Source organism: Vigna angularis, chromosome 7, assembly GCF_016808095.1.
Source record: "Vigna angularis cultivar LongXiaoDou No.4 chromosome 7, ASM1680809v1, whole genome shotgun sequence".
NCBI classification, from domain to species: domain Eukaryota; kingdom Viridiplantae; phylum Streptophyta; class Magnoliopsida; order Fabales; family Fabaceae; genus Vigna; species Vigna angularis.
The window spans coordinates 28113523-28185611 of NC_068976.1; the positions used below are offsets into that span (position 1 = coordinate 28113523).

The window sequence follows — 72089 nt, forward strand, 5'->3', positions numbered from 1 at the left end:
TCCAACTGAGTAAGCTTCTAACCTTAAATTTGGTGTGAAATGTCTATAGCAGTAAATACACTAGCCTTGCCTCTTTCTTTGTCTACCATTTTTTACCAAGGAATTTTATCCTTATGATAATTTCTGATGGATTGTTACAACACATCAGATGCCAAGAGTACTTCATATTGCTCTAAAATTGTAGAAACATATCTTTACATTTCTACTGAAGCTAAGTATGACTCTGTAATTGCAGATTCGATGATATCTCCTCCAAGGTGAAGTTTGTCATCTCTTTAGAGAAGCTTGTAAAAGAAGGGTTCAGATTCAAGCATGGAATTTGAGAAATTTTTTAACACAGTTTGTAGTACCTAGGCAGTAAGGCAGTTTGGAGTACTTTGGCAGTTTGAACACACTTTGTAAAATCCATATACTCTCCCAAAGGTTTATAATTCTGTATAACCTTTTTTGAAGAGTATTCGTAAAATCTGTCAAGAATAGGTTTATGTATATAAAAATTTCATGTTTTAAAGTTTGTTGAATAACTCAACTATATGGAATTGATTTGTTTAGGAATTTGTTGGACAACTTAATTATATGAAATATATTTGCAGGTGGGTGAGGGGAGTATTTCTTAAAGTTTCATAAGATAATAAAATAATAAAATAAAATTAGGTGGATTGGTGAGTCAATTTGACTCACAATGAGTTCAATCTGGATGAGTCGAGTTTAAATGAGTCGAATTGAAAATTGATATGCATAAAAAAAAATATATTTTTTTTAAATCCAACTCAACTCAAATCTATGGTAGGCTAAGTTGGCTCGCAAGTTGTAACCTATTTTGACAGTTCTAATTAACTGTCAATATAAGACTTACTATATCAGAGTTTGCATTAATTGCCACAATAAATAAGACCTACTATGTCAGGTTAAGATGCACCTGTCATAATAAATTTGACTTTCTTTAAACTTGTTATGACAAACTCTATAATAACTATATTAATAAGTCTGCTTACTATGACAATTTTTGAAAATGTATTATAATAAATCCACTTATTATGTTAGTATTGTCAACTTGTATCATAATAAGTTGAATTTATTAGAATGATTATTTAAGACTCATGATTATTCTCTTGTATTTTTATATTTTCTTGTCTTAGAATAAATTTTAGACTCATGATTACTCTCTTGTATTTTTAGGATTGTTCTTGAATAAACCAAGTTTGATAAGAGCACACCTAATGGAGCTTGAAATCAAGACCCAACACCTTAGGGCTCACCTAAGAGTCAAGAGAGGTCATCTTTGACATTCTAGAAGTGGAAAAGTGTGCTCCTTGCTTTCTAAGGACAGGGGCTGCACGTGGTTGTGCAAGCTTCTAAAAACATGTCTTTATAGTTGCTAAGATTTCCATAGGTCCTCCTTGCTCTTTGGAATGCAGTATAACGACTCTCCCGATAATTTGTAACAGTATCAATTTAGGTTTGCTAGTTTTGTTAGAATGGATTATAGTGTTTCTTTAATATCTTTATTTGATCTAGGAGGCATGGAGCAAGCTCAACAAAAGCACAAAGCACCAACAATAATGCTAAACCTAAAGAATAAGAACAATCTAGAAAAATGGAAAACTTTCTTCTTTATTTCTTTTATTCAAAGTTGTTACTACATTGACATAGTGTACATGGAAATATTATTCCTAGTATGACACTTAATTAACATCGTAACAAAATTATTCTTTTAAAACAAAGATAATAAAACTATTATAGATCATTCAAACGTAATTTTTGAATCACTTGATTTTGATAATGTTACTAATGAGCCTTGGTAGAGTGATTCAATATCACGTATCATGTTCATATTATATTGTATTATCTTATGTAATCGTATAATATATAAAGAAATTATTTTATCTAAATTAAGAATTTTAAATTTAAAATAAAATTAGATTTTTATATTCAAATAAACGTAAAAAGATTGAAATGAAATTCATTTGTGAAACCCTCAAACTTTTTAAAATTTTAAAATTTCTAATGGTAACAATTTAATTCAATATCCGAGGAGCTTTTTTTGACAAATGTTGACTTGTTCAAGCTAAGTTAAAGCAAGATTCAGTTTATACTATTAACAAAAAAATTGAAAATGTCCATCAGGAGCACCAGTGGTCTAGTGGTAGAATAGTACCCTGCCACGGTACAGACCCGGGTTCGATTCCCGGCTGGTGCAGTTGCTGCTGCTGAGCTGTGACGAAACTGTGTCAGCTGTGATAGATGGGTCTATCACAATGTTCTGATCTTTCAGACGAATGGTGACACATCCGAGCTCAAAGCCTTATATTTTTTTGTTTTTTTTTTATTTGAAATTTTCTTGCATTAATCTGCAAGTATTATGATTGAGAGCATGAATATTAGAGGCAATGATTCTGGAAAATAGAGTGTTTGATTTATGAAGAGTGGCGGGTTCATAATTGTCCAACTTCCGCCACATTTTTCCTTTGGTTGGTCTCCCACTAAGGCAACATAATGAAGAAGCTCAACCAACAAAATCCTCTCTGTCAAGTATGTGCATGCATGGCTGGCTTCACCCCCAACTGCATATTCTACCAATAATTTATACCTATTGCTTTTCTTTGTCGGAAATTAATTCCCTCCTAAACTTTTTCTAATCTCATATTATTCTTTCATTAAAATATCATTTTTAAACACGTTTTATTCATTATTTTTAAATTCTATGTCAAAACCTCATTTTACAATAGTTTTCATTTTTATTGCTTATACTCTAAGAATATATATCTTCTTATCGCATCCTATACTTTATAAATTTATAACTTTTGTCCTCCGTCTAAATGTATTTAAGTTGTTAATTAATATTTTAGACCTACATAAATCATTTTCTTTTAAAAATACCATTTCGAAAGATATTTATAAAATTATATTCATCTCATTTAAAAGAGATAAATGAAATATTTTGTAATTAGAACAGTAATATAATTTATTTATTTTGTATTCAGAGTGATAATAATGGTTTAGTTGGTAATTGAATTTAACAATGCTATTTTAATGATCTTTAATGTGTGAACTATTGTTTATCTGAACAAAAACTTTATAAGCCTTTAATTAAAGAATTTGTTTCGATATACCTGATAGTCCTGCATTATTAGAATTCTTTCGTTATCAAAAATAATTTAAACACATTTTTTCTTTTAATTATTAGAGATTTTTTTAAAAAAAAAAATCAGAAATAAACAAAACTTTATTGAGATCTTAACATTGACACCACATTGGTTACTTCAAATCTAAATAATAATTAAACAATTTAATTTCTTTTAACTCAATACATTATATATATAATAAATAAATTCTCTCTAAGTTATAACTTGTTTGATTAAACTCAAAACATTAAAATTATGAGTTTTTTTTAATATATGAATCAACTTTCTCATTTTTAATTAAGATGAGAGTTTCAACTCATAATTGAGTTTCTAACCAACATAAGATTATGATATAATGGACTCCTTCAATTTTTTTATTAGTTTTCCTCAAATATTAAATTGGTTTGATTAGAAATAACACATGTTTTTAATTTTTCACATTCCACTTGAATTCTTATGTGTTTCTTTGTTTTTATATAGTAGAGTTTCTATTTGTAACAACCCACGAAATGCACAAAATCATGACTTTTCATTCTCTCTAAATTTAATTCATACATGCTTTTTTTTATTCCACATTATTGAGATAATCGCACCCAAAACCACTAAGAACTCAAAAAAGGAAGATTCTCTAGAGGTAACCTAGAAAAGGACTCGTAGAGAACAAAGTGGCAACTCGTTGAATTATAGACCCTTTCAATCAAGTATAAAGACTCGTGAAGTTTTATCTTAAGAATTCAAATAAAAACAACCTTCATATATCCCTTTACGTCATGCATCGAGGTTTAAGTTCCAAGAAATTTCCAAAACTTCCAACTCATTAAATACAAGACGTCATTAATAATTGCGCCAAATTTATAAACTTTGAGGAGTTTAATTCTTATACATCAATGTAAAGAAATGAAAATGTTAGTAGATAAAAATTTATTCCATACACGACTTTTTAAAAATATTGTTAGAAAAGTCAATTTTCTCAAGCTACAAGATAATATATGATTGGATGATAAGTAATTTCTTTTGCACCATTGACGTACTCTAATTGCATCTAATAATTAACGAAGCTTTGGAATAAAATTGTTGAATATAAAATTATAATAATGAAACTGATATTTAATTTTACATATTTATTTGCATGGGTCTTGGCTATTCACTTGTAGCAAGAAGATGAAAAAGCTTCGCCACATATAATTCCAAGCCTATATAGTTCTTAACTATTGTTTTTTTAGCTTAATACATCTTTTGATCCCTCGAAAGAGGAATTGTGTTCAAAATTGTCCTACGTTTTTTAAAAAATAACAAATGATCCTAACTTTTGAAAAAACGGGTCAAGTTAATCCACGACGTCATAAATTAAACGGTGCAGTTGTCTCCCTGGACAAAACTTAATGACGTATCAATTTTATGTGATTGTGTGGCAGTGTTAGGTTTATTGGCGTGTAAAATAAAAATTGGGAGACAATAAATTGAGCACGTGGCAATGTTGTGTGAGAGGTTGAAAAAAAAGGGGTTAGGGTTAGAATGAAAATCGCGATTTGGGATTAAATATTGTGGTGAAAGCTGTGTTGAAATTGTGGTCAATGTTTATCTCGTTGAAGGTGAAGGTTTTCTCGATCTTATCCATATCAGATTTGAAGGTTTCCTCCAAAGGGTTTTAGTTGCCATTAATATTTATTTTGTCCCATTTGGAGGACAAACAAGACATACACTTTTTCTTGTTTAAAAGATGTCAACTTTGATTTTGTCTAGGTTAAGCTATTTGGTTTCCAAACTGAAACTGAAGCTGAGAATAGAACCAAATCTAATAAGGTTAAGCCATTTGGTTCATCCAATGAGAATCTCAAGAGCAAAGGAAAGCCCTTTGACACTAATGAAAAGAAGAAGAAAGCATTTAGGGTTGTAGAAAAACAACAAATGGAGTTTGCCCCTTTTGCTGCAAAGTCATTTTCAGAACTTGGACTCCCACATGTGTTGATTGAGAGGATAGAGGTGGAGGGTTTTACTGTTCCGACTGAAGTTCAGTCTGCTGCAGTTCCCTCCATTTTTAACAATTATGTTAATTAAGTGCAGACCCAAGCTCAAATTCAGCAAAAACTGAGCGTTAGTTAATCATGATTTTTTCAACTGTGCTTTTTTATTTCACAATTTAAACCTCACTGTCACGCAATAAGATAAACTGGACACGTAATTAAGTTTTGTCCAAGAGGGCAACTGCACCGTTTTATTTTTGACACCGTTAGAAAAAAGATTAACTTGACCCGTTTTTTTTTCTAAATTGGAATTATTTGTTATTTCTTAAAAAGGGTTGGACCATTTTGAACACAACTCCCTTTCCAGGGACCAAAAGAGTTATTAAGTGATTGTTTTTTATATGAACGTTAAATCGTGCAGTTTCGTTTCTTTTCGTTTTATTATTTTCAAAGAAAAAGGAGAATAGTAAAAACCAAAGCAACACGTAACACTTTCAAGGTAGATTGGTTCCTGAAATATAATGCATGCACTGTTCGAAATCCAACAATATGACTTTTCTAATTGGAAGTCACTTGTTATACACAATTATTTCCATCTTTTTCCTTCAAATCAATACCTATTACTTGTATTATTAAAACCAACCCACTACTCATTTTTTTTTTCAAATTAAATAATTACTAGCAAGTGGAAAAACACTGTATAATGGAACTGCAGATTCTATAATTTTGAATCATTTTCAAGTTAGTTTTATATAGTTTTTTAATCTTTTTTTATACACAAGTTTAAAAGCAGTGTTATTTTTCTCAAATTATCATTTAACTTATACTAATTAAGTGCGCGAAATTTCTTTTTAATATATATACATATATATATGTGAAAATTATAAAGACTAAAAAGAATGATAAATAAATATACAGATTACACTGTAATTTAATCACTAATATTTTTCCTACAAGAAAAAAATGGGAATATATTTTAAAAACCATGATATATCATTTAATATATTTGTCAAACCTACGTATGAATATATGGAATGAATGCGTATACAATTTTTTTTTTTCTCTAGGTAAATATTCAGGTATTTGGTAATGATTTAATTTTGGCGTGTGCAAGGGATGGTCCAACTAAAAGAAAAACATTGTGTTTGAGGAGTGTTATTTTGGTTGTCCTCATTCCGCGAATACGGACATGTTTATGTTTGTGCAAGTAAAAAGTGATATCATCAATGACAAAAGAGCATATGCATTTTATACAATTTTTTTTTATATAGTCATAAGGGCATCACCATTATTGAAAATTCCCAGTTCATACATCACATCAAATTATTAACAATTAAATATCGAGTAAACATTATTTCCCGGGAAAACAAACGAGAGATGTAGGTATAACTAGATAGAGTTTTGAAATTATTAAAATTATTTTGCTATATTTACATTCTTAAAAAAAATTTTATGTTTAATTCTACTTAAAGGGCTCGTCTTACTTTCTTTATGATATAACAAATATTTTTTTGACATATTCAAAATTTTTACATTTATTTAATATTTTTTTTTTAAAAATATAAAAATTTATATTTTTATAATAATTTTATTTTTATATTATGTGTTAAATGAATGTGAAAGTATTTTATGATATCATTACTTTTAATATATATATATATATATATATATATATATATGATTAAATTATAAAGAACTACAGTGTTGGAACAGATTATTTTAGGTGATTGTATGATTAGATATGAAAAAAAAAATAACAAATAGTGTAAAAGAAGAAGAGCTAGTAGGTGAAAATATAGGGGAAGTATTTGCTTACTTAAGGTTCAACCATTCTCTGGATAATTACTTATTAGTTGTTATAAGTTAGATTTTTTTCATTAAAATTGATAGGAGTTGTTCTGTGATTTAAATTGTTAAACTTATTTTTTATGTAAACAATTGCTATTTTTTTTTACTAAGCTAGTGTTGGAGAAACTATTTTTTTTTTCAATGTGAAATGAATTTTTTTCAATTGATGATTGTCATGATTATTTTTTTTTCGATGTTTGTGATTCTTTTTTATCATTAATACAAATGTTATTCATTATGAATAGTTATTTGTGGATTTTTTTTTTCTTTTGTTAGCTTGGAAAACTTTCTGTCAATAACTATGGATGTTTTCTATCGATTTTAATTGGAAGAATTTTTCAAACAACATTAATAAAAAAGTTGGCAAAAAAAAAATACGATCATTAATATTGTAAAAATAATTTTGGTCGATGTTAGTCTAAATAATTATATGGTTGAGATCAACTGAAATTATATCAGTCAATCGAGAATTTTCTTTTTCAAATATGACTTCAAAAAATCTTGAGAAATTTTGACAAAAAAACTAACGTCAACCAACATCGATATGATATTTTTTAATAATTAATAATTATTTTATCATTAAATAATTATTGGTATTTAGTAGTAATTAAAATAATTTATCCACATGAGAAAATTAAAATTTACCAAAATTAAATCAACTTACCTAAATAAAACAATTTGAAATAAGATAAAATTAATATTAAATGTATTTAAACGTCTTAAAAATTGTGATATTATGGTACAAAAAAGACTAATTTGCTAATCTGAAAAGAAAACTTTAAAAACCTAAATTTAAAAAAGAAAATAAGGAACTACTTATTACATTCTACATTTTTTCGAGACAAAAAATGAGTAGCTATTCATTGAATATCCATTTTAAAGAAGAGGAATTCGTTAAACATTTTATTTCTAACCAATATTGTAATAGATGATAAGAAAAAAGTAATAGTATATCTTAAATGTATGCTTGCATGAGGTTGTCTAAAATAATTTTTAGCACAGAAATACATAAGAAAACATGAAATTGACTTTTATGTGAAAAAAATTTATTTTGAAGATGGACTAAAAATAAAATTTTGACAACTTATACGAGATATTTTCAAAAGTTAGTTTATGCTAAAATTTCAACACAATCTATTGTCTATTTTGAGTTAAGTCTTCACGGATTTAGTCCAAAAGACCTTTTACCAATGAAATTATTTTGTGTGTATATAAACTCGTATTCATCTCTTATTTTATATGATGTGGGATTTTATTTGTATCTAACATCAAATTCATAGTTTTGTCACAACAACGTGTGGATTCATTTTGATAAAACTATTGTTTTCTATATCAGTCATTATCAACAATCAATAATTTTTAGACACGAAGCCAAACCAAGGTTGTCGTATATCCTAAAATTTATTAATAATATTTCCCCTTTATTGACAAACTAATATCTTGTAAAATAATCAGCATTATTTGAAAGTAAATTAACTCTAACAAAAATCAATTAAACTATATATCTATTATTTTTTATATATACGAGGAGAAAACCTATGGTATATTTGGATGCATACTTTCAACGATGATTAACAAGTATATTCCTTGAAAGTAACAAGAGAACAAAGTAATAAGACATAGGTTCCGTACACGTTCTATGATTAAGTTATTAGAGTTGAAGATCCCTTTCAGAAGTTCTCCAACTTAATAAACTACTTCATTATTATCCTTCTTTCTTCTTCCTCTTTTGACCTAAAAATGGAGTCTCTTTACTCACATAGATTGCAAATATGTTGAAATATAAAGCACAACAACATTATTGTTCTTTCTGATACCTTCTTTAATTGTTTAATTTGTTTAACCCTATTTGCCAACGAACAGAAGCACGTAGACAAAAAAACCTTTAAATTATTTATTTTTGCTAAATTTCGTTCATTCATCATAACACATTTTAATTTGACCTCGTAATTTTTAAATTGATGCAATTTCTTCCCTTCTCAACCCTCCTTAAAGTTCACACGACAACGTTTTCAATAAAAGTATTTTAAAAGATTAATAGAACAATAATACCTTAACCGTTTTAATTATATATATAATTATAATGTGATATATTAATAGTTTAAATTTATTAAAAGTATTATATTATATTTAATGAAAATATTATATTATCTTAAGAAATTAATTTTAAATTTAATTTAATTTTACCAAATCGTTTTGTAAGATAAAATTTGTATTTATTTATAAGATGTTAGAATGAATTTAAAATGATTACAATATTATTTTTATGAGTGAATTTTAAACTTAACTGAATAGATTTGTAGTATAAATTTATTTACTTTAAATTTTTCCTTCTTTTTTTCTAATGAATCTAAGATTTCTAATCCATTTAATTATATTATATTAAAATTCTTTAATATGAATCTATTTTTTTAATTAATATTTGACTCTTTCCTTTTGTTTTTTTGTCTTTGGTTGAATTATGGTAAATAACACTTGAGCCATTTGATTGAATAAAATTTATGTGGGTCTTTATTCGAGTGAGAAAGAAACTCCATTATTCTTGATTTCTTTTTGAAGGGAAACAAATTTGTAAGATCTTATTGAGTTTGCACCAAGTTATTGGAATAGGCTTTTTAAAATCGTATCTAGGATCACTTAAGGTGGATAATCGGATCTTCACCCATCAGTTATCCAAAAGCATGATAACAATTGATAGGGCATCTTATGAAATGATGTGATATATTAATGAAATTTCTTGTTCCATCAAACTTTTACAACACATTCAACTCCTACTTTTTTTGTAAAATACATTTCTTACCACTTCGGTTGGGACCATAAATAACTTTGCTCATAACCAACCCAACCAAAAGTAAAAAGGATCAATTTTTGTACCACACTCTCTCATTCACATCAATTCATACCTTCAACATTTTTAAGTATCTCAAACATCAAAGAAATTACATTAAGTTTATCATTTTATGATGTAGTTACACTATCATGTTTATACAAAAAGGACGAAACTTCAATATGATATCATAAAACTAATGTTCTTGATGTTATTTTCTAATTAAATTTTAAATTTTAAATGCTATATCAATATGATGATATTGAATTAAAATATTTATTATATACTTAACAATATGAAAATTTTCCTCTAATGAAATATTAGTATCAACGGCAACTATAATATTATAGATATTGCTACTCAATCAGATTTAAGGTTTCATTTCTATAATATAAAAAATTATTTATGATATATATTATTTAAGCTTAAATACATTTGTAAGCCTCTGCAAATATGATTTGTCTCTTTTAATCCATACAAAAATATTTCTTAGTTTAAAATTTTTTGGGATTTTTTAATTGTTAGTTTTAAATGTCATTTATTTTATGATTGTTTTCTAGTCCTTTGTAAGTCATGATTAGTTTAAAGCTAAATTAATATAATCATATTTTTCGTATACATAATTCTCTTAATTTGAAATATATTTTTTATCTTAATTGTATTTTTTTATTTTTAAATTTTAACTACACATAGTTAGGGATAAATATTAAAAACACAGCTAAAAAATATCATAAATTTAAAATTAATAAATATTTTTCATGTGATTAAGAAAAATAAAACTATATTTACATAAACTAAAAATCATATTTAAATCGATTACTTAATTATATTTCTAGTTTTGTTTCTAGAATGATACCAATATATAACAACTATAATTAATCTTCTAACTTTTATCTTTAACAAAACACAGAGGATTAAAACAGCAGTTTGTTTCCCGAATAGATAGTTTTATTTTAGAAAAAAATATCACCAATAAAAATAAATAAATAATTAATTTAGAAAGTAATAATGAAATTATAAAATCTATAAAAGTAGTAAAAAAAAATAAACAATATTCCCAACTATAGCGTAACTATACCTTTACGCGAATAACGTCCTTGACAGAATCAAAGAGTAATATTCAAAAACATATGCTGGAATATATCAGATAAACTTTCTTATATTAAAGGCTAAACGATTTTTGTCTTGATATTTCAAGTGCTTTTTAATATTTTCTAATTTGAAATATTTATTTATGATGTTATAAGATGAGTAAATTTTGTTTATATTTTTATCTTTCTAAAATTTTAATTTATTATCTTCACTCCTTAATTGATTTTAAAATAAATAAATTAGAAAAACATATCATATCTTAAATACCATCACAGACCCATTACATTACATGTCATTTAATATAAGAAAACTATTTTAGAAATAATGTGAATTCCTTATATAAATTTGAATTTATGTTTCATTAGTCTAATACACTCAAAAGAACTATCAACCTTATATAATTTAATACCTACATAAGAATTACATCTTAGAAAAAACAAAAATGTGAATCTATAGACATTTTTCTTTTACTAATTTTACTAAACAAAAAGATACGTAGTCATGTATTAAATTAGAATTTGCATACTGAGTCCACCAAACTAAAACATGAGAAGATGAATAACAGAGAGACACACACCATACCTAGCATGAAAGTGTGATGGGAATAGGAGTAGGCAGAGATAGTGGTGTGGTGGAGAAATATTATTCCACATTCCACTCACTAAAATTATCCTTTTCAATTCTGATTACAAAAATTGCATTTTTCTCGCCTATTTTATATATTTAATACATCTAGGATTTTCAATTATACTGTAAGAAAATATTTATAGTATTATCCAATCTATTTGATCATAATACTATGTAGAATTAATACTTAGTTTATACTCTCTTTCTGATTCTAAAATTTGTATTTTTTTTTTCTAAAGTTGTGTTTGGATAAAAGAATTAAAAGTAGAGAATGTAAAATGAAAGAAAAAAAAGGGAGAGGAATAAAGTAAAAATGTGACTACTTAAACTAAAGAAACAAAAAGTGAAAAAAAAAATAGAGTGTTCATGAATGATTTTATTAATGTGATAAAATAAAAAATATACATTAATAATAAAATTTATAAGATAATCAAACACAAAGTATGAGTTCTAAAAATAATTAAAAGACTAGTTTGAATAAGTAAACAGTATTTTAAATGGTGTTAATATATATAATCAATTAAATATCATCTTGAATACAATTTTTAAGGTAATTACTACAAAAACAATATCATAATTAAACCATGATACTTTTTTTAGTGTATACAACTTTAACAAGATAAAAATTTAAAATCTTTTTCATCCTTTCTAACTCTTTCACCAATAAATCCATTTTAAGGAGTTCATTGAATGATAATATAAAGCAACATATTATACTTAAAGAAACATTAAAACATTATAAAACTTTGTATTAAATTAAATTCATATCATTGAACATGATCAAAAGAGGTAAACGAGGTACAATTATGCCCTAACATTAATATATGTATACACATACATAAAATCAATTGAGAGAAGCCATATAATCCAAAAGCAAAAGTAGAGAAATTTATTGCTGACAGAGCACTTTACAAGTTGTCTTTCTCCACTGAGTGACCCCACCCTTTGGCACACAGGACACAGCAACAATGCTGTCGAGTAATTCAAAAGGGGTTCCAACACCAAACCCACTTCCATCCCAACTTCATTTCATGCTCTGGTTTTACTCTCTTTATCACTATCATTAATATTATAAGAACATTTTTTTCACCAACCATTGTTCATTATAAATTTACTCTACAAAGCTTGAAACCACACCAAAATCCTCACCTTCACAACTTCATCTCCTCTCTGTAATAGTTCCCTCTCTTCATTATCCCACTCTGTTTTTTTCTTCTTGCTCTGTTTTATTGGCCTTCCCCTGTTACTCACCAATGATTACACCAAAGCGGGTCCACAGATTCTTCAAGTTCCGTGCCTTAGTGCATTCCCTTATCTATGCCAACCATTCTTTGTGCCTTGTGAATGCCCAAAACTGACCCTGTGCTCAACCCTTATCTGCCACAAGTCCTCTGCACCAAAAGGAAGTACTTTGACACCAACCTGTCACTTTCCTTGTTAAATAGTACCTCCTTATTCTCCCATCCAATCACCCACACCTTGCCCCACTTTCTCATCCTTGCAACTTTCGTTTTCAAATAGAACAGAAACTAGAAAAATCAAATGGTTGCTAAGGACTATAACCACTTAACATGTACGGTTCTGAACATGGGCAAAATCATGCAGAGCATTGACTATTGTACACTTTTCTGGCTATTTTTTGGGGTCTTCTCTCACGTAAATCATGAAGGAAAGCCTCGAATCTAGGATAATACCATAAGACCATTTTGTTCCGCTTTTATATATTTTTTTATCCCGTTCTTCTTTTCTGCACAAAGAAAGCTGCAGTCTACAAGATATACTGTTTCAGAAAATATAAGAGGCTGTTGTCAAGTTAGTACATATAGATAACAATCGATCATGGCAGAACATTGTTATGTGGAAACCGACCCAACTGGTCGCTATGGCAGGGTAAGTTCTAATCCCTGTTTATCTTTCTCTGTATTTTATTCCATTTCTTTAGTCATTTGTTATGTTAGGGTTAAAAATATATTTCAATCCTTGTTTTTGTGCATAATAAGTATGGTTTTGTTGTTTTAGATGAGACATATTTTGGCCTACATAGTTAGTTTTGTATGAAAGTTTAATCTGTGAAGAAGTTATTATTACTCTTCTATAGGTAATCCACATAATTGTATAAAATTATGGAGAGGAAATCCTTTGTTTATAAAACTGTGTGTATTATCAATTAAAAAGGATTGATATTGGATGTTTGTCATTGATTATTAGTTTGGAGATGTTCTTGGAAAAGGGGCAATGAAGACTGTGTACAAAGCAATTGATGAGGTTCTTGGAATTGAGGTAGCATGGAACCAAGTGAGACTCAACGAGGCTCTTCGCACTCCTGAAGATTTGCAGAGGCTTTACTCAGAGGTTCATCTCCTCAGTACCCTCAAGCATCAGTCCATCATAAGATTCTACACTTCTTGGATTGATGTTGATAACAGGGCCTTCAACTTTATCACAGAATTGTTCACATCAGGGTCACTTAGAGAGTAACTAAACTTCCTTTCCAACTATAAATTAGGCAATTACTCAGTCTCATTATGTAGTTCATCACAAAATTGAGCAACCTAGGAATAACCGTCATCACAACGATTATGTTTGATACTAAAGAGGCTATTGGAACTTTTAACAATTATGAGAATACAATTATGAGCGTCAATGTATGCTGTGACTTTATGCTGTATATGAAAAGCATATAAGAACATAAAGTTGCAATTTACATTTCATTCACTGATTTGTTTTCAGTATTTAGAATGATTAGTCCTTAACTTCTGGTGGGAGAATACCGAGTTCATTAGAAAATTAATTGATGATTTTCTTGCATATGCAGATACAGGAAGAAATATGAGCGTGTTAGCATACAAGCTATAAAGAATTGGGCTCGCCAAATCTTACAAGGTCTTGTTTATCTACATGGCCATGATCCACCAGTTATACACAGGGACCTTAAATGTGATAACATATTCGTTAATGGTCATCTTGGACAAGTAAAAATTGGTGACCTAGGACTTGCTGCAATTCTTCGTGGATCCCAATCAGCACACAGTGTCATAGGTATTCACTTTTTCTCCAATGACTGTTTCACATAGAGCAGATACTAAGAAACATTATTATTTGTCATTGTCAATTAAAATTTTCCCCCTTAGGTACCCCTGAGTTCATGGCACCAGAGTTGTACGAGGAAGAATACAATGAACTTGCTGATGTGTACTCATTTGGCATGTGTGTGTTGGAAATGCTTACATCGGAATATCCATATAGTGAATGTTCTAATCCAGCCCAAATCTACAAGAAAGTGACATCGGTAACTTCGAATTCTGGTCTAAGTTTCTAGAGATATGTATAGCTGGTTGTTTTATTTAGAAAGAATATTTCATATTTCAGGGAAAACTACCAATGGCGTTTTTTCGGATTGAAGACATGGAAGCACAAAGGTTTATTGGAAAATGCTTGCTACCTGCAGAAAAGAGGCCTTCGGCAAAAGAATTGTTGCTTGACTCGTTTCTTGCATCTGATGATCCATCATCAACAACGAAATTTCCAATTCAGAAGCCATTTTTAAATGCCACTGAGATGGAGAAACTGCAATTAAATGATGATCTTCCGAGGACTGGAATGAAAGTGATAGGAAAACTGAATCCTCAAGATAATACTATCTTTCTCAAAGTACAAATTTCTGATAAGAATGGTTCGTAATCTTTTTCTCAACACAATAACCAGTTTGTTGATTTTAAGGAAAGCTCTCTTAATGTTACTTAAGACTCTGAATTACATGCTTCTTTCCATTTGACCTTTAAACAATTGCACATGTTTTGTTAATGAATTTCAGTCTTTTATTAGCTAAACTTTATTAGTAAACATCATCATATTAAAGTAACAATAATTGTTTTGCTGCCTGTTTCTGCAGGTTCTGTTAGGAATGTATTCTTTCCCTTTGACATTTTCAATGACACCCCTATTGATGTCGCAACTGAAATGGTGAAAGAGTTGGAGATTTCTGATTGGGAACCTTTTGAGATTGCAAATATGATTGATAGAGAGATATCTGCTCTGCTACCTCAGAAGAGGCAAACTAGCTGTTCAGATGCCTTTCACACATTCAGTTATATAGATGATGATGATTGTGATGATAATGATGCACCTCATCATCATTTTCGCTCCTTCTCTTCAAGTTCATCATTCCAAGAATCTATGCCAGATTTTGTCAGTAATGCTGAGGAAATATCAACTGGATATTATTGGCTCCATGGTATGTGTACTTGGTCCTTTTCCTTATGATATTGTGAATGCCTTGTATAATAGCTCCATATATTGAATTGTAGACCACCTTCACACTAGGAAGAAATGTAGATACTTCAAATGGCCATAGTCTAAGGCTACTGTGGTTGGAACTAATCTTCACATGACAATGTTATTAACTTTTTCTTATAAATTGGAAAAATTCAACTACATGTATCAGGAATTCATCAAGACTACGAATATGGGATGGTCTTGGACTAGTAAAAGACCTCTTTAGCAATTCACAATTAGTCTACTTAGAAAAAACTTTTTCATAAGCTTAAAGCTAAAACTTGCTTACACGGAAGCTAATTTGTTGGAATTATTTTCTATTAAGTTCTCTAATATTTAACTTTTAATTTGTGTAAACTAATGTTTTAGTTTACTTCTATGAAACTAAATAATTCTCTAAAAATGTTGTTGTACCTAAATACAATGTACATAAATACGTGTCAGAGAGCCCCATAATTTATTTATTTATTCCAGAAAATTATCTTATGTATCATGATTCAACTGTGATATATGACTTTATCTACTCCTCTTAATTTTTAAAGCTGATTTTTTGTTTTGGTCAACTATAGCTGTATTAAATAGTAGGCTTCTTTTGGATAGGATTATTGATGTTTTTTTGAAAAACATGTAATCTATTGTCGGTTTAACTATAGTAACATGAGAAACTATTGTTGCAGATGATTCGCATGATGATACCAGTTCACGATGCTCTTCACAGGGGACATATTCCAACCTGAATTACTCTTCTGTGGATGATCATCAGGATCAGTACAATATGCCTTCTTTGAGAAAAGATAAACTTCCCATCATGAAGAGTCACAGCAAGGGCAAAAAGGCTTCCCCTGGCGAAGACTTGAGCAATTTCAACCAATGTAAACTCATGGCAGGATCACAGGTTCCTTTTAATAGTAAAAGTAAGATGATGATGAACAATCAAAGATTAACAAGGAACAGGTCATTGATTGATATAAGGAGCCAACTATTACACCGATCACTGGTTGAGGAGGTCAACAAAAGAAGGTTGTTCAAGACTGTTGGTGCTGTAGAAAATATTGGATTTCAGGCACCTTGTGATGTTACAACAAAAAGGTCACATCATGTATCTGCTGCTAGGAATGAGAACTGTTCAAGGAGGGGCAAGGGGGAAAAAAATAAGAGATGAAAACATTTACATGTGTCTCTTGAACATTGAACAATAAATAAATGGAATGCATAGCCTTTTGTGTTCTATAAGGTTGAGAAATTATCTGGTTGATTAAATATCGGGTTAATTATCAGATTTCCAACGTAGGAAATGTCAATACTAAAGTTTGGCCACTAGCATAGGCAAAAATAATTGCACTGTTTGGATGAGTTAGGTTCAGATGAATGTGATTAAGTGTATAGATGTACATGGAGCGTGCTTAGCAAAAAATAATTGATTTTCGTGGGATGAAAGTCTTCTTAGAATGCTGGTCCAATGTGTTGTACTATTTCTGTTCTGTAGATGAAAATTAAACTAATTGGTGCAGCTGGTCGACTAGAATATGCTGATGCCAGTGCTTTTCTTTTACCTTTGCTTTCTCATTTTTGGAGCATGCATCGATTTGCATGCTGTCAGATATGAATGTATGTGCGCACTTTGCTGTCAATTATAAAAATTAAGAGCCATGTTTCCAAACCTTTTTCTAACTCAGGTTGAGTTAGTTTGTTGGCATTCTTCCATAGCAATCAAATTTTATGTTTTATGTCACATTTGATACTCAGGTTTGTCCAATTAATCATGCATAAATAATAATCGAAGGGGAAGTTTCAAATAAAAGTAATCAATTATAATTTTCTATTAAAATATGAAAAATGGAAATATAATTGACACTTTGTAAGTTATAGGTGGATGTAATGAAAACTTCACAGGTTTCAAATAATTTTAGTGAATGCTTGCAAGATATTTCTCTAAGGCTTTCTTTGGTTTTGAAGAATAAATAAAAATGATTAAAATAGAGAATAAATCAGTTAAGAAAAGAGAATTAAAGTAAGAAACAAAATCAAATATTTATATTTTTTTATAAATAAAAATAAATAAATAACAGAGAGAAAACTATTTTAAAAATGATCTAACTTGATTGATTTCAAAGCACTTTGGCAATAGATGTTATATAACTATGACTGAGAAACTAAACATTATGAATCTTCAATTTGGATCTAAAGTATGACATCCTTCCTTTGAACATTTTTATCTGTCTACTAATTAAGAATTCAGTTCTGGTAAAATGAGCTTCATTAAAAGGAAACAAGCTTTATAATGATGGACCCCATTTTTGAAAGGTGTGGAGATGTATCACTATTGCTTGTCTCATTTGTTGTTAGATGCAGCATGGCGTTATTTTCAAAGCTATGATTGTAGATATATGCAAATTTAAACATAACTTCAGTGCTAATTATATGTCCCTTGATCCTGAAGCTTAATAATGGTGGATTGCAGTTGAATAATGATGTTTTAGAACAGGGATCATTGTTGCCGGTAGTTTAGAACTGTTCTCATATGGAATGGAATAAATGAGAAGATAAAAAACGTTACTTTCAGTATTTCTTTTTAATTATTTTTATTACATTAAAATGCATATATATTCTAACAAAATTAAAGGGAAGGTAAAGACAATATTTCTATATCTTCTTACAAGACCAAGATGGGTTTTAAGCTTAATTAAACCTCGTAAAACTGGTTTGTAAGGTGAGGTTTCCACCTCACTTATATATTATAAATTGACCTTATCTCTAGTCGATATGGGACTTCCAACACACTCTCTTCATGCTGAGGTATAAACATCTCGTGCGTGAGAGTAGAAATTAATAAGGTAATCAGATAGCGGCCCGACAACGAGTGGAAACAGAAATTCCTACATAGAACTCGCTAGGACAGACTCTAACTATGGCTCTGATACTAATCAATCTTATGTAAGCAGTGGCATCTGAAACAAGATCACTCATCATCTCTAATCTGAAACAAGATCACTCATCATCTCTGAGCATAACAGTGGGATTCGAAGGAGAAGTAGCAGGTTTGCAACTAGTTAGACCAAATTCTGCCAAGATTTCCAAACAATACTTTCTTTGATTTAGCACAAGGCCCTGTTGTGATCGAGCAACCTCAAAACCAAGAAAGAATTTGAGAGAGCCTAAATCCTTGATGCTGAATTTATGATGTAAAAACTGTTTGACATCATTAATGGCCTGCATGTTATCTAGTCGATGTGAAACTTCCAACAAAGAGGACCTTTACTTGACATTTGATGACATGTAAGATCGAAAACAATTGAGATAGTGATAACATTGATAAGGAAATGGAAAGGGAATTCCACAAGTGTTTTTTAGCCATTAGTTTGCCCTCATCAGCAGCTAGATATATGTTTATCACATTGCATAGGAAAATTCAAAAACCAAGCAAGAAAATCAATTGATTCTTAAGATAAATTCAACGTTTCCTGGGATATTCCAGGTTGTCAAAACTCGAGGATGTTGTTTATATTGGTATCCTAATAGTTCAGAAGGGAAGTTGATCAAAAGAGTGGTGATAGTTACAAGACTATAAACATGCATTGGATAACAATGAGATATTTACATTCTAAGTTGAGCTAAGTCAAACCAAATTTGCTCAAATGCTTTAACAATGAGATCATGGTATTCACTTGAATTGAGGGAAAGGTAGCAGGCAAGTAGGTCCTCCAAATCTTTGGATGCTCGGATATTGTTCTCCACAATCATCTCCACCATTGATTCCCTGAAGTCACTCTGTGGATCAAATGAGGACTTCACAACAGCAAAACCATCAGGAAAGCCTGTGCCCCTTGAAACTCTGCTTGCAGTGGATGACACACTCCTTCTTGCACAGGCTTGAATTTTTCTGCTAGCAAGTTTTGGAGAATTGATTCTAAGCCTTATGCCAGGAGAATTAGCGAAGGGCTTTCTGTGACTGCTTTTTCTCCTCCTTTGAGTTCTGTTTCCTTCCTCTCTGTTAATTTCAATTGAGAAAGACTGATCATCCTGCAGCTCATCCCATTCAGTTGAACTTCTCAACTCAGTGGCTTCAATGACCTTGTCATCAAACTTCACTGGCTTTGTCAATATTGGAGCAAGACCCAGCAGCGAAATTGCATCAAACCTATCTTGGTTTTCAGAGTTCCCAAGGAAGGAGTCGTTGTTCATGTCAATGATGATGTCATTAGTGGAAGAGCTAACTCTGCAGCTGCCATTAGGGGCCATTCCATTAAGTAAATCAGGAACAGAAAAGCTGTCACATTCAGACTCAGAATAAGCATATTCATGGAGATCAGATTCAGAAGAGCTTTCAACTGAAGACACATCGTAATCTGGTGACTGATCTTGGTATGGTTTGATCCAATGATTGGTGGAATCATAGTTGGAAGTTGGTATGAAAGACGAAGAAACAACAGTGGGAGAAGGCTTGTAAATGGTTTTTCTCCTAGTCCTTCTCTTGGATGACGTTCTAGGTGAATCAGTGAATGGCATGTCCAAGTCTCTGGTGTGAATGGGAGTGTTGTATAGCTTACCAGCTCTGATCGGCTCAGAGGAGAAATAGTGTGAATATCTTGGCACCGACCTTTGAGATGTTGTTGGTGAAGATACTTTACTCTTCATTACATGAGAACCATTTCTCTTTCTTGATCTGCTCATATCTTTGAGCTTGTAAAACCAAGCATTTGGCATCATATCTGACAGCTTAAACCTGTTGTTCCCCATCAGAAATACGACACAGACACAGACAGAAATACCACTCTAGCTCTCTATGTTTGATATGTTTTCAATTGATATATGAGATGGAATGGAAGATGAATAAAGGAAGAAAGGTTGGTTTATAACAGGAGAAAAGAAAAAATTGAAATTGGTGGTCCAAAAGTGCCCAGCATGAAAGCAAGGGGGCCGAGTTTGTCCACCAAATTACTTTCTCTCATCATTGCTTACCAGCAAACATGCACAAAGCTCGTACTGTTTCTATTACTACAACATTATTGGTTTTCTGTATTCACGCTCGTCTAAGCTATCAATTCTATTATAACAACTGCAATATAGTTCTATGATAAACATTCCGTAAAGCACACTATTTATCATTATGAAAAAAAGACATGAACAGAATATATTCATTTCTATTTAGTTTAGGGAGTAAACGTCTTAACATCAATCATAATTCAAATTAAAAATTATATTTGGAGTTTTAAAATCCTACAAAAAAAATCACGAATTAGAAAAAATAAAAATATGATCCTCCTTCTGCAAAAAGCCATTACAGTTAATTAATAACCCGAAGAGTGGAATTCAGAAACCTCAAGAATTCCAAATGAGTGATAAAATATTACCAGGAAACTAATGGTTCTTTTTCAAAAAGATTTATCAAAGAGAAACAACACCAATAAAATAAAACAGGAGACCAATTCACATGAAAGATTAATATTATCTTCACCTCAATACCTTAAAGTAACGAGTTTATTGATCTATAAGATGTTTAACCTTTTTATTTCTGTACCGTACGATCGTACGTACGTAGAAAAGGTTTCTACAGTCAAGATCACGGAAGGATCGACCGGTTTGACTGATTGATACCGTTAAGTATTATCCAATCAAGATTATCAATAAACACTGTTTATTAGCCAATGAATCGTGATTAGAAATTTGTTAATCATAAGCTCGTCTCGAAATCTATAAATACAGATCAAGGTAAGAAGGTAAGTAATTGCATTTATTATAAATTTAAAAATTTATTGTGACCCGCGTCGGAATGCTTTTGAGACGGTTTAGAGCGTGGACAAGGAAGGATTTTAATTAAATGTATGTAGGATAATCTAAGGAAAGAAAGTGTGAATGAGTGTTTTGTAGAGATCCTCAACCCTATATTTATGTAAAATTTAGACTCATACTTAAATTTTCAACTTTTCAACATGTTCTTGGTTTTGGAAAAGTTGCAAATGGTTAATTATAATAGTTGATCCAAAGCAAAGAAACAAAGTAGTTAATTACAAGATACGTGGTGTGTTAAAAAGTTGCATGGTAGAAGTGTGTATGTATGATTCATAATGTGACTAATATTGTTGGACGTGGGAGGGTGAAGTCTCTACACACTTTGTATCAGTGATTACTATGCAACAACACTGCTTTCATGTTTGCTTACGAATATCTATTTTTTTTCCTTTGTTTGTGTGAAGTGGTGAGAGTGAGTAGCAACATTAATTTTTGGTGGGAGTTGAAGGATTGAATCTCATGATCTGCTTCTCCACGCTCTGTCTGGGGTGTATATATATGTTTGACCTTGAACAACTAATCATGACAACCATTTCTGTTATTGGTGCTCTCTTCACTCATTTATCCCTCAATTCTTGGCTTTATCAATGATGGCATTCTGTGCCTTTTTATCCACAACCCCCACATGCATACACAGTGCTTCCTTAACCTTCTCTCAAATTCTTTCATTCTTCTTCTGGTTTTTGTAATGAAAATAGCTGCATCATTTCATGTCTATGTCCATCTCTTACAGGCCCATTATGTGCATGTAGTTTAGGAAGGTGGGATATTTGATTAGATTAGTTTATAGAATATATTTAAGACATTCATGAAATTAATTGTGATACCATTGTATCCTCTGGTAGCTCCATTACTTAGATACATTTGTGTGATTACAAAATAAAAGTTTTCAGTATGAGCAGTAGCATAAGAAAAATTAGATAAATCCAATTTTAACCTTTATTAAAATATATTAAAAACCCTAACCTAACATATCTTATATTATAGAATAAACGTATTTTGCTTCATTAATTTATTTTTTATATGAATGGCAGAGATTTGCCTCTTCTTTCTTTGTTTATTTATCTATAGTTTTTCTCCTACTTAATTATTAAAAGATCACTGGAACAGATGTAAAGATTAATTGACTTACTGGAAGGAAGAATCACTCATATTGACCAAACTAAAGAGCTAAAGAAAATAAGAACAAACCGTTGAGAAATTTCAAATTGTAAATTCCGAGTGCCAATAACAGACCTCTTTAACAGTTCATTTCAAGCCCAATAAGATTGTAAATGCTTCCAATTTTATAATTTAACACCCCCACAATTACTAATTACACCACAACACATAAAAAAACTAGACTATCATTTACCACTGCACCACAACACCATTATCGCTATTCTCACCACTACCGGCATTGTCGCTTTCATCATCGTCGCGAAAAAAAAATAAAACACTTGCAAATGAAGTACAAGAGAGAAAATGTGGAGAAAAACACTTTCCTATAAGCTGTTTCTATAAGGTATTTCATGTGTTTTAGAAAATTCTTTCCAAAACACATTTCATGCATAGTATACCGAAAAACTGTTCCAAAAAACCATTATATGCATTTCAAAATGTTTATTCCAAAAATTTTATTTCGAAATTTGTTTTCCGAAACACATTCCGAAAATTTTGTTCTGAAAATCCTATTTTGATTTTTTTTTCCAAAAAGTATTTCATGAGTTTTGGAAATTTTATTCTAAAAGTCTTATTTTAAAAAGTTTGTTTCCGAAATTTTCCAAAATATGTTATCCAAAAATCACCTTTACAAAATAAACTAGTCATTTCTTAAAAAAATAAATAAATTAAAGGGTGCATGGTACAGGATGTAAAACCTTCCTGATTTCAGCATTGTAGTTAACCTTTTGATCATTTCCAAAACTACTAAAACGTAGCGTTCGTTACATAGAATAATTTCACTTATCTCTTTTTGTTCATCGATCAACAAAATGCCAGGGAAATAAAATAAGAGACAACACTGAAGACAGCCGAAATTCCCTTCACCCACCAACTCCACTAACTCTAATAATCTATCACCTAATATCCTTTGCTATAACAGCCAAGCATACCATTACAAGCACGATTGCGTTTGTTTAAGTTTTTTTAGAATTTCTTTTAATCAAACCAATATATCTTGTTAACACTATTTTCCCATGTTTTGCGTCCCTAGAAGTCAGAACAATGCATAATCCTACTAATTAACACTAAATAACATGAGATTAGAATTAGCAAGAAGATAAATAAAATGTTATTTTTCCTCAAATGAAGGTTCATAGTACAGCTAAAGACAGCACTGCTTCATTCCCTTAACGCGTAAGTTGTGTGGTAACATATTCATGCTACTGCCATGCCATTTCTATCCAATGCCACATCACTGAAAGACGTGAACCCCACACACACCAACTAACTACACAATAAGCACAACTTGTTAAAGACCTCACACCCTCTCAACGCACCAATAGACTGCTCCTCTTTCTCTCTAACCAACACCACAACCTCAATCTCTCCGAGTTAACAACAGCTTAGGTTCCAACAAACATAACATCCACCTACAACAGTGATCACAAGCAACAAAGCCACCATCCTATAGTATTAGTGCGCACTAAAGCACTCTACTTTCTTCAACAACACTCCTCTCTTGCTTGTTAGAGATGAAAGGGAAAGCATTGGGTGCCTTTAAATCCAAGCTTCTCAGCCCATGCAAAAGGCTACTATTCTTCTTCAGACTTAAACCCAAGAAGCCTGTGTTTATAAGAGCTCTCAAGTTCCGAGCTCATAAGTCCTCATTACCTAAGGCCTTTCCCAAAAGACCAACTATGTCTTCTTTGTTGCAATCAGTGTTTCGTTCTCCAAAGAAATCTAAGCACACAAACACAGTGCAAGGACTCAGGAGTCCCTCCAATGTTCATGATACTCCACTCTTTCCTTCGCTGCCCACACCGGCTTGTGCAAAGGCTTGTGAGGTGGAGAAAAGTGAAGAAGATTCAAGGCAAGCGGTGGAAGATGCCTGCAGGAGTTTTGAGAACTATTTGGTGGAGATGATTGTGGAAGAAGGGAAGACCAGGGACTTGATGGATGTGGAGGAACTTTTGTATTGTTGGAAGAACCTTAAGTGTCCTGTCTACATTGATTTGGTTAGTAGATTTTATGGAGAGCTTTGTAAGGACTTGTTTTCTCCTGGCACTGGGGACAGTAACAGTTCCCAGTGAAGGCATAAGGAGAGAGTGCGAGAGTAAATAGATATTGATTTTTTAATTTTCAATTGAGTGTTCCCACAAAATTGGATGTGTGCAATCTATAAGTGTAGTAGTTTATATGAAATGATCCATATTGACTTATTTATCTCAGTTTTGATGAAATAACACTATCCCAAAATCTCAACACCTATGGACTTACATAGATCAGACTCTTGATTTTGTTTGAAAAACTGAATTCTTGCTTCTTGTCTTTTTGGCAATAATCAAGATTAGCATTTTAGGATGAAAACGTAAAAAAGACTTATATGGCCATTATGAGTCTCTAGTATGATGGCATTTTAACTATGAAGACACATTATGATCCTAAATAAACCAATAACAGCATACTGTCACTCTGTTACGAATAAAATAAAGTGCATTCATGAAAAGCAGTTTTACATGAACACCTATTTACAGTTTATAGAGAAATTTGAAAGGTTAAAACGAAAAATACAGAGCAGTAAGGAAATTTAAGACCACTGTAACTACTAGCAATATCAGGTCTCTAATTAATAGAAAAGATTACAACACAGAGCTGGTGGTTAAGGTTCTAGCATTACCTAGTAGTCATGGTTATCTTGACTAGCTAAGGTTCCATTCAAATAACTCTAGTACAAAATTTATGTGGTTCTGTTAGCTGAATTACCAGTTAAAAAGGCCACCATTTAGCTTGAACATTTTGACACATAAACTCGGGACTTCACCACCATCTTTCCAATTTTAAACCCTGGCATGATCATGAATTGAACTTTGTGGGTCGTTCTTTCTTCGTCTGAAAGCATTGCACTCTCCTTTTCTTCTTCAACAGATTCCATGTACAAGTTGGAGAACACACTTCCTCTGTTCACGGAAAATAGAGTTGCTGCAGAATCTATAGACCGAGCAGATCCAAGTAAAACCCAAACCCATTTTGCCATCTTAGCAAACAATTGATAGAACTCAGTTCTAGGGTGCTTGCCATTCATTATAAACGTCCGGTGATCCAAATTGCCGAAGAATGACTCTTCCATTTTGGGATGCACAACGAGAAGGTATTTTTCTTGAGAAAATTTGGCAAAATCTGAATGTGGATTCTCCATAAGTGCATCAAAAGGATCATCAAACTTCATAATATCGCTCACATCATAAGATGTTAACGGAGCAACATGAAACATTCTGCGAGCAATGTATGACTCAAAAGCATACTTCTTGTCACACCTTTTGGAATAAATAACACCATTCTCAATAGAATTTGCAGCCCTATCAAGGTCCCAACCTGAAGCTTTCATCAAGCTAATCATTGGTTTTGCAAAATCATGAATGGACTTTGAAGCAGCCTTGAAGATATCCTCAAACTCAGTAACACTCAAAAAGCCTGCCCTCCTTTTCTCCAAACTTATCTGCTTGATCTTCTCAGTGAGATTTTTATTCCCTATCTTCAAATCCAGCAGCTCGCGCCCCAATCGGACAATCTCAGAATCTTTGGCACTGTTTTGAGACTTAAGCTTCCCCAACAGTGCTTCCTTGGCCACAATCTCAGCCATTAAGGGAGCAGAACGAGAGGCATTGAACCTTGCTTTCTTGCAATGTTTCTGTGTGTATTCGCGCTTGAACTTGCAAATCTTCTCAAGCTCAGCAACAACCAGGTCATCAGCAGCAACTATTTTCAGAGGGTCATAAGGGATATGCGCCTGCTGAAGCTGAAGATATGCCAATTTCAGTGCTGAAACAGCATCAAATATCTTCCTCGTGACCTCCAAACCAGCACAAGCCTTCTCCTTGGCTGGCACTTCAATGGGGTGGGGATGCACTTTCTGGTGATAGCATTTGCTCTCTTCATTGCTGTTTTCACTCAAAGGAGTCTCATTGCAAATGGGTCTGTGCAAGTGAGGGAGATTGGGGATTTCAGAGGAAAACACCCCAATAGACTTCAATCTACAAACTTTGGCAAACTTGCAGACCATTTCTGATATGTTATTTGAGTTGGGTTTCACTGGCTTAGTATCTGAGCATTCCATGGTTAAAAAGATCAAACCTTGAGCTCATACAAATAGATCCTGCAGTGATCCTTGCTTCAACAAACAAGTAAGAACTTCACCAAATCCAGATAAAAAGAAGCAAAACACTGTCTCAAAGCGCATTTGATGAAATGTGGTTTTCTAACCACATTGCAAACACCTAATAACTCAGCCAGAGCCAAGATTCCAGGCACAAACACCAGGTAGTGGTGGCAAGTAGGATCCCAGATTAAAAAAATGTAAGAAAATCTGTTTATTTTGAAATTTTAAAAATAGCAAACATAAAGCCTAAATGTTTCCCAGGTCACATTTCAACACCTAAAAAACTCATTGTTGTATTCAAACTTCACAACACAACACAATTAAAAACGCCACTAAAAAAAGAGCCAAAACCCATTTGAGTTTCAAAGGAAAGCAAGAAGGCAGAACCAAAATCTAACCAGAATGTGGAAGTGTAGTGGGAGGAATAGTGATGAACAGTACAAGTTTGCAAGTTCTCTCAGTTGGAGTTCAGTGCTTGTTGGCACCATCTTCTGTCTGACATATGAAAGTTTGAAACTTGAGCGAATACACATTCATACGTGTGTGAGAGTGTTGGCTTCGTGCGAAACGCGAGAAAGTCATTGTTTATTCATTATTACCATGTTATTTTATTATTATTCTGGGTGTTTGGGAAAGGGGTAAGAAGCAGGAAAGGGAATCTTAATCTGTACCGTTTCAAAAAAATGAAAGATTTTCTCAGAGAATGGAGAGAGAGAAAAGGTGTGCGTGTAAATGTACATGCAGAGCAGGAAGGGACACGCGCAAACCAGTACCAAAAATGAAGTTTGAAGAAAACAATGAAACCATAAAGCAATAATATGCACGCGAGATTGTTACTACTTGTTTGGTTTCTTTCGAAATCATGGATCCCCATGCAGATCATCCAACGCCACTCATTGATTCCCTACAAACAAAGAACAAGCGATCGTGACCGTTCATTCTTTGCGCGTGTGCCATTGTTGATACCAATACTGCTAGCAAATTTTTTATTTTATTTTTCAAACTCATCAATCCCCCCATTAATGCTTTTATTAGCATTCAAAGAACTTCATATTCATGGGTTTTCAGTTTTTAATTAAATATTAAAACATTTGTTTTACTCTTGTACATTATTATATTTATATATTTATGAATACCAACCAAAAATGATTGACGACGATGTTATTATATTTAAAGCAGAACTCATGCATTTACTTAATACTATATGTTAATTTAATAAATCATAATTTAACAGTTCAATCCTCATTAATTATTTTACGATTATATTATGTGAATGTTCAAAAGTTTATTTAATAATATTTATAATTCTATGATTAGATATTATAACCTCACAATGAGATATGGATTTGTCTACGTCTATATTCATACCTGATATATAAATTCATACATATATTTGTTTACAATATCTTAAAAGTATGAAACTTGTATGCTATCTTCACTTTTTAAATAATGAATATTCTCATATTTTAACTCTACTCTCATACAATAAAAATATGATATTATAAATTTATTTTGCTGATAAAACAATCATGACTAAATCTCAAAAGAAGTTTTATTTTCTTTCCTTCAATATCAAATATAAAAGGAATAATTACAGTTACATAATTTTTTTTAAGTAGATTACAGAATAATAATTCTATAAATGTCAAATAAATTATAAAAAGAGAGTAAATTATTGAAACATAGATGATTATGTGAATAAAGACCATATAAATATGTGTAAACTCATTTCTATACATGTTTAATTTAAAATGTTGAGTATTATTGTGATTAACCAATATTTTCTTTCAAAATCAATATATTAAAAGTGTGAGTTTGTTTCTCTTCCCTAACAATAATCTCATAATTGAATATTTTCTTACTCATTTTGAGTGTTATAGAGTTTTTTACAAATAAATCTCCACTTAATACTTGAAATTCTTGCAAAGTTCATCCTTCACACATAATTCAACTCAAAATATTACACTTTTCCAACAACTCATTTAGAAACATGTTTTTTTTAACATCTTCGCTACCACCATGGTGTTCAAACCTAAACCATAGGCTAAGAGCCTTATGGTTACACACCCATTTAGACATTATTATAACTCGTAGAAAATGAGTAAAACATAATAAGATAAAGTTAAATTGTGTTTTAAAACTTTTAATAATTTTCTACAAGTATCATTTGATGTGTAATCCGATGATAGACTTATATTAATTAGACAATTTGACAAGGATCTTCAACTTCTCTTTGTTTAAGTTAGTGCGATTTAATAACATGCAATGTTAACAAGATAAGAGAAGAGGATAACCATTTTTATACTAGTTTATTTAATAACTATGTCTAACTCTTAATCAGCTAATTAATTTCCAATGGGTAGACTATTCATGTGAAGTATGTGTTATAATATATTAATTATTGCAAAAGAACATTAGGTTTGTAACGTTCTTTCCAACGTTCAAAAAATTTATGGCTGCAACGTTCAATTGTTTTAAAGCTGCAACGATCATTTTCTTTGTTGCAAGGTGCTTTATATGTTCTATAAATAGAACAACTATTTTCATTCCAAAACACATCAAACTATTTCTCTCATCCTCTCATTTTCTTATTCTCTCCTCTCTCTCTTTCCTTCTAAGAAAATTCTGAGTTTATTTTATACTCGTTTTAGAAATCCTTGCTAGTTCTGAGATCCTCAAAAACTCTAAGAAGTTCCTATTGTATCCTGGGAGACTTACGCAATACATCGCGGATAAGTCCTTAAGGAAAATTACTCTACACGCCTCAGGGAATACCTTTTTTTTCTCAGCTTTTCTACAAAAATTTTAAAGACTTATGGCTGACATCAACAACATGCCTTCGGAGAGCCAAACCATTGCTTCTGGAACCCAGACAGTCTTCACAAAATCACTTCCAGACGTGTCAAAAATCGAGGTTTTCTCTGGACAGAACTTCCGACGCTGGCAAGAACGTGTGTCCACCCTTTTAGACATGTATGGAGTTGTTGTTGCTCTTTCATCTCTGAAGCTCGACTCCACTATTCTTTCAAACTCAAAACTAGTTGAAGAATGGACTTACGCGAACAAGGTATGCCGACACACTCTACTAAGTGCACTTTCTAATGATTTGTTCGATGTGTATTGTTTCTATAAGGAAGCAAAAGACATTTGAGACTCGTTGATTCTTAAATACACTGCCGAAGATGTCATCAAACAAAGATTCGTCATAGGGAACTACTACCGTCGGGAGATGATTGAAGACAAGGACATAAAAACTCAAATCAATGAGTAGCACAAGCTGTTGGAAGATATCAAAACAGAAAATATTCTTCTACCAGATGAATTTGTTTCAAAACTTATGATCGAGAAATTGTCACCATCCTAGACAGATTACAAATAACAGTTGAAACACAAGCACAAATAGATGTCTCTACCAGAACTCATTACACACATAATAATTGAAGATACCAACAAGAAGGAGTCTGCTACTACAAGGGCCATAACTTTATCTGCAAAAACAAATTTGGTAGAAGTAAGACTTGCTCCCAAAAGGTACGAACACAAACCTGATCACAAAAGGAAAAATAATTTTCTTAAATCTCGTCCCAATGAATCTAAGCTCACCTTTAAGAAGAAAGAAAATTGTTTCGTATGTGGAAAGTCAGGCCATCATGAACCACAGTGCAGGCGTAGAGTAAGAAACGACAATACTCCTAGGACAAATATAGTCGAAGGAGATGACATTATTGTTGCAGTCATTTCTCAAGTAAATTTGATGACTAATGTGAGCAAATGAGTGGTAGACTCTGGTGCTACCAGGCATATATGTGCAATTAGAAGTTCCTTTACCTCTTACACTGGTGTAGGGATGGAGAAGAACATGTCTACCTCGGAGATTCCAGGACCACTCCTGTTCTGGAAAAAGGAAAAGTTCTTCTTAAGCTCACATCTGTAAAGACTCTAGCCTTGAGTGATGTGCTACACGTGCCATCAGTCAGAGTTAAGTTAATCTCTGTAGCACTATTGGGAAAGGTGAGGGTTAAAGTATTATTGGAGTCTGACAAGATCATTATGACAAAAAATAATGTTTTCGTGGGAAGGGATATTGTGATCAAGGTCTCTTTATTCTAAATGTTTTTGAAAATATTAATGAATCAAGTACTTCTGCTTATATTGTTGACTCGTATGATATATGGCATGCTAGATTAGGACATGTGAATTCCTCGTATGTTTTGAAATTACAACGACTATGATTAATTAATATGCACGATAAACAGAGTAGTAAATGTGATATATGTGTAGAATCTAAATTAACAAAGAAAATATGTTTTTCTATAGAACGTCAAACTGAACTCTTAGGGTTAATTCATACTGATCTAGCTGATTTGAAACAAACCATGTCTAGAGGAGGTAAAAAATATTTTGTGAGCTTTATAGATGATTATTCTAGATACACCAAAGTTTACTTAATCAAACATAAAGATGAAGCCTTTGATGTGTTTTTAACCTATAAAGCAGAAGTCGAAAATCAGTTGAATAAGAAAATCAAGAGGATTAGATTAGATGGAGGTGGTGAGTATGTGTTGTTTAATGACTTTTGTGTTAAAGAAAGGATTATCCATGAAGTGACCCCACCATATTCACCTGAGTTTAATGGAGTAGCTGAGAGAAATAATAGAACTCTTAAGGAAATGATGAATGTTATGCTTGTTAGTTCTGGTGCACCTGATAACATTTGGGGAGAAGCCTTGCTTACTACATGTTTTTTACAAAATAGAATGCCCCATAAGAAAACTGGTAAAACTCCTTATGAGTTGTGGAAAGGTTACCAACATAACCTTAAATATCTAAAAGTGTGAGAGTGTCTAGCTAAGGTAATGTTACTTGATCCCAAGAAAAGGAAAATAGGCTCTAAAACCTCTGATTGCATGTTCTTAGGTTATGCTGAACATAATGCTGCCTATAGGTTTCTAGTAGTTAAAATTAACATACTTGAGAGAAATTCTATAATGGAGACGAAAAATGCTGAGTTTTTTGAACATGTGTTTCCCTTAAAGGTTAATGAGATGTCTCAACTTGTTGATGATAATAATAATAGTGATACCATGAATGAAGATTTGAGAAGAAGTAAAAGACAGAGAAAGAAAACTTCCTTTGGAGATTACTTTTATACTTATCTTGTTGATAATGACCCAACAAGCTTTGTAGAAGCTATTAGTGCTCTTGATGCAAAACAGTGGGATAAGGCCATTAGGACTGAAATTGAATCAATTCAGAAAAACAATACTTGGACTTTAGTAGATGTGCCTAAAGGAGCAAAACCCATTGGTTGTAAATGGATCTTTAAGAAAAAGTATCACCCTGATGGATCCACAAAGAAGTATAAGGCAAGACTAGTAGCAAAAAAATTTACTCAAAAACCTAACATAGATTACTTTGATACTTTTGTTCTTATGACTAGGATTTCCTCTATTCGAGTGTTGTTAGCTTTAGCAGCTATCCATAAACTAGTGATACATCAAATAGATGTTAAAACAACCTTTTTGAATGATGATTTAGAGGAAGAAATTTATATGACTCAACCTGAAGGGTGTTTTATACCTGGTCAAGAGGATAAAGTATATGCAAACTCCTAAAATCCTTGTATGGGCTAAAACAAGCACCAAAATAATGGCATGAAAAACTTGATAATGTGTTGCTTTGTGATGGTTTTTAACCTAATGATGCTGATAAATGTGTGTACTCTAAATCTGAAAATGGTAATTATGTCATTATATGCTTGTATGTGGATGACATGTTAATATTTGGTACATGTAATGAGATTGTCGCTAGAACTAAATTGTTTCTAGGATCAAATTTTGAAATGAAAAACATGGGTGAAGCCAATGTCATTTTAGGTATTAGAATCATAAAGAAGGGAGATATAAATATTATTATCCAAAGAATAATACATTGAGAAACTTCTTAAGAAGTTTGGGTTTTATGACCTAAAACCTGTGAGTACCCCTTATGATGTTAATTCTAAATTAATGAAAAATAAAGGAGAATTTATATCTCAGCCTCAGTATGCCCAGATAATTGGGAGCTTCTTGTACTTGATGAGCTTTTCTAGACCTGATATTGCTTATACAATAGGTAGACTAAGTAGGTACACTCAATGTCCAAATCAAGAACATTGATATGCACTTGTTAGGCTTATGAGATACTTAAGAGGTTCATTGGATTATGCCACTGAATATAGTGGATTTCCCGCTGTACTAGAAGGTACAATGATGCTGACTGGATCTCTGATTCAGATGAGACAAAATCCACTTGTGGTTATGTATTCACACTTGGGGGTGGTGCGATTACATGGAGATTAGCCAGGAAAACAATTATTGCAAGATCAATAATGAAATCTAAGTTTGTTGCTCTTGAGATGGCCAGTAATGAGGCTAAGTGGTTGAAAATCTTCTTAGGGAACATTTCACTAAGAATGAAACCAATCCCATCGGTATTACTGTGATTGTCAATCAGCAATAGCTATAGCTAAAAACAAGAATTACAATGGAAAGAATAGACATATACAATTGAGACACAATTTGGTGAAGCAACTGCTAAAAAGTGGAACCATTTCCATTGATTATATGAAGTTAGAACGAAATCTAGCAGATCCTCTGACAAAACCCCTAGGAAGACAAATGATATTAGAAACATCGAGAGGAATGAGACTTGAGCCACTTGCAAACAAATAAGTGATGGTAACCCAACCTTTGTGATTGAAGATCCCATGAATAAGGTTCATATGGGTAAAAACAAGTCACTTATTAGTTCTGATAACACTAAATTGATTTTAATCAATTATGTCTCTTCCTATGGTGTGTGTGAAAGTGTTAAAGACTGCCTTATAGAGAGGTTAAACTTTTTCATTAAAATTCTATGTGGTGAAAGAATTTTAGCTTAAAATGTCTTTAATGATTTTCATATCCCTTATGGATGGTGTATGATTTGCAGAATACACTTGATGAAATCACCTATATGAGTGTCGAGTGGGGCCACTTGCATGAGATCTTGGCATGATCTCTAGAGCACTCATGAATACCGACCTAGTAAGCGCAACACAATGATAACAACAAGGATTGTGGGGGTGTATTATGATTGATAAACCTCTAACACACGTAAAGTGCCTTTGGTTCATATAACTTGCTATATCAACTACACTGTGTGTTAAGTATCTCAATCTAAGACTGGTTCATATAGCTTGCTATACCAGCTCTTATGCATTACATCCTATGAGACCTAGAATTAAAGTTTCTTATCTTTCTTTTAGTGTTTGACCTATTTAAGTCAAAGACTTTTTTCTTTCAACTTCTTTTGCAATATGTGGGGGATTGTTATAATATATTAATTATTGCAAAAGAAGGTTAGGTTTGTAACGTTCTCTCCAACGTTCAGAAAATTTATGGCTGCAACTTTCAATTGTTTTAAAGCTGCAACGATCATTTTCTTTGTTGTAAGGTGCTTTATATGTTCTATAAATAGAACAACTATTTTCATTCCAAAACACATCAAATTATTTCTCTCATCCTTTCATTTTCTCATTCTCTCCTCTCTTTCTTTCCTTCTAAGAAAATTATGGGTTTATTTTATACTCTTTTTAGAGATCCTTGCTAGTTCTGAGATCCTAAAAAATTTAAGAAGTTCTTATTTTATCCTGGAAGACTTGCCCAATACACCGCAGATAAGTCCTTAAGGGTAGTGACTCTACACGCCTCAAGAAATACCTTTTTTTTGTCAGCTTTTCTACAACAGTATGCACAAGTTTTCTTTTGAGTTATAACCACTCCTAGCTTGTCTTGCCAAGTATTTATTAACACTTGGTCATTGGTGAAGCAAAGTAGTTTTAGCTCTAATTCTAAGACATCATTGACATGACATAAAGTTGTTGTTTGAATAAAGTTTATGCCTTATAGACAAAATATAATCATGATTTATGCTTTATTGTTTTCAATACTTAATCAAAATTACAAGGTGTTGGAATTTTCCTTAAATAAATCCTTTGGTCAAACATTCAGTGGAATTTTGTATACAAGCTCTCAAACCCATATAGACATAATCACACCCCCTTAATCAAACTTCTGGTATAATTTTCTATGTATGTAAATCTCCCCACCAATGTGGAGTTAGCCACACCCTTGTGGTCAAACTTCCCATGCAATTTTCTATATAAGTGCATATTTCTTACCCATATGGACACAAATACAATCCTATGGTAAAACTTTTGGCACAATTTTTGTATGAGAACTCTTTCCACTCACAAGTTGATATAGTCACATCCTTGTGATCAAATTTGGCTTAATTCTTATATTCCTTTCATATCATGTTAATGGAAACCAACTATACAGTAAGTGCACCAATTGCATGTAATAAGTGATAAATATCGTTCTCTCCTAAGAGAATTGTGCAACACTCAATAACTCTTACACTTAATAACTCAATTAGATCACAAAGTTCGTAAAAGCATAATGAAAACTCTTTTTGTACTTTTATCAAATAGTTGGTATGTGTCGCAACCGGGATCACGACGGGGAGACCGACGAGACTCTTTTAAAAATAATAAATAGGTTTTTTGAAAATCAGAGTTTGGAGTTGCCACCATAGTTTATTCTGGAAAACTACGGAAAAACCACAAAAGTAAGGCATGGTCTACAAAATCAGAGATTATGGATTCGGGAGTCGATTACACGTAGGGAAGGTATTAGCACCCTACAGCGTCTGCCCCAAGGCAGTACCTTTAATCAAATGTGGAAAGTTGATGTGGTTTTCAAAATGGTTAGTTTTCCTCGAAATAAAAATAGCAATACTAGTCAACACGAATGAAACAAAATGTTTTTTTTTTAGGAAAACCGACAAGGATTGACCTTGCTCCTACGTATTCTCATGTGAGAAATCAGGGGTACGTAGTTCTTTTGAAAATAAGTTTGGAAAGATGTTTGAGAAATTGATTTGGGAAATTGTTTGGAAAATTTGTTTGAAAATGATTAAGAATAACTTTGGATTTTTGGGAAGTGAAACTGACAAGGATGATTTGAAAGAGATTGATATTTTTTATGTTTGAAGATTTTATGATTTTTTTTGGTGTTTTTGAATTATTTAAAAATTGTCATGACGTGAACAATGAGCAAGAAACAAAACAAGTAGAAGGTAAAATTATGTTTGTGATTTTGAAAAGTTTTGTATTTTTTTATGATTATTAATATAACTGGTATGATTAAAAAAATGAGATGATAAAAGAAATCACATGAATGTTTACATTTAATTACAAGAAAATTATTTTTTTAATTTTTTTATTTAATTATCAAGCAAATCCAAGACTTGACATCGTAATCAAAATAATTATGAAAAACATAATTATCAAGCAAGTCCGAGACTTGACATGACAATCACAATTATTATTATAAAAAATTGAATTATCAAGCAAATCCGAGACTTGACATGATAATAATTATTATTATGAAAAATCGAATTATCAAGCAAATCCGAGACTTGACATGATAATCTATATTTTTGTGATTTTTTATTAGAGATGAAAAACAAAATGGTTTATAAATGAAAATTTAGAATAAAAAACAGTAACAGACAATTATGAAAATGTAAAACAAAATTTAACAAGATAATTCAAAATAAAAAGATAAGGTGAAGGAATAAGAACCTGGATGGAGAAGACAAGGATAGTCCAATCAAGATGGAAGTGAAAATGGAATCTTTAGGAAATGAAGAAGTTGATATGGAGGAGAATAGATGTTGAAGTGTTGGATGGTGGTGGAGTGTGGAGAAGAGATGTATAAGAGAAGAATGAAGTAGAGTTTTGGAATGGAAATGAAGAGGTTTAGTGTGTGAGAGAAGAGATGTATATTATGTAATTGTGTGTGTGTAAAATGGAGTGAAGAGAACGTGGGTATTTATAGAGTTATGAATGGAGAAAGTTGATGAAGAAAAATAATATAATAAGTGGGTGAAAAAATAAGATGAAATAAAATATAATAAAAAAAGTTAATAGTAAAAGTTAATGTGGAAAATGAGTGAAAGAAATAATATAAAAAGTGAATGGAAAAATGAGATGAAATAAAATATAATAAAAAAAGTTAATAGTAAAAGTTAGTGTGGAAAATAAGTGAAAGAATTAATATAAAAAGTTGGTGGAGAAATTAGGTGAAGAAAGTGGATGGAGGAAATAATAAAAAATGTTAATGAGGAAATTATGTGGAGAAAGTTGGTAAAGAAAAATAATATAAAATGTGAGTGGAAATGGTAGAGGAAGAAAATAGATGAAGGAAATAATAAAATAAGGTTGATGGAGAAGGTGATGGATAAAATATAATTTAGAAAAATGATAGAATAAATAAAAGTTAGTAAGAGAAATTAATATAAAAGTGGGGTGGGAAAATAGATGGAGAAAATGGATGATAAAATATGTTGGTGGAGAAGGTGGTGAATAAAATATGATTTAGAAAAGTGAATGGAGTAAGAGAAATTAATATAAAAGTGGGCTGGAAAAGTAGATGAAGAAAATGGATGAAGGAAATAATAAAATATATTGGTGGAGAAGGTGGTGGATAAAATATAATTTATAAAAGTATTGGAATAAATAAAAGGGGTTAAATATGTTTTTAGTCCCTAAACTATCACGCGATTTTGGGTTTAGTCCCTATTCGAAAGTTTTGTTCCTTTTAGTCCTCTTAGTTTTGAAACTCTTATGTTTAGTCCTTAAAATTGAACGACGTTAAATTTTCTTTGATGTGGCAAACGACGAGCCACATCTGATGCAAGTTACTGTGCCACGACGTTTTGGTTTCTGATATCAGATTAGGGTTCTTAATTTATTTTATTTTTTAATTGGGGAAAAGTGATTGCCTCCTCCTGGTGAATCTTGATGACACTATTCAAGAGCCTCTTCGAGATTGGGGTGCTTGCGATGAGATCCGCCCAGAGCCAGTAATCAATGGAGTGCTACATTCGCAATCACAACCAACTGACGCAATTAACAGATCAAGAAACTGTAAGGGAATAAAGCGAGGAAAAATGGGAGGAGAAGGAAGAAACCTGTTCGATGAGACGGTGAACGGGACTTCCATTGGAGGTGAGATTGGAGGTTTCTCGGTAGGTCCTTTTGACAGAGACGTTCTTTCTGCGTTTGATGAGGAACAAAACGGTGATAAGGGACTACCTATTGTGTTGTTGATTTTGAAAACTTCAATTGCATTGAGTTGTTCATCCTGAATGAAGCTTTTACTATTAGGATGCATTTCCAATGAGGCATGATCGAGACCGAGCGGTCGGTGAAGCGGTGGGTGGATTGAGTCTTTGCAACCGAACGGAGGCATGACCGAGACCGAGCGGTGCATGACCGAGACCGAGCGGTGCATGACTGAGACCGAGCGGTGGTAGTTAGGATTTTGAGTTCTGACAGTATCTTCTCTTCTCTTACCTGCTCGATCATCCCAATAACATTTCTTATCTCACATTCATATACATCATTCATTTTGTCAGGACGAATCCACTCGCATTTTGTTCCCAACCCCACAGTTTTTGTTCTAAGCTTCTTGAAATTGTTATGATATTCTGATTGAATCTTGAGTTTAGAATTTTGTTCAGGTTTTGAATTGCGTATCCTTTTTAAATGCATCCATGACTGAAACTCCATAGAATCTGTCTCCGCTTTTGTTAATATGCTTACCAGAATCTTGATATGCTTACTAGAATCTTGAAGATTTCAAAAATTGGATTTCTTTTACTTCCTCGGGACACTAGTAGTGTTGGCTCATCAAGTGTACCTGACAAAGGAAAAGCAGCAATCTGGTATGGAGTTCTGAATAAAATGAGAAACATAAACCAAGCTGAGAGCTGTATCTAGGTGGCGAAAATTATATAGATGAATAACTTTGAAAGAACTAGATTAGGTCAGTGCTATGGCGAGCTCAAAGGCAGGTTTTAGGTTTTCTTTGCTTCTGTTTTCTTTTTCTACTCGCTACTTAGGAACCTTTTTGTCTTTCTACTCGCGTCTTCTCTTCTTCTTCCAACAGCATATGCAGAGAAGGTGTCGCCGGCGGAGGAGCGGAGCTGGAGATGGAGATGAAGGAGGTGAAGGTGGAGGTGACTATGGAGTCGCAGGAGGATAAAAAGAAGAAGAAAAGCAACGTGGCACACAATAACGAGGGAAGGTGGCATAACACGTGGCTTGCCGTTTGCCACATGAAAGAAAATTTAACGCCGTTCAATTTTAAGGACTAAAAATAAGATTTTCAAAAATAAGAGGACTAAAAGGAACAAAACTTTCGAATAGGGACTAAACCCAAAATCGCGTGATAGTTTAGGGACTAAAAACATATTTAACCCTAAATAAAAGTTAGAAGGAGAAATTAATATAAAAGTGGGGTGTGGAAAAGTAGATGGAGAAATGGATTAAAAAAAATAATAAAAAATGTTGATGCAGAAGATATAATTAAAAAATGTAAGTGGAATAATTAGAAAAGTTGGTATATAAAAATTAATATGGAAATGAGGTGGAAAAAGTAAATGAAAAAGGTAGATGATGTGGAATGTGATATGGATGGTGATGTGGAGAGTGGGGTGTGATAAGAGAAAATGGGTGGTGAGGAAGTAAAAAAGTGTGAAATTATTTTGGGCCATTAAATTAAGGAATAAAAATTTAATTTGACGGTTCAAAGAGTAAAACAAATAATATTATTTTTTATTCTGTTGTTCTTTTTTATTTACCCGGACAAAATTGGGTGTTGACAGTATGCAACAAGAAATTTAACATAGATTATTTACAATTGTCAATATTATATTTCATTGGTTTCATTCTCACACATTCACAAACATCTCAATTCTATATTCAAGTTAAAATCAACTCCCCAACATACTCAAATTCTATTACTAAAGCCTTTAAGCTTATGATCACTCATTAAGTTTCAATCCCTTGAATCGTCAATAAGTAAAATCATGCATTAAGTTCAAGAGTTTTAATATTAGGTTTAAACTCTCGGATGGTCCTCGTATTTGTAGTGGAATCTCAAGTTAGTCCTCTTGTTAAAATCCGGTCTCAATTAGGTCCTAAATTTTGGAAAATTGACTCAATTAAGCCTTTTCCATTAAGTATTGATAGGCGGCTTTAATAGATGCTAATGTGTTACACAATAAATATGCTGATATTTAAAGTTTTATTACGTGGAATTAATATTTAAATTAAAAGACTTTGACATGGCAAAAATTAGGGCTTTATGAGAAAAAGAAAATTGAAAAGGTAATTAGGAATTTGATCGGAAAACTAACTTGAGTTGCACGTGCCAACGAGTGAGGCATGGGAACTGTTCGGTACCCTTTGAATAAGGCAATTGGTCGTTGAAGAACTTTCACAACTTTTTCAAAGCGTGGAGCTAACAGAAGGGGACAGAGGGGTGTAAAAATTCATACTAAAGATTTGATAAATCTAAATATCTCAAACAAGCACATTTAATTATATTCAGATTTATAAGAAAGAAAAGCGGAAGCAGAAAGACCAACCTCCAGCCATTGTTGTATGCTTGCTTAAATTCTAGTTTCTAAACCCTTGCTCTTAAAACACGATGGTGATGTATATGAAATAAAGAGTAGGCTCAGTGACCTGATATGAAATTTTCTGTAGTGCTCCAAAAACCATCACAGAGTATTTTTATATAACGTTAGAAGAGATTGTTGTGGGAATAATGGCACACCCACACGTTTGAAAACGGTTTTTATTTAAAATGGACCACTTTCAGAATATTAACTGCTTTTAAAATATTAACTGAAAAGGAAATAAAATAAATGGGATCAATATATTCTTAAAATGTAACCTCTTTTCTGTATAAGGCTAACATTCTCCCACTTGGTCCATTTTATTCAACCATCAAACGTAATAAGAGACCAAATATATGAATCATGGTGACAGTTCCTCTAATAATGAGTATTATCTCCCATGTATTACGATGTATTTAGTCTCACATCACAAGCTCTTAACTCTAATGAATAAACCATATGTCTATTCTAGGTCACAATTAAATGAGTTTTCTCAAAGTAACTAGTTATGTGCACAAATAATTGAGAAAACATTAAACTGAATAAGAGTTTTATCAAAATGAAAGTACTTACAATGATTGTCATATCATGGAACCAAGTCCCATTCGTGTTACATGATCCTTAAAATTCTTTGGTGGCATGCCTTTAGTTAAAGGATCAGCAATCATCAACTCGGTGCTAATGTGCTCAATGACCACTTTCTTTTCTTTAACACGTTCTCTTATGGCTAGATATTTAATATCGATGTGTTTACTTTGACTTCCACTTTTATTATTCTTAGCCATAAAAACAGTAGCAGAGTTATCACAATACAACTTTAGTGGCCTAGCAATTGAGTCCACAACTCTAAGCCCAGATATAAAACTCTTCAACCATACACCATGTGAAGTAGCCTCAAAGCAAGAAACGAACTCAGCCTCCATAGTAGAAGTAGCAGTCAAGGTCTGCTTTTTGCTACTCCAAGATACAGCTCCACAAGCTAGCATGAAAACATAGCCAGATGTAGATTTTCTGGTATCAACACAACCAGCAAAGTCTGAATCAGAGTAGCCTACCACTTCCAAATTATCGGTTCGTCTATACATGAGCATGAAAGCTTTTGTTCCTTGAAGATATCTCATTATTTTCTTTGCAGCTTTCCAGTGGTCAACACCTGGATTACTCTGAAATCTTCCTAAAACTCCAACTGCAAATGCAATGTCAGGTCTAGTACAAACTTGAGCATACATAAGACTTCCGACAACTGAAGCATATGGAATATTTTTCATCTGTTCCCGCTCAAGATCATTTTTCGGGCATTGACTTAATTCAAGTTTGTCACCCTTTACAATGGGAGCTACACTTGGTGAACAATTCTTCATGTTAAACCTCTCTAAAACTTTGTTGATATAGGTCTCTTGAGACAAACCCAAAATGCCTCGAGATCTTTCTCTATGGATCTTAATGCCAATGACATAAGATGCCTCTCCCATATCTTTCATGTCAAAGTTCTTTGAGAGAAATTGTTTCACTTCATATAGCAAACCCTTATCGTTGGTTGCAAGCAAAATATCATCCACGTATAATACAAGGAAACAAATCTTACTCCCACTGACCTTTTGGTATATACATTGATCCATGATGTTTTCTTCAAAACCGAATGAAGTGATAACATCATGAAATTTTAGATACCATTGGCGGGAAGCTTGTTTTAATCCATAGATGGATTTATTAAGCTTACATACCAAGTGCTCATTGTCTTTAGAAGAGAATCCTTCAGGTTGTTTCATGTAAACCTCTTCCTCTAGATCACCATTAAGGAATGCTGTTTTCGCATCCATTTGATGTAACTCAAAATCAAAATGAGCTACTAATGCCATAATTACTCGGAAGAAATCTTTCTTAGATACAGGAGAAAAGGTCTCTGTGTAGTCAATTCCTTCTCTTTGAGTGAATCATTTGGCAACAAGTCTTGCCTTATGTCTCTCAATGTTGCCTTTTGAGTCTTTCTTGGTTTTAAAGACCCATCTACATCCAATGGATTTTACACCATCAGGCAACTGAACGAGATCCCAGACTTTGTTGGATGCCATAGAATCCATCTCGTCTTTCATGGCATCATACCATAGTTTTGATTCTTTAGAACTCATGGCTTGTGAAAACGTTTCAGGATCATTTTCGGCTCCAATGTTGTAATCCGATTCTTGTAAATACACTTCATAATCACTAGAAACTGCTGGTCTTCTGATTCTAGTAGATCTTCTTAATGTTGTGTCAACATCTTGATGAGAAGCTTGTTGTTCAACTGGTTGTTCAACATTTACTTGTTGCTCCCCATCAACAACTTGATCTATATTATCATTCTCAGCAATTTGTGGAACTTCAATTATTGGTTGTCTAATTTGCTTTTGAACTGGAGAAGCGTGAATGACTACCAATCTTTCATTTGATTGAGAGGTTTGAGCTTCATAGTGATCTTTTTCAAGATCAACGTCTTGATTTAAATCACTCCCACTAATCAAATTATTTTCAAGAAACTTTGCATTTCTTGATTCCACAATCTTAGTGTTATGAGTTGGACAATAGAATCTATAACCTTTGGACTTTTCAGCATATCCAATGAAATACCCACTAATAGTCCTTGGGTCTAGTTTCTTCTCTTGTGGATTATAAATTCTCACTTCAGAAGGACATCCCCAAACGCGTACATGTCGTAAACTAGGTTTTCAACCTTTGAATAACTCAAAAGGTGTTTTTAAAACAACCTTAGTTGGGACCCGATTTACTATATACACAACCGTCTTAAGTGCTTCAGTCCACAAGAACTGAGGAAGTTTTGAATTACTCCTCATACTTCTCACCATATCCATCAAGGTTCGATTTCTTCTTTCTGCTACACCATTCTGATCTGGAGAGTCAGGCATGGTATATTGGGCAACAATCCCATGTTCTTGAAGAAATCTAGCAAACGGACCAGGTGCTTGTCCATTCTCCGTGTATCTACCGTAGTACTCTCCACCTCTATCTGATCTCACAATCTTAATTTTCTTTCCACATTGTAACTCTACTTCAACCTTAAAAACTTTAAAGGCATCTAAGGCTTCATCCTTAGAACGAAGTAAGTACATATACATGTATCGTGAGTAATCATCTATAAAGGTGATAAAGTATTTTGGACTACTTGCGTCCATATCCGGACAACAAATATCTGTATGAATAATTTCTAGTAAACTTGAACTCCTCTTAGCACCTCTTTTGGACTTGTTAGTTTGCTTACCCTTAATGCAATCCACGCAAGTCTCAAAATCAGTAAAATCCAATGTACTAAGTACTCCTTCATTTACTAATCGCTTAATTCTCTCAATGGAGATATGTCCCAATCTACGGTGCCATAAAACAGAAGAATCCTCATTCATAACACATCTTTTTAACCCAGCGGAAACATGCATAAAACTATAAGCAGCGTTGTTTTGCAATTTAATAAAGTAAAGACCATCGCATAATTCCCCAAAGCCAATAACTTTGGATTTATTCAATAAAGTAAAACCAGAATCCATAAAATTAAAGGAAAAACCCAAAGGTGCAAGTTGCGAAATAGAAATCAAGTTCTTGCTAAAACTAGGAACATAAAAGGTATTTTCTAAACATAAAACAAAACCACTGCTTAAAACTAAATTGCACGTCCCAATGGCTTCAACATGTGAACTCATCTTGCTTCCTGAATAGATGTGTTGCTCACTTCCCATCGGTTTCCTTAGGTTTTCCATACCCTGCAAGGTATTAGAAACATGGATTGTAGAACCAGAATCAATCCACCATGTGTTATGATTAAAACTAGTCAAATTAGATTCATAACAGACAAAAGCAAACAAATTACCTTTCTTTTCAAGCCAATCCTTAAACTTTTGACATTCCTTCTTCATGTGTCCCTTCTTTTTACAAAAGAAACATCTCGACTCCTTCTTAATAACTGGCTGAGCAGGAATCTTTCCCTTCTTATTAACTTGGTTCTTCTTATTCTTAAATGAAGTGGTCAAGTTCACCTTCTCCCCTTCTGCAATCAATAGCCTTTCTTCTTCTTGAACACACATGGTCAATAATTCATTAATAGACCACTTGTCCTTATGTGTGTTGTAAGAGATTTTAAAGGGAGCGTAATGGTAAGGCAAAGTGCACAAAATATAGTGCACTAGGAAAGAATCAGACATGGTAACTTCCAAAGCTTTTAGTTGAGCCACAATGTCCCTTATGCGCATGATATGATCACGCACTCCCTTAATTCCAATGAGCTTTAAGGATGAAAACTGCATTATAAGAGTGCTGGCAAGAGATTTCTCAGATGTCGTAAACTGCTCATCAATAGCCCTCAGTAAATCCTTGACATTCTCATACTGATCAACCGAACCCCGGATTCCAGCGGAAATGTTGGTTTTTATGAACGTTACGGAGAGACAATTTGACCTCTCCCATTTTTCATAAAGTTCAATGGCATCTGAAGTGCTAGTTTCAGTAATACCCGGTGGTTCAGGTTTTCTAATAGCATAGTCTATGTCCATCCAGCCTAAATGAAGAAGAACTCTCTCCTTCCAAATCTTATAATTATCTCCTTTCAATTTGAGAATACCACACTTGATATCAGAAATATTCACAGATTGAGAAACTACAAATTCAAAATTTTCATGTTCATTATCAAATTTGAAACTAAAATAAATATCATGTTTTACCAATGTAAAACATGTCTTTACCAATGAGTCTATTAACATAAAACTTGCCTGTGGGCTAAAGTCTTACTCAATTAGACTCATTTAACCTTATGATAAAACTATTAAATTATATCACATTCCTAATTCCTGTGGGAAAATTAAGAATTATAATAAATATTTTATCCTAATTAATCATACAAATGTAAGGAAAATCCTGTGGGTATATTTCATCACATTATATATAATTAATTACAATTAATGTTTCAATAAAGTGATCTTTATAATATAATTTAATTAATTAAAGATGCTGTGGCTACTCTCTATTTATTAAAAAATTATATTTATCACTAAACATTAAATTCTCTCTTATATTTAATCTAAATAAAATATAAGAATCATATTATAAATATATAATATTTAAAAATTATTATACTAACGTATAATATCCACACACATTTTTTTAATCCTAATTGCCTATATATAATATTCAAAATTATTATACTAACGTATAACAGCAATAAGAAAAGGCATCTAATATCTAACATTAAATATTATATATTTATATATATGAAAAGCAATGCACAGAATGAAAAGAACTGTGGGTTGTATTAATTAAAACCAGAAGCATACAAATCTCCAGTGTGCGCGTATGTGAACAACAGATAAAGAAGAAAAATAAAAAAAAAACTGAATATATTGTTATGAAAGATGTCCAAAATGAAACGAAAAACAAATGTCGTTTCGATCATCTTCAACCTCCAGCATGGTTCCAACAAGGTGTATTCAAACACGAACCCAATAATATGTGAGGGTTTTAGCACCAAAATTTCACAGAAAATTTTCTTCTTTCGATTCAGTTTCAAAACAATTGATAAAACTAAAAAACACAATACGCAGAGGAGTGAACCAAACAAGGCAGAGGATAAACGGCTCTGATACCAAATGTAAAAATTCATACTAAAAATTTGATAAATCTAAATATCTCAAACAAGCACATTTAATCATATTCAAATTTATAAGAAAGAAAAGCGGAAGTAGAAAGACCAACCTCCAGCCATTGTTGTATGCTTGCTTAAATTCTGGTTTCTGAACCCTTGCTCTTAAAACACGATGGTGATGTATATGAAATAAAGAGTAGGCTCAGTGACCTGATATGAAATTTTCTGTAGTGCTCCAAAAACCATCACAGAGTATTTTTATATAACGTTAGAAGAGATTGTTGTGGGAATAATGGCACACCCACATGTTTGGAAACGGTTTTTATTTAAAATGGACCACTTTCAGAATATTAACTGCTTTTAAAATATTAACTGAAAAGGAAATAAAATAAATGGGATCAATATATTCTTAAAATGTAACCTCTTTTCTGTATAAGGCTAACAAGGGGTTGACACCGTTTACAAGCAAAGGAAGTCTTCCTCCTTCAAATCTGTCTTCAACATCTTCAAATCTAGCAGTAGGCAAAGAGGGGGCATTATGATGCTTATGACGATAGACCCAAACAATGTACCAGAGTTTGGCCTAGTGACGAGGACAAAGGTCGCTGTGGGTGGCTGATGATGTCATTGACATGCGAGCCACAACTTTCATTCCTCAATACAAGAAACGAGTTTCTGAGTCAGAAGTTCACTGTCAAGCTTAAGTCCAGCAGTAGAAACCAAAATCTCACTCTCCTCCATTTAAATAATTTCTTTCTGCCTCTACTGTAATTAGCTATTCATTATCATATGTCAATTCCACAATATTAATCTTGTTATCAATAAACTTCCACTTCGTTAATTCAGAATTTGCCTTTCTTCCAATGGAACATTATTCACTTGTTCCCTTGCCCATACCCTTAATAACAAGAGAAAGCATTCATTTATGAGTATCTGTAGTCTCCCATTTGTTTTAGGTTGAGATTCTTAGTCAACTACATCATCCTAATATGGTTTTGTTACTTGGAGCCTGTCTTGAGAATGTTTTCCTAATTTATGAATACCTGGAAAATCGAAGTCTAGAAGACTATCTTCTCAACAAAAATAGAAAACCATCACTTCCATGGTTTTTTCGATTTCGCATAGTTTTTGAAATGGCTTGTGGGCTTTCATTCTTGCATAATTCGAAGCCAGAATCGATTGTACGCCGAGATATAAAACCCGACAACATTTTGTTAGACAAAAATTATGTGAGCAAAATTTATGATGTTGGGCTGGCTAAACTCCTTGCAGAAGTTACTCCTAACAATATTACAGAATACCAAGAATCAATCCTTGTCGGTACTTTGCATTACATGGACCCAGAATATCAGAGAATTGACATTGTTTAACCCTTAAATTGGAAAAGGGAATATGCAAGTTGACTGGTGAAGAAATTGTCTGAAAGATCAAGAGTTTGAATCTTTTGGACCCTACTAATCTTAGAAGGGATTGGTCCTGTAATATTGTTATCTTGCAGAAGCATGCAAAATGCATAGTAAGATAATATTGTTATCCGATATCGACATGGTCGTGCACTACCATTTCTTTTCGTTGGACCTCTTGCACTCTAAGTCGTCCGGAATTCCCGTTGCATTGTCCTCACCGTTGGTCGATCATGTGTGATCCATTCGAAGAGGAACCCTAATTGAGCAGTAGCCACAAAATCCCTAATCTTTTCTTTTCTTTTCTTTTCTTTTACTTTACCAAATTTCACGTCATAATTTAAAATGTAGGCTTAATACCATTATTGGTCCCAATTTTGGTTGGTTATATTTGAAATGGTCCCCATTTTTTTTTTCTGTTCAATGTAGTCCTAAAGAGCGTAAATTGTGTTTAATTTAGTCCTTTTTGTAAACACCGTTTTAAATCGTTAACGACCATTGCTCTAGCTGTGCAAACCCGAAATGGGATGTCATTTAATTAGTGCCACGTCACTATCTTCTTCAACCGAACCCTAACACCACCGTCGTCGCAGAGATCGTCCAAAGTCACCATGCTGCCGTGAAGCCACGCCTGTAGAGAACCATTGCAGCCATCATGCACAACCTCCATGGCCACCACCATCAAAGTCGCGATCTCCCCCAAGTCTCACGAAACTCTCCTCAGACCGTTGCGCTACCCAGATCACCTCCGCGCCTCCGCCATCACAGGATTTTCGCAAGCCACCGCTGCAGCATCTCGTATCTTCAAATCAAACACAAGCACCCAGAAACAGAGAAAGTTGAATCGCATCACCCAAACCGCTAAGTCTTCACCGTCAATAATACTGCAAGCCACCTTAATCTTCATTCTCGCGCATCAACCATGAATCATCCAAATCGAGAGCTTCATCGTCAGTGCGACAATCCTTGTCGCCGTCGCGCAAAGTTCCAGGGCCATCATCTTTCCTAACCTGCAGAGAACCACAACGAAATCCAGAAAAATCCCAAATCAAAGAAACCTAGAATCGCGTCGCTACTTGCCTCCACCGCCACCATGAGTGCTTTCTTACACAACTAGGTTCGTCTTCTTCATGCTACCATGAGCTGCAGAATTCGCGAAATCATCCTCCATTGAAGCAAAACTGCGAGCATCGTTTTCCTTCTTCTCGCGGCACAGGCGCAGGAAGGTTCCCCCAAATGCAGAACCCTAATTTTGGGGTGGTAAAGGGGCTGCCACGAAGACTCTACTTTTGGTGACATGGTAGTAGTTAAATGTCATCTCATTTGGAGTTTGCACAGCTGGAGTAATGGTCGTTAACGATTTAAACGACGTTTGCAAAAAGGACTAAATTGAACACAAATTACGATCTTTAGGACTACATTGAACAGAAAAAAAATTGGGACCATTTTGAACATAACCAACCAAAATTGGGACCAATAATGGTATTAAGCCTAAAATGTATTTCCATGTAATAAGATCACACAGATCAACATGTTTACTATGCAACACGTCAACATCTGTTAACGATCGTCCGGAAAGGGTTTAATTGAGTCAGTTTTTCAAAATTTAGGACCCAATTAAGACCATTTTCAACAAGAGGAACCACTTGAGATTCCACTACAAATACGAGGACCATTCGAGGTTTTAAACCTTTAATATTACTAATGAATTATGTTCTATTGCTAGATACAACCTCCATTAGGTATTCAATTTCAGTTCTAGGTTCAAAAGACATTTTTAAACACCTAAAAAACCAACAACCAAGTTATGAATGGTGAAGCCAAAACAAGCATAGATATTAACCTTGAAATGGAAAAAAATATGTATTAACATTACAAAATACACAAGATTCAGTTTATTACATCAAATCTCAATAAATAGGGTTAACTCTCCACGATGGAGAACCTGAGGTTTTTATATTGAAGAGATAAGGAAGAAATTGAAACGAAAGAAGGATGCATGTCCTTCCCCAATGTTCTTTGCCTTTACTCTAGACTCCAATCGTGCTTCGTCTTTGCATTTCCATGCCCAATTTATGATTCATCTTCCTCCTTAACCCAAAAGGGACAAAATCACCATTGATGAAGATTGAAGCCTAACAAGGAAAAGAGAGAGCCTCCCAACACCCCAAACAATTCCCAAGAGCCTCTCCTAGTCGCTCTAGGTGAAGAATAAAGTGTGGGAGGAGAGAATCCTCAAAGCCTTGCGAGAAACATGTTCAAATACCTAATTTTTACATGCTAGTGACGCCATCGCTGAACATCATCTTATCACCGTTGAGCGTCATAAGTTAAAATGCGAAAGGAGCTTTCTATCATACCACTGCTCAATGCAAGTCCTTTACATTAACTAGCACTCAACGCACTTTTCCACCGCTCAACGTTACTTATGCAGGGGCTGGTAGCGTTCATCCATACAAATGTGGCGCTTAACCCTAAACAATTTGACAACACTCTATAATTGAAGCTTTAAGGATGATCCCAAGGGCACCCAACGTGAGTATTTAATTCAAATTGATCATTATTTGTCTAAAACATGCTCCCTTGAGTTCTTGCTTATTTTTCTCTACTAGAATTTTTCCTTATTCATTTTTTCACACACTTAAATAAAAATATTACAGGTAAAACAAACATAAAACAAAAAATACAAAACAATACAAAACACGCAAAACTTTAAGATAAAACAAGTAAAAGCTAAAAAAATTGATTTATTCATGATAACATAGTCACAAAAATAAGTAAAAATGGATGTTATTATACCCATTAGGTGACATAAATCACTTTATGACATTCGTAAATAGGCTAAGTCATAATTGTGACATAGATTTTTCTATTGTGATGTGGGTTAGTTATGCCAATTCACAATTGATTTATGGTGTTTGAATTACTACATTTTTAAATAAATTTACACTCTTGCTATTAATTATAATTTTGTTGCAGTGGAGTTTGATCCAACAAACGTGGTCATAATCTTATGGTTAAAGCAGGAAAGATATTAGTATCATACAATCTTCATAATAATATTGATTTTTTCTTAAAATCAAACAAAAATATATAAAATATTAAATTATTCTTTAAGTAATTATTTAATATAAAATATTCATAAAATTACTTATTTGATCCTAATAAAATTTTATCTTAATCCTACATATTTTCATTCACAATAAAAACTAAGATTACATAGTTATTTATAAAAGTACTTTTGAGTAGATATTTTTAGTTTTAATGCTTTAAAAGTTTTTAGTATCTTAACGAGACTTTACATTTACGATTTACATTATCTAAAATATAATATACTTGCAAATTATAAAATGAGAAAAAATTTAATTAAAGTTTTATTATACAAATTACTTTTAGATCATCAATATAAATATAAAATATCACAGTTCATATATATATTTTAATGTGAGGTGTCTGGTTATATATATATATATATATATACATATATATATATATATAATCATAGATATATTTTAAATAATTTATATATTCAGATTATTATATTTAAATTAATTTTTAATAGTTAAATATAAGATATGAAATTATTTATTTGATCGTACATATATTTAAAGTTTATTTAGGTAGATAGAGATACTATATAAATATTATAATAAGTTATACTTTATTCCAAAGTGAAAAGTCATTATCGATCAATTTAAATCTCTTTTTATCTGTAATAATAGTAATAATTATTGTTTTAGTTTTTGAAGTCGAGGTCAAATATATTTTTAGTATAGTTTTCTAACTCTAAGGAGAAGTCAAAGTTTTTTCTTTGTTTTACATTATTTATCATTTGATCAAACTGAGAGTTACCTATAGAAAACAGTAAGGGTTCGACAAGAACAACAGTACAATGAATATAACTTACTTACTACAAACTTGTATTTATAGATTTGGAGATGAATTTCATATATTAGTAATGACCTAATTATGACCCAATTACTAATAATCTTATTTGAACTTAACATAATCATTCTTAGCATTAACTTTAATTTAGTCTGATTAATCAATTATCCGACCGATTTATCTAAAACTAACCGTCTAATTTTAAAACTAACTGGATAATCATACTATACAATAATAATAATAATAATAATAATAATAATAATAATAATAATAATAATAATAATAATAATAATAATAATAATAATAATATAAATACACAGTTACATTAAAAGAATCTACATCAAATTCTAAGGAGGAGATTTAAAAATTAATTCATTGAGTTGAATTAAATATGAATAAAGTCACATATTTGTAAGACAGAGAAACAGCTGATCCACGTACCCATGCACTATTTCATGCTAGAAAGTAAAGTATTTTAATACAATATTCTTGGATAAATAATAAAAAGTTGCTACGTCAACTTTTTTTATGACGTGATTTTCTAGTACCCCACGCAAAAACTCCTCTTTTAGGGCTTTTCCTTACTACACCTCTTTTTTTTTTCTGTATCTCCATAAAATTGTTGAACCCAACTTTCCTATTTTAGTGAGGGATAATCTAGGGTTTACAGGTCTTATAGGGTTGCAGAAAGAGAAAAGCATAGGATAGTGCAAGAAGAAATACTTCTTTTTTAACCAGAGACATTGACTATGAGGGTGTTACTCCCTCCACCACACAATCTTCCCTACACATTTCCATTCTCTTTTTGTCCTTCTATAATATTTAATTTTTTGTAATTAAAATTTTTAACTTTATAATTTATAAAGATGTGAGTATCCGTTATATTCTTAAACGGACATCAATTAACGAATATCAACATCCGATGATATCTATATATCCTTTCAAACATAAAGATCCGATTACGGATGTCACGAGTCTAGGAAAACACAGAACAAAGTCTACTTTACTTGCTTTTTTTTCCACAACCATAAATAGCTTCTTCTTGCATCAACTTGGTGACTTCCTTACGTAAATTCTCTCGGAAGCAACCTTCACCGTAACAATAACAACACTCTCCCCAAAACACAACACCACGCTTCGCTTCCACGCACGCACCGTGCCAAACCCAACCATGCATCGTCTCCTTCTCCTCTTCATCTTCTCCGTTCTTGCAACCCCCTCTTCCTCCGTCATCGACACCTTCGTCTTCGGCGGTTGCTCCCAGCCCAAGTACACGCCGGGTTCGCCCTACAAGAGCACTGTCAACTCGCTCCTCACCTCCCTCATCAACTCCTTGTTGACATCTGTGGGCTACAAAACTACCAATCCAATCCTTTGTAATAATCTTAGAGTTTCATTTGTTTGATAGGTGGGGGAAGTGCTACCTAAAGTTGTGTGTGTCTGCAAAAGGTTCATATTGTGAGGAATGAAGTCCCACATTGGTGGGAACTTGTAAAGGGGTATGGCTTGGTGGCTATAAAAGAAACCCCTTGCCCCCTTTGTTATATATCCCATTCTCTCCTTTGTTCTCTCCTTTCTTGTATTCTCATAATTTTGAGAAGTTATTTAGTGAAAGAGAGAGGTGCTGTAAATTTCTTTCACTAGTATAAAATTTCCATTTTTGTCTATTATCAGTATTTTCTCTTCTCTGTTTTAGTTGTGTGTGCTTGTGTTGTATGACTGATACCCAACAAGTGGTATCAGAGCTATAGGTTTGTATTCCGCTTCTATTGTCATTAGAATAATGTTGGTAAAATTCTGAGTATGCACTGTGGTTGCGGTTTAATCCGATCTTCCGCATCAGAAAAGAGTTATTACTAGAAACGTTTGGTAGTGTGAAAGTACTGTTTAGGAAAGTTCTGGCTAGGAAAGATTTGGTACTTAAGAATGTCCATTTGTGACCCACCTCTCTTTCCTGGGAACTTCTTGGTGTGTTACTTCACGGTTTAACTGTGTTGTTCCGGTAGACAATACTATTCATAGTGAGAAGTGCATAAGCCGATATTTTAGAAATTATGACAACAAAATACGAGATAGAGAGGTTCAGCGGGAACAATTTCTCGTTGTGGAAATTGAAGATAAAGGTAATTTTGAGAAAGGACAATTGCATAGCTGCAATTGAAGGAAAACCCGCAGAAATGACGGAGCAGAAGTGGAAAGAAATTGACAACAACGCCATCGCGAATTTGCACCTATCAATGGCAGATTCAGTGTTATCCAGTGTGGCGGAGAAAGAAACAGCAAGGGAGATTTGGAATGCCCTCATGAAATTATATGAGGTGAAGTCTCTTCACACAAGAATATTCTTGAAGAGGAAACTCTACACTCTTCGGATGAGTGAGTCCACAATGGTGACTGACCACATCAACCATCTGAACATTCTGTTTGCCCAACTATCAGCGACAGATTTCAACATAGTTGAAAATGAACGCGCGGAGCTTCTACTGCAGAGTTTACCAGACTCGTATGATCAACTCATCATCAATATTACGAATAATAACACTGAAGGTTGTCTACACTTTGAGGATGTTGTCGGAGCAATTCTTGAAGAAGAATCCAGGCGGAGGAACAAAGAAGACATACTGGAAAGTTCAAAGGAAACACAAGCTTTGGTGATGATGAGAGGAAGATCAACGAAATATGGGTCTAGTGGGAGTCAGTCCCATGATAGATCTCAAAGTAAGAAGCATCTCAAATGCTACAATTGTGGCAAAATGGGGCATGTCAAGAAAGAATGTTGGCACGAGAAGAGTGGAAGAAAGAACTCTGATGCATCAACCTCACAAGGTTGTATGGCAAATACATCAGAGGATGAAGATATTCTATGAGAAAGAGGGGAGATCTGGTAAGTCACAAAAGCTCAGAAGATCATGACATGTGGTTATGGGAGATACATTGTAGAAAGCTAATGCAATGGTTGCATTGACAAGTCAGGAAGAAACGGTGTTGACGTGACATCGTACTTGGACATATGTCAAAGTGAAATTTGCAAGGCGGAACGTAATCTGTACTCGGGCTTAAGAAGGTTGTTTTACCTTTATGCGAGCATTGTGTGATAAGCCAACAACATAGATCGAAGTTTGCAAGTTTGACTACCAAAAAAGAAAACACAAGAAGACTTGGTTCATTCTGATGTAAGGGAATCACCAGAATTATTCCTAGGAGAAGCAAAGTTTATTCCAGGAGTTTATGAGTGTATTACATCAAGAGGAAGTCAAATGTGTTGTTGTTACCAGTTCAAGGAAACCAAAGCACGAGTAGAACTTGAAACTGGGGAAAGAATTAAGTGCTTGGGCTATGCTAACAATGTGAAGGGGTATTGCCTGTGAGTTCCACCACTCACAAGGTTATTGTTAAGCAGGAATGAAATGATGCTCCAACCAGAAGGCTTTGAAGAACAAGAAAACTTGGTTTACAGGTTGAACAAATCTCTATACGGTTTAAAGCAGGCGTCAAGGTGTTGGTATAAGAGATTTGATTCCTTTATCATTAGCCTCGGATACAACAAACTAAGTTCAGACCATTGTACATACTACAAGAGGTTTGAGGATAATGATTTATCATTTTGTTGTTGTATGTGGATGATATGTTGGTGGTAGGCCCCAACAAAGCTCTAATCCAAGAACTGAAGGCACAATTGGCTAGGGAGTTTGATATTAAAGGACTTGGAACCGGTAAATAAGATTTTAGGGATGCAAATTCACCGAGATAGAAAAAGATAGGAAGATTTGGCTTTCTCAGAAGTAAAACTTACTGAAAGTCTTGCGGTGCTTCAACATGGAAGAGTGAAAGCCAGTTTTACCCCATCTCCTATCAATTATCCTCAAGTATGAGTCCTAGCAGTGAAGTAGAGAGGATGAAGAAGTCTCGAGTACCGTATGTATCGGTGGTGGACAACCTTATAATTGCTATGATGCGTACAAGACCAGACATTGCACAAGCAGTGGGAATGGTTAGTATGTTCGTGGTAGGTTTAGGTGGAGAGCAGTAAAATGTTGATCAGGTGTTGCATTGCGTTTCAGAGAATCAGAATTAGGTGTCAAAGGTTATTGGCATATTTACGTTAATTCGATTCTACTGAAGTTTATCAGAAGAACAAGCAACACAAATGCAAAGATTGTGTGAAGATTTGATTAGTTTCATCAAAATCTTCAAGTGGGAGATTGTGAGGAATGAAGTCCCACATTGGTGGGAACTTGTAAAGGGGTATGGCTTGGTGGCTATAAAGGAAACCCCTTGCCCCCTTTGTTATACATCCCATTCTCTCCTTTGTTCTCTCCTTTCTTGTATTCTCATAATTTAGAGAAGTTATTTAGTGAAAGAGAGAGGTGCTGTAAATTTCTTCCACTAGTATAAAATTTCCATTTTTGTCTATTATCAGTATTTTCTCTTCTCTATTTTAGTTATGTGTGCTTATGCTGTATGACTGATACCCAACACATATGGCTGTAAATGCATCTACAGATTAGAAACATTGTTTCACAGTGCTTACATAGGCCATTCAAACTCTAAGATCGAGAGATTTTTAATTTCAAAATTTAATTATTGAATTTTAGTTTTTTGATTCAAAAAGCTTATTATGAAGTTCTGGAAATTTGAGAGATTTAATAATATGTTAAGACATATTATTATTAACCATAGAATTGCATCATTTGAGTTCTATGTGGACTGTAGACTATACTACAACAAAATTTCTCTTTCTTTGTCACATTAGACGTACAAGCCTTAATTACTTTCTTTTCTATATGCTAATCATATTTCTGTTTCTTTTCTATGTTTCATGAATCTAATCTAGCTCTATAATTAAACTTTTATGCTCCTGTACAAATTAACTACTTAATCATTTGTTAGTAGTTATCTACATACATGCATATGCTTCACCAGAAAAGCACAAAATGGGTGGCTTCTCAGTCTCATACATGTTGTCATTAGAGAAAAGCAAGAACTCCCTTCAATTCTGAGATGGGTAGTTTTGCAGCTCACGGATATTGACATCCGTCCAACAAGGGGTAACAGAACTCCCTTCTACAGTGTGTGCATGTGTAGGAACGTAGAGGTGTAGGGGTGCAAAGAAATTTAAGTTTTAAAAAATAAAAATAAAATTAAATTAACATAGAATATTTTTGGAATAAAAAAATTTGTAAAGAGATGTAGGGAGCATTTGGGATGATGGAGGGAGCAACTGCCTGACCATGCTCACACTACAGAGCCAACACTTCAAAACCCACTTTAAGAAGAAGAAACATGGATGATTCTTTCTGCACCGCTATATCTTCCACCTGCACCCATAGGGTTATTTAAAATACTAAAATGTGCATCTACTCACTCACCCAATTTGGCTACAAGAAATTGCAGCAGGAAAATTTACAATTACTGCAAACGTGGCCAATAATGAGGGATGTCTTTCGATGGAGAGGTTTCCAAATTGTACAACTTGAAAAAAAGAAACGAAAGATAAAGTACAAATTTGAATATTTATGTGGTGAGAAAAAAGGTAATGAAATGCCTAATAACCATTTTGTAACAATGCTTCTTCATGTTTCCTTAACTTAAGACCAAAAAGTTTAGAAGATCTTTCACAGTAGAGATGATTTTCCTCTTTTTTATATTTATCTTCCAATCGAGTGCAACCTTTTTCTATCTCTGACCTCCTTTTTTTTCTTCCTTCTTACCCCTTGTTTATATTTGCCTCCGAGTTTTTATAGAAAAACAAATCTTGAAATGAAGGTGGAAAAAAACTGAAAGAAAAAACAAAGTTTGAGAAAATTGGAAAAAAAAGAAAGTCGGATAAAGATGGTAGGTGTTATGGGAGAGAGAAAGTTACTATAAGTGTTGAGTGAGATAGATTTGGTGAAGAGTGCAATCCCATACATTACACTATTTTATCATCCCTTTTAACTATTTAAATAATTTCTTCATTGAATTTGTCTATCCGAAGCTGGTGCAATGTGTTGAGCTGTGATGAAACTGTGTTCACTGTGTTAGATGGGTCTATCACAATCCTCTGATCCTTTCAGACGAATATAACACATCCGAGCTCCACCTTTTCTTTTATATTTTTCTTCTTATTTCAACTTTTAAATTTGATTTTAGTTTTTAAAAGTGTCATCCTCTATTCAGTCCATTTATTAAGTTTCACACTCTTTTTCCTTTTAGTTTGGTCTTTTCTGTCTTCTTTTTGTTCTTGCTCATAATAATCACCACTTAAAGCTCCTGCAACATTTAACTATCTCATTATACATTTTCCTAAACATAGACAATCTTCTATCCAAGTTAAGTTTTTCATCTTTTCTTTCTAGTTTCTTCAAGTAGTATAATTTGATTTACTTAATATTTAGTTTTAATTACAATTTATATAAACTAATTTTTATTTATTTATTTTTATTTACATTGATCCTATATATTATCTTTATATATATATATATATATATATATATATACATATATATATATATATATATATATATATATATATATATATATACCCTTGCATTGTCTCGAACAACAACATTTTTCGTATTTACATCAATTGTTGCATTCTCTAATTTTATGTCTTGTTAGGTTGATTCGAAGATGGATGACCCGATCGACAACTCAGATGATGATGACACACCATCAACATATCTTCGACCTCCCCTCCCTTTAGATTCCTCAAACGAAGACGATAAACTGATATACATTATTACCTTAAAGAGAGAAATAAATAGCACTCGGTATCTTAGAGAAAGTTGAGAGCAGTGATGAAAGTGACATTGAGCTCCACCTTTATTTATACCTGCGGAGAAACCCAGGTTGTCAGATCAAGGAAGATATGACAACTCATTTCTCGCAACCCTTCGTTTCTTTATCAGATCAAGGAAGATATGCCACATTCCCATTTATTCTAACTTCTCTCAACTATTACATCCCTTCGAATTACGTCAAGTGGTTATTGTTGCCCAACTGACCTGTCGTAGAGGGGAATCAACCTCCCCAAAGCACCAGACACCTTTTTTAATACAACCCCTTTTGCATATCATGATACGCTCGGGTTTGGGGGATTTGTGTACTGTACGATTGTTTGATTGACTTAGGATCGGATGATCCATACAGTCAGGAACGCCAACGAGACCACCCCAAATACTGGGTGACTGTACCATACAGACCGAACAATCACACCTAAACAACGATTAGAACTAAAGGTGATTAGTTTACAACAAAGTATGATTAATACCAATTGGATTGTGATTAGGTCGTTAGTAATCTCAAGCTCATTCTGAAATCTATAAATATAGGTTTAAGATAATGAAATAGATAATTGCATTTATTACGTATTAACTACTAAACTCGCCGAATCTTTATTGATTTTGGCATTGAAATATCTTTTGTCGGTAACCTCCAATAATTCATTGAACAATGTGAAGGACAAACAGTGAGAAAGATGAGCATAAGGACATATAGAACTTAGTAAACAAACCACCTCATCTCCAGGACGAGAGAGAAAAAAAAGTATAGAAGTGTTGAGTTAGACACAAAAAAATAAGAAAAAATAAAATGTGATTACTTTGCATTTTTAGTTGATAAATCATGTTTACTACAAAAAAACTGTTATTTTGTGAGGTTTATTTTTCATTTTGCAGAGGTTTTTACCCTCCGCAAATTAATTTTCAGGGATTTTTCAAACCTCCGGAATAAGAGTCATAACTATTAATTTGCGGGGGTTTTTAATGACCCATAGTATTCGATTCATATTGCAGAGGTCTTTTTGTAGAGGATTTTAACCTCTTCTATTAGTGACTATTATTTTATACAAGTTTGAAACCTTCTTTATTTATAATTATCCACTTACATATATAATTTTTTAATTTAATAAAATCTCTTTTTTATAATAAGAAAGAAAGAAAATATATAAATTCATAAAATACACAAAAATTAACCAAAAGTAATTTTATTGATAATTTAATATAAAGTACATTCATTTAACAGTTACAATGTAAATATAAAAATAGAAAATACATAAAGTTGACAAAAGAAATATCTAAGAAAAAAAAATCTAATTATCATTATCATCATCTTCGAACTCTTTAAAATATGTTATTCCATCCAAATCTTCAACTTCATCTTCCTAGCATAAATGGTGGGTCCGGGGAACTTTCCATTTGCTGTTACTATTGGTTTCAAACAATCTTGTGACATTCTTCACCATCACCTGTCCATAACATAACCAAGTTAAAGTTTGACCAACAAGAAGTATAATAAAGTGTAAATGCACGTCTCTAATTATCATATATATATATATATATATATATACTCACCCATCAGATTGATGCAACCGCCGTTCCCTCGATAAGTTTGATTTGCCTCAAACATAAAAGTCTTCTCCTGCAACACGTGTCTAAGCTCAGCTAGATGATGAAATTTGTCATTAATAGTGAATCACTAAAGATAGAAATATCACGTTCAAATATTTAAAAGGTTTAATAGCCTTTTTTATCGCTAAATTTGCTTATTTTTTTCAATTAGGTCCTCCTTTTAAAAGTGTGTCAAATTAGTCTTCATTTAGAAAATTTTGAGTCAACGTTATTCCTTCCGTTAAATACCACTAGTAAAAAAGAAGCTTTTTAACGCACTATATATGCCTCGATTTTACTGAAACCGAAGCGTATAAAAGCACGGTAACATTTTTGTAATTTTAGACAACTTATATACCTCAAGTATCAATAGAACCGAAGCAGAAAAGTTTTCCAACATCTGTTACGCGCCAACCGAGGCATATAACCCGTATATGTTTTTAAATTTTAATTATTTTCCGAAACTTTAGGCATCGGGTATCTTGAAACCGAGTCAGTATGCCTCTATTACCTCAGGTAAATAGGTAACCGAGGCAGTATACTCATACATATCTTTGCTTTTTCACCGTACCCTTCTCACTCTTCCTCTTCTTCTCTCTCGCTCAAATCTCCTTCTCACCTTCTTCTCTCTTCTCTCTCGCTCAAATCTCAAAGCCACCACTCCGTCGCTCCGCCGCCATCGCTCCGTTGCTCCGTCGCCACCGCTCCGTTGCTTTGCTTTCACGGTACCCTTCTCACTCTTCCTCTTCTTCTCTCTCGCTCAAATCTCCTTCTCACAGTTCCTCTTCTTCTTTCTTTTCTCTCGCTCAAATCTCAAAGCCACCACTCCGCCGCTCCGCCTCTCCGTCGCCACCACTCCGTTGCTCCGTCGCCACCACTTCGTTGCTCCGCCGTCGCCACCTCTCCTTCAACGCCGCCACTCCGTTTTCGCTGCCGAAGGCCATGGCTGCATCCCACCCCGCAACCCCAACCCGTCACGCTTCCCACCCCGCAACCCCAACCCCACCACCAACTGCCACCGGACACGATCTCACTCCACCAGCGGACGCGATCCCAGATCTAGTGTTGTTTGTGGACCGCCTGGTGCGGCCCGTGCCAGTGGTGGAGCCGCTGGCCTAGCACCCAGTCCAGCCCCCTTCCGAGCCCTCAACCCCCATGGAGGAAGCTGTTGCGGGACCGTCCGACTCCGCTTCGAAGGCCGGGGATGACAGCGTCAATGAGGATGACGACTAGGTTCTAGCAATTGAAAAGGTGATTTATTTGTACTGGGAAATGGGGGAGAAGGAAGGAGCTATCTTGAAATTGCAAGAGTGAAATAACACTGTAGAAGATCAAGATTTATCATGTAAATCAGATTGATTTCTTTCATTTTTTTTTTTCCATTTGTTATGCTGGTTTGATCTGTTCTGTCATGTATCCTTACTCTGAACTATTATGTATCCTTACTCTGCTCTGCCATTCTGCCTAAAAAACATATTTTTGGAGTTGGTTTGTGTTTTGGATTGAGTTGGAATTCTATCCGGAGAGAGGGCTGTATAGAAAATGGATCAGCAGTTTTCTAAAATTCTTTTTTTATTGAATTTTCTAAGATACTAACTCGGTTCAAAAGAGAAACGAGGCAAAAATCGATCCCTTTTTGACCCGGTTCAGAACCGAGGCATTAAACTTATCCCTTTTACCTCGCCTGTATATGCTTCGGTTGTAGAACCAGTGCCTATAAGCGAAACTAAACGGTGCCAATTCCCTTCATTGCACTAGTGTACGTACCAACAACATTAACTTTTTTCTCTCTTTCCTCTGATTCTCTGCAAAACTGCAGACTTTTTCTTTCTTTTGTCAGAAAAATTATATATTAAGTTAGTTAATAGGAGGAGATCTAACTCTTTCTTTCTCTCTCCTAGACTTAAAAATCTCGATCTCTGCACATAATTATCTCCCTTTCTGAGTTTTGTTTTTTCCTCATTAACTCCCACTACCTCTAACTCTTTCTCTTCTCTCTTTTATGCAAAATCACACACTCCCTCCTTCCTTGCTCCATTGGTCTGAGAACTCCACTGCTGCATCTTTCCCTTTATTCTCAACATCATCCCTTATCCTCCCTTATTTCAAAACCTATTTCCAATCTTTCTTCCATCGTTCACCAACATTATCTAAGCTTAGTTAAAGAAACTTTAGTCTCATTCATCAGGATAATTATTGCTACACACTACGTTATGTTTATCATGGTGAGAGATTTGAAAATGACAACGTTTTTTGTTTTGGCCACATCTGTGTTTAATTGATTATAAAACAAAAGAGATTTTGTACTCTAGTTTTTCTATTTAATAAATTTACGTCCAGATTTGAAGCATAAGGGTTTGTGTGTGTACGTTTTCTTTAGTTGATCAACGATAGAAGTTAATGATCTTGTACCATATGAATTCTACTATCCAACACCTTCGTTTTTATTTTTCTGTTTCTTCAACCCTACAAGCTCACTTCAAGCTTTCTCAAGGAAGCTTTTGACCTTTAAAGAGAATAGAAAGATGTCTATTTTGAGTGAGCCTCACAATTTAAATTTAATAAGTCTCTCATGATGAATCCCTTGCAAATGTCTATTTTTTCTAAACCAAATCAATTTAATTTTTCAACAAAATATTCTTTCAAGAATAAAACCTTGATCACATTTTACAAGAGCAATCTGATTAATTTGTTTTCGTAATTTATATTTAATGTTTCATTTATTTTGTTTTCGTTGTCCAAAGCATTACATGGTTTAATAGTATTGTGTTATCACGATGAGTTCATGTGATATCAGCATATAGAAATTAAATAATTAAAATTTCATTAGCATATAGTGGGAGTACACTGGAAGAATTTTTTAGGGTAAACAGAAACAACCAATCAAAATCATAGAGTAATATTAAAATAACTTTAGTAAATTTATTAAAATCTCAGGTCCCGCATCCAACTAAGCCTTTCATTTCTTGTTCCCATCTCCCATTCTTCCCTTTAAAAACACTCTCAATTCCCTCTTTTCTTATGCATCGCTTGCAGATTCCACTCCAAAAATTCACCACCTCTTTCTTTAACCTTTCCGCTTCTTCAATCATTTCTCTTCCTTTTCTTCTGAGGCTCACAAAAAGTATATTTTGTTGCTATACCAAGTGACATGATCATAACTTGCAGAGAGAGAAGTGACTGTAGACTGGTGCCGAAAAACATGGGGTTCAAGGAGGAGTCGTCGCCGGAAATACATTATCATAACTTGGAGAGAGATTGAGAGTGGGAGAAGTGAGAATAAGGAAAATGGGTATATATATATATATATATATAATAGGTTGGTGATGGTAGTTATATAATATGTGGGTGGTAGGAAAAGTAGAAAAGGGTATGAGTGTTATATATGACTACTTTAGTAGGTGAAAAAGTAAACTATCGTTGAAAGAAGAAAAGGGAAGAAAAGGGAAAAAGGACCAAAAGCTGGACCAAAAGTTGACAAGAAAGAAAAAGTCTGCAGTGTTGCAGAGAATCAGAGGAGAGAGAGAAAAAAGTTAACGCTGTTGGTACATATTTAATGGAAGGGACAATGTTGACTCAAAATTTTCTAAATAAAGACTAATTTAACACACTTTTAAAAGGAGGGACATAATTGAGAAAAATAAGCAAATCTAAGGACAAAAATGCTATTAAACCTATTTAAAAATTAGAAATTTGTAGCAAAAACAAATGTTAACCGAAGTCGTGTTCTTCATACACATTCTTAATATATTATTACCTCTTGGTCTGGACGAAAAGAATTTAATATATTTTCTTTTGAGTCCTTGCACCAAGAAACAAATAACTTAATATAATGCCAACACGAAAAGTAATCGAAGAACATTTACGTGCCATTCAAAATTGTAGGATAAACTATGTTTTTGTGTTTTTAAGTTATATTAATTTCAAAATTTCAAAATATGTTAAATTTAATTTAGTATATAAAAATACCATGATTTTGAAAAGACAATAAATAAAAAATAAAAAATAAAAAATTCAACATAAAAATTTAACTCTTACGAGTTTCCGTTTATATTGTGATTTCATTATAAAAGAATTAATATTATTGACAAACAAAATTTATCGGTAAATCAAACACTACAGGAAACACGTGTATTACCGACGGTGTGTTTTCGAAGGCTTTAAGGCCCTCGGTAATACTGAGGTGATTTTAATTACCGACGGTATAGGGCCATCGGTAATTCGCTCCATCATTAAAACCCAGAATTGGGATTTTCCTCTCTCAAATCGTAGTTTCGTCGTCCCTGTTGTGATTCCTTCCGCCCTTGGTCTTTCTTCGATTTGAAGTCGTTGGTGCAACTCTGGTTCTTCGCGGCGAATGTTCGGTGGTGGTCATTAGGTGGTTGAGCAAGCCCGATTTGGCAGACCAGAGAATACCTTTTTTCGCCTCCTCCAGAAAACCTAATTGCTCTTTCTTTCCTCCCAAAGCTGAAAGCTGGTCGTGGTTCTTCCCAGGTTGGTTCGTGAGCAGAGGCGTTTGGTGCATTTGGGTCATTCGGTCATCGTTGTGAGGTGAGGTGTGTGGGCTATTGACGCTGTGATGAGGACGTTGGTGTCGTGAGCAGAGGCGATTGGTGCTACGGTTGGTGCTGTGGTTGGGGGATTGTGGTTGAAGACTCTCAGTGGACGACGATTCCTGCACATTCTTTGGCTGTCGTGGTGTAGGGAGGCCGTTGTGGAGGTAGCGTGTCGAGAATCATCCCTTTCGCGTAGGTCAAATCTCTATTGTTGTTAATGGGTTGCTGTTTATTATGCAGGTCAATTCTTTTGGAGGATTTTCGTGAAGGGTGGTCCTCCGGTTGAGGTTTTTTGTTGAAGGCTGGTGGAAGAGTGGTTGATCGAGCAAGAGGGGAGAAGCGACAGTGCTCTTACCATCAAAACCGTAAGAGGTTAAAGTAGTTAGCAAGCTCAAGAAAAGTCCAGGTAAGGGGAGAACAAAGTTATATCTAATTCATGATGGGTTACATTAGTGAATATGAGTTTTGGGTGGATGTTTTATGGTGCTTTTGTGTTTTCTCTCGTGTTTGGAAAAGTTCTATGTAATGAGAGTGACTTTGTTTATATTGGTTTATGTATGAATATGCATGAGGGAACAAATGACATTGATATGATGAACTTTTATATGTAAAATGTGATTGTGTGAATGAGAAGAGTATTTTTATTGGGAAAGAAGCAAACACGGGATCCACTCTCGGTCTCTTCTTGGATTCGGTAAACCCAGTGTGTGACATGTTCATAGGATCAAGAGAGAAAGGTTAGAATGCAGCGTGGGAATGAATTGAATGATGAGTGAGGAGGTTTAGAGTATAAGGGTGTATTGGTGATGAAGGAAATAGGTGAAGGAGAAAAGAAGAGTGTGAATGATGTAAGACGTGGAAGAAGAGAGAAGAGGAAATAAAGAGGTTAGGTCTGCTGGTTTTAGAAGAATATGAGAGAGATATTGGAAAGAAAGAAAATGGTTGTTTGAGTTAAAGAAAGGAATGAATGGTTTCGGGTCTGTGCATAAGTAAGGGTTGTGTAACTTTTTAGAATGGAGAAGAACTAAGAAAGTTAGGAATAGGAGTTAAGGATGGTCCTACAAAGCTTTATGAGGAAGAAAGAAAAGAAAAAGAAAAAGAAAAAGAGAAAGAATTGGGTTAACATAGGTGACCATGTGGGAAGAGCATGCATGTGGAAGGATTTCTTATTTTATTTCTGTAAGGTGTGGGTGATGTGTTTCAATAGAAGAGCCACAGTGTGGTGGTGATGTGAAGAAAACATAAGAAGAATAGACAAGAGTGTGTGGTTGTGAAACTGTAGAGTAATGGTGTGTGAATAAAAAGAGAAAGGAGATAGAAGAGGTTATGGTTAGGTTCAAAAAGATGAAAAACAGGGGAGTAGAGAATGGTGACGTTAGGAGGGAGTATACGAAAGAGAGAAATAGAAATGAGAGTTAGTTAGGTATTATGAGTTTTAATTGAAAGAAAGAAGAAGAAAGGCGTTGATAAACTAAGTTGAGGTTGCTTAAAGTATCCAATTTCCTTTCCACAATATACAAGATATTTTCCTATAGTAGTTGGTAAAGGCTGCTGATATCTGGTTTCATATATGCATATTTATGATAAGAAAATAAAACCATTATCAGTTTTCTGCAATAATAATAATAATAATTCAGCAACCATAGCATCTTCTGCAGAATTTCAGACTTAGCAGTAGGTGGATTCTCCATAAATATAGTACTAAGATTCATAATTTTAGTTAATTTTTTAGCCTTCGTTGACTTGAGAAAATGTGTTTTAGGTTACTCATGTTTTAGTCAAAATTGGTTTGTCACTACATTTTAAAATTGGTAGTTTTGGTCTTTTGTATATTTTGAAATTTGATCAATTTAATCCCTAACGACAAAGTTTAAAATCCACCAAAACATGAAAGGACTAAAACTAATTTTTACCAAAATTTGAGATAAATAATACAACATAATTCTTCCTTTTAAATGCCTTAAAAAACAAGTACTCAACCTCACAAAACCAGTGAAAAGTTAAAGTAATTAGACCTTTTATGCTCCATGTTTATTAGCATTGTTAATAGAACATGATGAATATGATATTATTGTTGTTGTTCTTCACAGGGGATCCAAAAGAAGTGTTTGGTTCTTTGCACACTAGATACTTGGAACTGCAGTCACATTCCTGAGTGTCCTGAATGTATATCTTGGATTAGAAGCCTACCACCAAAATGGGTCTATAAACAAAATCAAGGATTACAAGTGTTTAAAACATATAGAGTACTGGTGAATTTGAATTCAAAGATTGTAAATTACTTGGCTTATATGTTTTTCGTGTCTCGCTAAATCACTTTTTTGCAAGCATAATATTAATTACTTTTGGGAAATAAATGTCTATATATGTTTAGTTTACACGTGTTATATATATATATATATATATATATATATATATATATATATATATATATATATATAAAACTAAGATTTTTCAAGCGTAGATTGTCAACAATACACTAAATCAAAACAGCTAAAAAAAATACATTGCAGATAATTATCGAAGGCTTATGCCTCTTGGTAATTACCGAAGGCTTTTGTTCTTCGGTAATTACCGAAGGGCAAAGGTCGTCGGTAATGGTTAGCGACAAGGGATTTATCGACGGTCATCTGACCGTCGCTAAGCCGTCGGTAATGACTTATTACCGACGGCTTCTGGATGTTTTCGAAGGATTATGGCTGTCGATAATGCCCTTTTTTACTGTAGTGAAAATTATTGATTTATCGACGAAAAAAAATTTGTCTGTAAAAAATTATTTATGGAGGTTTTCTTTCTTTGATAATTACTGATAAAAAAATCATATGTAAAATCTATAAGTAATTATCAACAAAAAATTTGATCACTAAAATCTATTGATAAACATTGCGATGATGTGATTCATCTTTTTCCTCTTTCATCCTCCTTATTCTTGTTTTATTGTTCTAATTTCATCTTCATTTTTTCATTAATCCAATACTTAGGATCTCAATCAACACAAATTACCAATAAAACCAAATCATATTCTTCATTCTTGTCATCATTATTATCACGTTTTTCTAATTACAATACACTTAATACCCACACACCAAACCATTACATAAGCATACAAAAAAAGAAAAATTTGTAGTGAGTGTGATGAACTAGGAGTTGTGAAAGTGAGTCACGGTGGTGGTGAAGAGGGTGTGGCATTGATTGCCTTGGTATGACAATGGCAAAGAAAAAGAAAAAGGTGAAATCCTCACGTTCGAAAGAAGAAGCACATCGCTAGTAACACCAGTGTGACCTCTAGGCACACCTACGGTGGGTGTTCCAGCAATCTATGGTGGTTGTTCCAACGATCTATGGTGGCTGTTAAGACAGAGATCGACAAAACTCCTAATAGTGGCATTGCAACAAGGAGAAACCCCTTACCATGAAAGGAAATCGAAGGAGAAAGCGTTACATTTCTACACCACAAATTTTACCACTTATACAATTAATAGGCTATTTAGGTTGAAATTTTACCACTTTTACTCGCGGGTTTTAAGATTTATAATCACCAATAAAAAAATATGACAAATTTATTTCTCTCGATAAAATTTCGTAACTAGTTTCAAGAATATTTTGTAGTGTTTAATTTTATGTTTTAAATAAAGTTTTGGTATTGTTGGAATACTTTAGTCATGTAATCTATCTTAATTCATAAAAGAAAAATTGTTTTACCCAAAAATAATAAATATTATATCTAATAATAAGATAATAATTAATAAATAAAACAACTAATATCTCTTAAAAATAAATATACAAATGTGAAATCCGCTATTAAATATTTTCATTACAAATGAATGAACAAAGGATAAATCATTCAATTTGTCTCTATTTTTTCTTTAAAAAGTCTCAAATCAATTTTACTTTTTCTATTCATTCAAATTTGGTCCCTATTTTGAAAGTTTTGATGCAATAAGGTCTTTTCTGTTAATACTACACTTTATTGATTGTAGATTGTTACTATGTACTCATAGCCGACCGACCGGTAAAGATGCAGGAAGTCTCTACGTCATTTTGGGCTCATATACTACCGATCGGTTAGGACGACATACGATCCTAAGGAACTGAACAGTTAGCATGCGGGAAATATTTCTCAGCCGTTCGGTCCCGACAACCGTTGAGCAGAGTTAATGCCCAAATAAATATGGTAACGACTATAGTTAGACAGTTAATGTTTGCATTAATGACCATTAAGAGGTAAATTAATTGGTCAGATTCCTTTCAACTCTATAAATAAGGGTTTGGTCCGAGGTAAACTTACGTTCTACTCATTCTCCAATACGTCCAAATATACCACTATGATATACAGTTCATTAAACCGCTCCTAACTTGGACCGGAGGGGGATGTACCTACAAAAGGCACTTCGACGCTCAAGTTAGGAGCGGTTTAATGAACTGTATATCACAATTGTATATTTGGACGTATTGGAGAATGAGTAGAATGTAAGTTTACCTCGGACCTAAACCTTATTTATAGAGTTTAAAGGAATCTAACCAATTAATTTAGCACTTAATGGTCATTAATGCAAACCATAACTGTCTAACGGTAGCCGTTACTATATTTATTTGGGCATTAACTCTACTTAACGGTTGTTGGGACCGAACGGCTGAGAAGCTTTTTCCCGCATGCTGACCATTCAATTCCTTAGGGTCGTATGTCGTCCTAACCGATCGGTAGCATATGAGCCCAAAATGATGTAAAGGCTCTCTTGCATCTTTACCGGTTGCTCGACTATGAGCCCATAGTAACATAGATGAATTCTCATACATATTTAATCATGCCTACCTTAAATCTACGATTGTTTTCACGTATTGAACACAACATTATTGACTAAAGTAAGTTGGATCATACTGAATGTCTGATCTAACAACTTCTAATATGACTAAACCATGTCGTTTAGCTGCTATCCTATTAAGTGTAGATACAACTTCTTTTGATATAAATAGTCCTCTATCTGTATCTACCAGAACCTGAAGTCACTGTCGTCAAACTTTTCAATTTTCACCTTCCTTTTTTCCAATGTTGAAGAAAGCTTTCATTACTTTTCTAAGCTAAGATTCCCAAGAAAAAAGAAAACATTAAATTTTTTCTGATTTGGAAGACCGTACAAAGCTGCAACGAGAAAGTATACTAAAAATTTGACTTTTGATACCAATTGTTAGTAACAAGATAATAAAAGAAAAAAAAAATAAACGACAGAAGAATCTAATAGTATACTAAGAATTTGACTCTTGTTACCTATGGTTAGGAACAAGATAATAAAAAATAAAATTAAACTACAGAGGAATTTAATGGGGTTCAAATACAATGTGTATACTTAGAATCCATGACTATTATTTGTATTTCAATATGTATTTTAAGTTTTACAAAGGGTTATTTATATAACAAAATACATACCATCTTATAATACCAAACGATTTGGCATTACAAAAATAATGCATTAGAAGATGTTTATCTTTGATAAGTCGGATAATTTTTGACTGTTTTTCCTAAAATCGCAGTTACATTTTGAATTATTTTTCCAGCAATTTTTAGTAAAAACTACAATTAACTTTTTTTTCTTCTTTTTTTAATTACATTTCCGGTAGTTTTATACGAAAACCACCAATAATTGAAAAAAAAAATTCCCCCTACTTATTCATGCTTCCCTCTTATTTCCCTCTCCACTTTGCCTTCATATTGACCATCTCCTTCTACAGTCCAATTGCCTAGTTGTTGCTCTCCACTTCGCGTTCACCATTCAGGATTTTCTTCTCCACTCTAGTTCTCGACTTCTGGACTTGCGCTTCTTACTCCAGTGTGAGACGGTGCCCTTTCGTCGTGGTTGGCCCCTCATCGCTATTCTTCTACAATCCCTAATTGTTTCGTCTCTCGTTTGAACTCTGTTTTCCATCCCTTACTCTCTTCCGATAACCCTAAAAATTAGGGAACCAGGTTATTGGAATTTTACAAAATTAGTTTTACAAATGTGGTTGAATGCAAAGATTTTGTTTATTAGAGCTTCCACTGTTTGAGTTTGGATTTCGTCTCCTCGAGTATATAATGAATCGATTGTCAACTGCCTAGTTGCAACTGTTTGGGGGGTTTTCGTTGTTGAAGGTGTTTTGGATGTAGGATATGGCATTATTGGACAGAGTATACTTTTGCTTAGAAATTCTTGCCCTAAATTGTTGCAAGTTCTTCGCAAATTCAAGGAGTAAGATTTGGTGTTGGCAGTGATTTTGGGCCTTTCGGTCTTTTTCTCTATGGCAGAAACCTCAGTCATCACACTTTGGTCTTGGAAGGTACCTTGAATACTGTTATCAAATATTATTATTTTATTGCAATTGAAAGTTGTGCAACGTTCATAAACCTTTGCAACGTTAATATTTTGGCCAATGTTTTGATGCAATGTTCATAATGCAACGTTTAGAATTTTGCAACGGTCCTTTCTGCATGCTTTATAAATATAGCATTCCATTTCATTTTTAAGATGATCACAAAAACATATTTTCCAATCTCTATTTTATTTCTCTTGATTTCCTATCCTCCTATCTTGTAGTCTAAATCGTATATCCTGGGTATATACTTTATAGAGTTTCTTGCTAGTTCTGTGATCCTCGAATACATTTCGAGAAGTTCCTGTTATATCCTTGGGGACTTGTGCAACACATCGCGAATAAGTCTTTAAGGACAATGACTCTACACGTCTCAGGAAATACTGCTCGTGATTTTGTCAGCAATTTTACAACAATCTTAAGGACTTATGGCTGACAACAACAACTACTCAATCCCGTAGAATCAAAATATTGTTTCCAGAACTCAGATGGTCTTTGCGAAACCTTTTCTGGATGTATCAAAAATTGAAGTCTTCTCTAGTCAGAATTTCCAGTGCTGGCAAGAACGCGTGTCAACCCTCTTAGACATGTATGGAGTCGCTTTTGCCCTTTCTTCTTCAAAACCCGACTCCACTCTCCCTCCAAATTCAAAACAAGTTGAAGACTGGGTTCATGCAAACAAGGTATGCCGTCATATTTTACTTAGTGCACTCTCTAACGATTTGTTCGATGTATAGTGTTCCTATAAGGAAGCGAAAGAAATTTGGGATTCGTTGATTCTCAAATACATTGCTGAAGATATAGTCAGACAAAGATTCATCATTGGCAATTACTATCGCTGGGAAATGGTTGAAGATAAGGACATAAAGTCGCAAATTAATGAGTACCACAAACTACTCGAAGATATCAAAGCGGAGAACGTTCTCTTTCCAGATGAGTTTGCTTCAGAGCTTCTGATAGAGAAACTGTCGCCTTCCTGGACTGATTACAAGCAACAACTAAAACACAGGCACAAGCAAATGTCACTTTCAGAGTTGATCACTCACATAATTATTGAAGATACCAACAAGAAAGGATGTGCTGATTTGAGGGCCAAAGCATTGTCTGCAAAAGCAAACATGATAGAAGACAAACCTGCTCCAAAAAGGTACGAACACAAACCTGATCACAATAAGAAAAATAATTTTCGAAAATTTCGCCCCAACACATCTAACCACACCTTTAAGAAGAAAGGAAATTGCTTCATATGTGGGAAGCCGGGCCATCATGCACAGCAGTGCAGACGTAGAGTAAGAAACGACAATCCTCCTAAGGCTAATATAGTCGTAGGAGATGACATTATTACTGCGGTCGTTTCTCAAGTAAATCTGATGACAAATGTGAGCAAGTGGGTGGTAGACTCTGGTGCTACCAGGCATATCTGTGCAAACAAAAGTGCCTTTACCTCTTACACTAGTGTAGGGGATGAAGAAGAACACGTCTACCTCGGTGATTCCAGGACCACTCC

General features: G+C 33.3%; 4 protein-coding genes, 3 non-coding genes and 1 pseudogene across 7 annotated transcripts; 6 read left to right on the top strand and 2 right to left on the bottom strand.

Annotated features, from left to right (window-relative positions):
- Positions 1–2129: 2129 nt before the first annotated feature.
- TRNAG-GCC (transfer RNA glycine (anticodon GCC)) lies at positions 2130–2200 on the top strand. Its single transcript has one exon. It is a non-coding gene; the product is annotated as a tRNA-Gly (tRNA).
- Positions 2201–2212: 12 nt separating this feature from the next.
- On the top strand, positions 2213–2299 carry LOC128193432 (small nucleolar RNA snoR114). The gene has a single exon (XR_008244654.1). It is a non-coding gene; the product is annotated as a small nucleolar RNA snoR114 (small nucleolar RNA).
- Positions 2300–12531: 10232 nt separating this feature from the next.
- LOC108338604 (probable serine/threonine-protein kinase WNK4) lies at positions 12532–17429 on the top strand. The gene is made up of 7 exons (XM_017575584.2): positions 12532–13373; positions 13692–13957; positions 14299–14522; positions 14615–14772; positions 14853–15156; positions 15376–15717; positions 16436–17429. Exons 1-7 carry the CDS (start codon positions 13323–13325, stop codon positions 16918–16920), a joined length of 1830 nt encoding a protein of 609 aa, XP_017431073.1. The 5' UTR covers positions 12532–13322; the 3' UTR covers positions 16921–17429.
- Positions 17430–19166: 1737 nt separating this feature from the next.
- On the bottom strand, positions 19167–20631 carry LOC108337738 (transcription repressor OFP2). Its single transcript, XM_017574322.2, has one exon. It carries the CDS (start codon positions 20493–20495, stop codon positions 19353–19355), a length of 1143 nt encoding a protein of 380 aa, XP_017429811.1. The 5' UTR covers positions 20496–20631; the 3' UTR covers positions 19167–19352.
- Positions 20632–24036: 3405 nt separating this feature from the next.
- Positions 24037–24914, top strand: LOC108337848 (transcription repressor OFP17). The gene has a single exon (XM_017574448.2). It carries the CDS (start codon positions 24224–24226, stop codon positions 24779–24781), a length of 558 nt encoding a protein of 185 aa, XP_017429937.1. The 5' UTR covers positions 24037–24223; the 3' UTR covers positions 24782–24914.
- A 559-nt stretch (positions 24915–25473) lies between these two features.
- On the bottom strand, positions 25474–26805 carry LOC108337258 (protein GRAVITROPIC IN THE LIGHT 1). The gene has a single exon (XM_017573740.2). It carries the CDS (start codon positions 26803–26805, stop codon positions 25474–25476), a length of 1332 nt encoding a protein of 443 aa, XP_017429229.1.
- Positions 26806–53366: 26561 nt separating this feature from the next.
- LOC108337943 (uncharacterized) lies at positions 53367–53692 on the top strand (annotated as a pseudogene).
- Positions 53693–57304: 3612 nt separating this feature from the next.
- Positions 57305–57391, top strand: LOC128193433 (small nucleolar RNA snoR114). Its single transcript, XR_008244655.1, has one exon. It is a non-coding gene; the product is annotated as a small nucleolar RNA snoR114 (small nucleolar RNA).
- Positions 57392–72089: the final 14698 nt, after the last annotated feature.

Coding starts and splice junctions, on each gene's coding strand:
- LOC108338604 (XM_017575584.2), top strand. CDS start 13,323: ATGGCAGAACATTGTTATGTGGAAACCGACCCAACTGGTCGCTATGGC. Junction 13,374..13,691: donor CAACTGGTCGCTATGGCAGG/GTAAGTTCTAAT, acceptor ATTGATTATTAG/TTTGGAGATGTTCTTGGAAA. Junction 13,958..14,298: donor ACATCAGGGTCACTTAGAGA/GTAACTAAACTT, acceptor TTGCATATGCAG/ATACAGGAAGAAATATGAGC.
- LOC108337738 (XM_017574322.2), bottom strand. CDS start 20,495: ATGGGGAACAACAGGTTTAAGCTGTCAGATATGATGCCAAATGCTTGG.
- LOC108337848 (XM_017574448.2), top strand. CDS start 24,224: ATGAAAGGGAAAGCATTGGGTGCCTTTAAATCCAAGCTTCTCAGCCCA.
- LOC108337258 (XM_017573740.2), bottom strand. CDS start 26,805: ATGGAATGCTCAGATACTAAGCCAGTGAAACCCAACTCAAATAACATA.